Genomic DNA, 72,089 nt, shown 5'->3' with positions numbered 1-72,089 from the left:
TCTGGCACAGGTACCTCCTGCTTAGTAACCGAGTTCCAGTAACATCAGCTGGTCCTCGGTAGTTCCATTGGCTCTTGTACCTTCTGCTACCCATCCGGGTTCCAGTACCGTCAGCTGGTCCTCGGTAGTTCCTCAGCTTTCTTGTACCTTCTGCTACATTTCCAAGTTCAAGCTTTTTGAAATGGTTCTTGGTAATCACTCTGGATCTCCCTGACGAGGACCCTGAAGACGAGGACCCTGAAGACCAACCCTAAGAAGACGAGGACCCCGAAGACAATGACCCTGAAGACGAGGACCCTGAAGACTACCCCGAAGAAGACGAGGACCCTGAAGACCACCCCGAAGAAGACGAGGACCCTGAAGACCACCCCGAAGAAGACGAGGACCCCGAAGACGAGGACCCAGAAGACCAACCCGAAGAAGACGAGGACCCCGAAGACGAGGACCCCCGAAGACGACGACCCTGAAGACCACCCCGAAGAAGACCAAGAAGATGACCCTGAAGAAGTTGACCAAGAAGACAAAGAAGAGAAGACAAGCACCAAGATACAGAAGAACAAGAGACAGAAAACCAAGAAGCAGAAATACAAGAAGCTGCAGAACAAAAAGCGGAAGAACATTAAGCATAAGACTAAAAATCAGAGCAAAAGATAATATCTAAATTATAAGCAGAAGATGACTAAGCAGTGTATGGGGGTGAGTCCGTTCCTCCTCGTGGTGCCCCTGGAAAAGACCTGCTGCTGCAGGCCAAACTGAACGCGGACAAATCCTGTTGTAAATCTTTTGTGACGGGCAGAACGAAAGGTGTAATGTCCAACCTTTTATAGATAACAACTACAGGAATGCCTGTCACAAATAAGAATATGATGAAGAAGAAGAATATGAAGAAGATGAAGAAGTAGAATATGAAGAATGTAAAAAAAAGAATAATACGAAGAAGGTGAAGAAGAAGAAGGTGAAAAAGAAGTGGATGAAAAAGATGCTGAGGATGATGAAGGAGAAAGTGTGGGAGAAGTAAAAAAGAAGGTGAAGAGCATGGAAGTAGTGAAACATAAATTTCTGACAAAATATAAAAATACTTAACATAGTTAATATTTCCGTAACTCAGAACATAATAAAAAAATAGTAATTCCTGCTATTCCATTTGACTGGGCTAAACCTCTATGCCTTTATTGTCTCCCCCACCTCCCCCAATACATTCTACATTATTCTTAGTTGTTTTCCTTCATGTAGAAATAACCTACAAGGAAAGAAAGGGTTTATTTTAATTCCGATATTTATGTCCCATTGATTTGCATTGGTTTCCGGTATCGGAATCGGCGATATCCGATACTTTTTCGGTATCGGTCCGATCCAATCCGATCCGATATTTCCCGATATCGGAAGGTATCGCTCAACACTAGTTATAACCCATTCAAATGTAGCTCTGGCAGTATGGTTAGGGTCACTGTACTGCAGGAAGGTGAACCTATGCCCCAGTCTCAACTCTGACGAGCTTCCCTGTCCTTGCTGAAGAAAAACATCCACACAGCATGATGTTGCCACCACCATGTTTGACAGTGGGGACGGTGTTTTCAGGTTGATGTGCAGTGTTAGTTTTCCTCAACACATACGTTTTGCATTTAGCCCAAAAAGTTCTACTTTGGTCTCATTCTGACCAGAATATCTTCTAACTGCAAACGGACTTTTTATGGCTACATTTCAAAAATGGCTTTCTTCTTGACACTTTTCTATAAAGGCCAGATTTCTGGAGTATATGACTAATAGTTGTCCTGTGGACAGGACAGATTCTCCGACTTAAGCTGTGGATCTCTGCAGCTCCCCCAGAGTGACCAGAGTTCCTCTTTGCTCGTTACTAATAATATAGAAGTCAGCATCTCATGCTCACCTGCAAGACTGAGGGCTCCTTTGGTTCACTTTTCACACCCAGCTGCAACGGTTGGTGATCATAGCTAAAGTTGTTATCATAATAATCATCAATTTCACTCTGACTGTGAGCCTCGTCCCCTGCCTGTACCCACAGTAGCTCAATGTCCTCTTCCATGTCTATCTGACGATGATCCTTCTCCTTCTACTTTACCTCCTTCACATCCTGTTGCATATAGCATTATACTTGAGGATCGTGAACATGTAGAAGTTGCTGTTATTCCACCAGCCCTTATTTTATCCTTCAGACTGTTTTTTTTTTGCATTATAAATATGAGTGAGATGACATCGTTGATACCATAGTTCTCCCTTCTGATAAATTTTGTAATCTCTGAAGGGCCCCAGAAAGGTGACGTGTCACTCATCAGCTGTCACTTGCAAATTTTAAAGCAGCTCCAGCGTGCTTGCTCCATGGTATAATCAGTCACTACTTTAGCGCTGCTCGTAAAGACATTCCAAAATATCCAGTGTTGATTTCTATTTTATTGCAATGTTTCTGATCAGGCAGTAATCAGGTAGACTGTTCTGTTTTTGAACAGCCTGGAGAGCATGCCATGTAAGAATCGTTGTAATGCCCACACTCTTAGTCATGGCCTACACCTTCTTCAAACGGGTATGTTTTTTAAGTAATTTTCCATGATTAAATTTAGGATCATTAGTTACTTTGCAAAAAGGTAGAGCAGCCACATTGTTGTGAGCACTGTCATTTACAAAATGCCCAGTTGCAGTTGTCAAGAAGCCATCTAAATTGAGGTTTGCTGCTTTATGCAGATAAACAACTTTCTGCTCTATGACTTCACAACCTGTAATGCAGCTTGGCAACCCTTACATTACAAAAGCAAAGTGTTTGAGGATGGGGAGTAAATGCAATGTTGTGTTCTGTTGCTGATGGTGATGGTGTCTTGTTCATTAAGGAGGACTTGGAAGAGGTGGATAAGAGTAATCTGTTGTTGGAATCGGTTACAGTACCAACCATGAACACTTTACCACCTGACCTGGTTGCAGTGGTGCATCGCTGTTACTCAGAAATTTGACCCAGTAGGCTGTGAAAGACATGTACTATCCCTGTCACTAATTGCTGCGGCATGTGTCCATGTTCTGCTGCAAATGAAAGCATGGAGCAGGTACTTCAATCTGCAAAAAATAATGGCTGCTGAGTATCGTATGGCTAGGCTGACTAAGTGCTATCATTTATCAAAAGGCAACGGAATCCTCAAAGTGATATGGCAGCAACACTACCCACAGCAACTTGACCATGTGGGAGTTGAATTGGCACACAAGCAGATGATTTGGAACATATGATTGCTTCCTGGCCACACAATCACTTATAGATATTTGACTGTGCGATGAAGAAGGAGGTGGAGAAGTAGTGGAAATAAGTCAAACAATAGATGATTACGATGACACCGACCAGGTACTACTTAAGAAAGCAGCCTGGCTACTAGAATGATGTAAAAAAGGAAAAGGCATAAGATGACATTTTTTTCAATGATCGTATTGCTGGTCAGCTTGCTTTCCTACATGAGTAGGTGATACCATTTTCCGTGCTGATAGAGAGCCAATATTAGAAATCTGTTTAATCAGGAAAGTCCACAGTTTATTTTTCTCCTGTTTATTTTTCTCCATATCCAATAATGGATATGCCCATAATTACGGCTAGCCACTAGCATCATCAGTGAGTTTTCAGGTGCTATTGAGCTTCCACTACCAACAACAGTTGTTTCTCTACCTACAGAAGTAGATCTGCTTCTAGAAGAACGTTTGACCAGATGTCGGCTCAACTATCGCCACAGTGTGGCGCCCTGCTGCGCATAGGTGCCACAGAACCCAGAAGGGTGCATGGATGGACTTCTCCACAAGAGGCCCTCACACATTCACACACCTCCACCCTACAACCTCAGATCAGCAGAGGGAGCCCGTTAGGGATATATATAGGGAGGGTGGAGCCAGGCAGCTCAGTTTAGTCAGTGAGTGAATTAGTTTGAGTCTGACGGAGAGTTGAGCAGAGAGCGTGCTGACGCTCAGAGAGCAGCGAAGAGGCAGCACGCTGGCTGCCATGCTTAAGCGAGCCAAGGCCTACAGCACGAGTGAAGGCTTAGTGAGGGCCCTGAGTGTGGACAAAGGCGAGAGGAGAAGGAAGAAGTAGCAAGGGGGCAGAGGAGCATACCAGGCTCACCCCGAGATATATACCGGACACCGGGTCCGCGCCTACGGGGTCCCTTTATACCCAGTAGGGACCACCGAAACCCCTGAAGGACTACAGGTCCCAGGTTTACCAAACGCTGACTACAGTACCAGGGCTAGGAGTCACTGAGGCCCCAGCATCCAGGGAGAGTGATCTCCAAAAGAAGGCCCTACCACCAGGTCAGCAGGTGCAAGGAGAGAGACCGTAACCAAGCTAGGCCTAGTTCCAGGCAGGACAGAAGCTTAGTGAGTAAAGCCACGGATCAGGAGGCCCTACACCCGCTCACTGGGGAGAGTCCAAAAGAGCGCCCTTCGTCCAGAGTACCCTGGACCGCGCCTGCATCATCACCAGTAAAGGTACTGAAGCTTAACCTCATGTGAGTGTCCATCTTTCCTCCGGGACCGTCCTGCCGTCTCTCCCCAGAATCCACCATCTACCCCTACACTGCCCTGAGGCCTTCTCCACCTGTGGGGAGCCGTCCTAACCAAGCTGCCCAAACACCTGCCTCAGAGGACTGTCGCAGCGCTGGTAATCCTTACCTGACACCACAGGTGGCGTCACGAACTTATTACAAAAACTTTAAATCCCCTCTAAATATCGCCCTTTTACTGACCGCCCTGGGTCATGGACCGGGTGACCGCCACTGTGACATCACCTCCAGTATCTACCGGCCCGGCACTGGGTACCCACGGCCCAGGGGGCACGTCAGCCTTGGCGTCGCGAACAGGATACCGTGCCCATCGCCACCGGGTACTGTGCGCCTTAAAGGACTGTAATACTCACTGTGGTGAAGTTTTCCCACCAATTGCCGCTGTTTCCCACCATTATCCGCCATTTTCCTGTGGCCACGCAGGAAGAGGAAGGGCATGACCGCGGGAACCTGAGAGGCGTAACCGCTGGAAGCGCGCGAAGCCTAGGATACGCCCTGCCCCTGACGTCGAACCAGGAAGCGTCAGGTCCTGGAAGAAGCCCAGAGGATGCTCTGACGTCAGACGCGAGCGACGCAAGGTCCTGAAGAAGACCGTCGCCCACGGAGCTGTGGCCTACCTGATAAAAAAGTGAAGAAGGAAGGCTCCGGTTCACTAGGGGGGTGCAACCATGGCCGATGACCAGCAAGCCGCCGGAGCACCGGTTAACGCTCCTGATGCCCAACCTGCGCCCGGCGCTGCACAGGCCGGAGCGGCTGCTCCACCAGCAGGGGTCGTGACTCCGTTGATACCCATGGCCCTGCTGTATATCCCTGGAGCGAAATGGTTTCCCCAGTAAAATGGCAAACCAGACACCCTGTCCGGATTCAAGAGAAAAATATGCAGTGTGCTAGACATGTATTCTATGACTAGTAAACAGAGAGCTGCTGTTGTGCAGGGACAATTGACTGGTGCCACAGAGCGGGAAGTTGAAACCTGGCCAGCCGCAGACCAGGAATAAGTATCCATCATCTTTAAGAGACTACAAACTGTGTTTGAAAACCGCACTGAGACAGATCTCCGGATGAAGTTCTACCACTGTGTCCAGAAACCTGAGGACAGTGTCTGGGACTACGCCTGGAGCTTACAGGAAGCCCTGCGGGCCCTGAAACAGGTTAGTCCTGCCAGCATACAAAATGAAAATAAAATGCTGACGGAACAGTTCATCCGGGGGTTGAGGTCCCAGAAGGAGAGCAGAACCATACGGTGGTGGGCCTTAGACCATCCAGATGCCACCTTTGACACCCTTAAGGACATGGCTATAAAGGGGCTGCAGCCCCTGGAAACAACAGATACTGCTATCCAGCGTTACCAGGGTGGGGCCACCCCAGTGCCCGCAGCACCCACTGCTCCTTCATTAATGGCTGAAACAAAGATGCAAACAGTGCCTCCTAGCGAGCTGGACAGCCTACGCTCTGAAGTGCGCCAGTTAAGTAAAACCCTGGCCACCGACCTGAGCACCCTGCTGCTACAGATGGAGCCTGAGCCGGAAGGAAGGATCCTACTGGCCGACAGCCCTGAGGACGTTCCCTGGATGAGGAGAAAAAGGAGGACAACGCCACCCCGTAGGAGGACAACGTCGCCCCGGAGGACGACACCGCCACCCCGTGGGAGGACCAATGACCAACGTCACCCTCCAGGAGAATTCATCTGCTACCGCTGCCACAAGGCAGGCCACACAGCGCAGAACTGTCCTTTAAACTAGCAAACCCTGGGGCCGAGGGCCAACACCCAGGAGTAAATAAAGCAGGCCCATCAAACTGGTATCACCGGTTCGTAGGAGGAAGGCCTTTCCTGTCCATCGTTCTGGATGGGATAGCAACAACAGCATTACTGGACACTTGGGCTCACAGATAACCATCCTACCTGATGTCCTCTACAAAAGGTACTGGTCCGTAGATGAACTCCAGCCGCCTGCCCAGAACCTCTCCGTGTATGCCTCTAACGGCCTTCCTCTTAACCTAGTAGGGGTTAAGGATGTGACAGTGAAGGTGGGGAGAGCACCGGACTGACTGACCTTCATTTCTAAAAGTAATGATGGCCACTCATTTTTCTTTACTTAGCTGCTTTTTTCTTGCCATAATACAAATTCTACCAGTCTATTCAGTAGGACTATCAGCTGTGTATCCACCAGACTTCTGCACAACACAACTGATGGTCCCAACCCCATTTATAAGGCAAGAAATCCCACTTATTAAACCTGACAGGGCACACCTGTGAAGTGAAAACCATTTCCGGTGACTACCTCTTGAAGCTCATGAAGAGTGTGCAAAGCAGTCATCAAAGCAAAAGGTGGCTACTTTGAAGAACCTAGAATCTAAGACATATTTTCAGTTGTTTCACACTTTTTTGTTAAGTATATAATTCCACATGTGTTAATTCATAGTTCTGATGCCTTCAGTGTGAATGTACAATTTTCAAAGTCATGAAAATACAGAAAAATCTTTAAATGAGAAGGTGTGTCCAAACTTTTGGTCTGTACTGTATATTATACTAGACTATTATTAACTTATGTCACTGTCAACCACAATTATTCCTTCTTTCCCCAAAAAGACTGAACAGGAAATGGTACATGTCCAAAAAAACAGCAGTGGCAACATGCCACAGCATTGGTATGGCGTGGATTTAAAACTTGACTGCTAAAGCAGGTGTGCAAAATAACAGTGGTTTGTGAAACTCACACTTAGTAGATAGTAGCAGTTAAATGTCTGCATTTTTTAAAATTTGGTGGTGGTCTGTGAAGGATTTACTTAATACAATTTCTCCTCGCTTCCCAAAAAAGACTGAAAAAGAAATCCTAGGTTCACATGCAAAAAAACAGCAGCAGCAATAAGCTGTAGTATTAATGTGGTGCATTCTGAACTCTAATTTGGCTATGAAACCAGGTGTGCAAAAAACAGTAGTTAGTGACACACACACTTTGAAAGGTAGATATTCACAGATAAATATCTGGATTTGTAAGAATTTTGCAGGTGTGAGGGTGGGGGGATAAATACACTTATATTTCCTTTTCCAAAAAGAGACTGAAAAAGAAATGCTAGCCGCTTGTCCAAAATAACAGCATCAGCAAATGCATGCACACTTTGAAAGGTAGACAGCCACAATTACATGTTTGGATATTTTAAAATCATGTTGGAGATATTTTAACATGACAATTCTTCCATTCCCAAAAGGGAAGGAACCATAAATGCAAGGTAAACATTCCCCCCAAAGAAAGCAGCGGAAACAGTATTGATATGAAATATATGGATATTTTCCCTTTCCCAAAACGAACTATTGAAGAACAAGAAATGGAAAAACTCACTGCAACATCTACAGTAGCTTGTGAAGTGTAGACTCTGTCACTGAGATTATTTTTTCTTAAATATACTTGCTTTCCTGTTTTCTTCGGTATCAAGAATGAAAAAAAAAGTGTAATTAAAATGCAGTAACTACCACCTACACTGTATCCATCTGTGATTAATGACACACAGAGCTGTTGCCAGTTCTCCTCTCTTCCTTATTAATTGAATCCCTGTATTATTCTCAGACTACAACACTAATCTTCTTCACTACCACAGTTGTTAAACTGTCTGGAGTATTTGTTTAATATTTTACGTTTTTCTCTCCCTATATCTATTGCTGAGCTGTGGGCTCTGTTGCATCTCACTATTAAAAATCACCCTAAAATAGCTGCTGCATTCCCTACCTCGGTTTTTATACTGGCTATGATAGTCTGTCCTGATTGGCTGTGATATGCCATGTGAAGTGATAGGTGCAAGAATTTATCAAGATGCAAACATATACCTTGTCTCAAATCATGTTAGCCTTCTCTGGCTGATGCAATCTTTAGCTTTGTGTAAATTGTTGTACACTTTTTTGGCAATTCACAAATTATTCAAATCTGCCAGGTCCAGCAATTAAAAATTTGCCTCAAATCTATTTGGTCATCTCTAAGGTCTACTTATAAATGCATGGAAAAAATGCATCAATACAACTTTTTTTTAATTTTTAGAAAACTAAGATTGCAATGAAAAGGCTTATGGAGACATCCATGGATCTCAATCCGATCACGGACCACAATGCAGGGACTGGCCTCGATTCTCCCGATCAGAGTATGACAGCTTCATATATTTCTATGATGCTGTCAGGCTCGGGTCAGAAGACTTGCAGCCAGTCCATACATTGCGGTCTGTGAATGGAATGAGATCCATGGACATCTGCCTGAGCCCTAAGGCTGCTTTTCAGGTGCCAAATCTGCTTTGTTTTAAGGATATGAAAAATATCAGCTACACAATTACTCCAGAAAGAATCCATTGATTTAATTGTGGAAATGCTGAGGATTTGCCACACATATTACCTTTTATGTTGCAAAGTGTGGAATTTGCTGAGAAATCCACAGAATAAATTGACATGATGTGGATCTCAAATCCACAAAACTGATCAATTTTCAAGGCTACTTCCTCTGCAGTATAGAGCTAAGATTTAGGAAAATCTCACCCACAATAATTTATTTGTGAAATGCAGCAGATTTTCATCTTACTAATTCACTATGTATCTGCCCCGTGTGCACAACCTAGGAGATAAAAACTAGGGTATAGTATGTTTTACTGACTTTTATTATCTGCTAGAAATGTTGTGCTATACTATCCTGACTGTATATTGGCTTCATCTTAATGACTTTTTTCAAGTCATAGACTGGTGTCTTTTGTTGATTGTGGTTTGGCTGTTAATGTGACACCCCAGGGGTCTGGTTGCCACAGTAATAGAGATATTATGTCTGAGAGCAAGTGGGAGGTTTCTCTGGTCAGGAGCCCTAAGCATGCAACACTGCCCGCCCAGACCTGGGAGGGGAGGAATCTGCCCTTATAAACTGGGTCTGGGGCAGGATTAGGTTAGTCAGAGCCTGGAGAGGGAAAGTGACAACAGGAGCTCTGTAGGAGCAGGAGCGAGTGCCAGAGGCTGGAAGCTAGAGAGCTCGCCTTGGCTGAAGACACTAAACCCGGACACGGAGTCCGAGGCTGTGGGGACATCCAGGTCCAGCAGCAGAATCCAACCGGCAGGGGATTCCATGTCCTCTGGCCTTAGAAACCCGAAGGCACGGTCACAAGCCAGGGACCAGCACCGCCATCGTGAAGCGAAGGCTAACAGAAGGTCCCAAGTCACCGGCCATACGGGTGAGCACCACACGGTATACTCAGGGACGTGGGCTACTTCTACCCGCATAGAGCAAGGTAGCCAGGAAAGAGCGCAGATAGTCGGGGAGGCCTACAACTCCACCGGCCAGGGGAGATCCTGCTTGCTCACAGACTGACCAGGCCCCTACTGCTAACCATAACTCCCAGGAGGGTCTGCTTTATACCATCAGTAAAGACCCTGAACTGCACCACACGTCTCTGTGATTCCTTGCCGCACCAGCACCATTACTACTGGGACGCTCACACCATCACTCCCATCATCCACATTTGCTGCCCTGAGGCAATACTTCTCCCGTGGGGAGTTATCCCATACTCGGCTGCGCAAACAACATCAGCCTCAGCGGTCGGCAGCACAGCGGCGGTCCCCACTGACCCCAATCCACGGGTGGCGTAGTCGGACATTGTTCTTACTTAAGACCGCCACTGGTTTGACCGCCCTGGGCACGGACCGGGTCACTGCCACGGAGAACTACAACCCCCAGCATCCCAGCGATCCGGCTCCGGGTATCCCCTTGCACAGCACAGGCCCAGGGGGCGCGTCAACTTTGGCGTAGTCGGCAGGATTTCGTGCCCGCAACCACCGGGTACTGCGTGCCTGAAAAAGACTTTTGAACTTACCTGTGGGGAAGTTTCCCCCCATCCGGAGCCGATTCCCGACATCAGACGCCATCTTGGACCGTTTCCCGCCGTCTTCTGCCTTCTTCCCGCCATCCGCAGCTGCTTCCCGCCTTCGGACGCCATCTTCGGGACGCCGCACGGGTAGAAGAGGGGCGTGGACGCCGAAAGCGCGCGAGATCCGAAGCTCCGCCCCACGCTCCGCCCCACGCTCTGACGCTGCGCAAGGTCCTGGAAGGGAGGAAGAGCGATGCTGACGTCATCGGAGCGCGACGCCAGGTCCTCAACTCCGGCGATCGACTGCGGAGCCACGGCCTATGGCAGAAAAGCATCGCAAGGTAGGCCACGGTCCACTAGGGGGGAAGGAGGATGTCGGACACCGAGAGGAGCTCCACCGCCACACCGGCCGCCAGCGCAACCGCTGCAGCGGTCATGCCATTCACCATGCCCTATATCCCGGGGGCAACCTGGCTACCCCAGTACTCAGGAGAGTAACATACCCTGAGTGACTTTAGGGAAAGACTTGATAGCCTCTTCCAGGTATACCCCCTCACAGAAGAGCAAAAAGTGAGCATCCTGGTGGCCCAGTTAATCGGGGTAGCCCAAAGGGAGGTAAAGTCCTGGTCACCTGGGAAGAAGAAGACTGTCAGAGAGATACTAGCCCGGCTGAAAGACACATTTGACACCCGCACCTCAGCCGAGATAAAACTAAGATTTTACGGGTGCAAACAACGGGCACATGAAAGTATAAGAGACTATGCCCTAAACCTACAAGAGGCCCTGAGAGCCATTAAGCAGGCAGACCCTGACAGCGTGGGAAATGAAGACAAGCTGTTGACTTAACAATTTATTGAGGGTCTACTGTGCAATGCCCACCGAACCCAGTTGAGGGCAATGGCCTTACAGGACCCTGACCTGGACTATGCACAGTTCAAGGACAGAGCCATCCGGGTGCTCCGAGAACCGTCACCAGGTGGCGCTGTGACCCACAGGCGCCCTGCTATCACTTACCACCAGGAGACAGCGCCCTTGTCTGCAGGTCCTGTGGGAGCTGATGCGCAGGCTTTGAACAATGACCCGGCAACAGACCTGCACCACCAGGTCCAAGAGCTGACTAAGAGTGTTGCCGCGCTAACCAGAACTGTGCAGTCTTTACAGGTCTCTTCTCCAGAAAAGATCCAGCTGGCATTCGGACCGGAGGACATCCCGTGGCGCCGACTGAGGAGGACCCCACCGGCCAGAGGAAGACCCAGCGACAGATACAACGAGGACGGACGACCCATCTGCCGCCGCTGCAATCAACCTGGACATATGGCAAGGTACTGTCATTTAAACGGGCACAACCTGGGGTAGAGGGCCAACCCCCAGGCATAAGATCATCAGGCCCATCAAACTGGCGTGACAAATACGTAGGGGGACATCTGGTCTTGCCTGTGGTACTGGATGGCATTCCTATGAGTGCCCTACTAGACACCGGGTCACAGGTCACCACCATCCCGTACGTGCTCTTCAAGCAGTACTGGAATGACTCGGACATAACCCGCTACCCAGATGACGACCTGAGCATTATCGCTAGCAATAGTCCGCCCATGCCACAGATAGGATTTAAGGAAATGACCATCAAGGTCGGTAAAGTTGAACTGCACAAGGACTTATCATTTTAGACATTGACCGTCGCGAGAGTCACCCAAAAATCACCCTAGGTACTAACATAATTGAAAACTGTCTTGCAGAGGTGATTCTTATTTTGCAGCAGGTTGCCAAGAGCGCCAGTTCCAGCCAGCAGCGTGTGCTCCAAAAAGAGATCCGGGCACTGATGAAGCGGAAACAAGTGGAACTATCTGGTGGTCAGATAGGTAGCGTGAGAATGTGTGACCCGTTCCCTATTGCCATGCCCCCGAAAAGTGAGATGATGATTTGGTGCCGGGCAGCTATTGGTCTAAGAGGTAGAGACTACCAAGCAATGGTAGAATCCGTCTACTCAGACAGTAGGCCCACCATTTTGACAGCACGGGGGGTGGTCGATGTACGCCATGGGAGGGTGCCCGTCCGCATCATAAATATCGGGGAGAGAGAAGCATACCTGCCCCGGTATGCCACGCTAGCCAAATTGTTCACCATAAACCAGAATTCTGTACAGGCCGTGGAACCCTTGCCTCCATCTCAACCAGAGGAAGGTAACGGCTCTAAGAAACCAATGGAGGACTGGTGTCAGCAACTGCATTTGGGTACTGACTCCACTCCCTCACACCAAAAACAGGGAGTCTATCGGGTGGTTCAAGAGTACGAGAGAGTGTTTAGCCAACACCCGTTAGACTTTGGGCGAGTAAAGGGGGTAGAACATCACATCCCAACGGGAGACCATCCTCCCATAAAGGAGAGATGCCGACCCGTACCCCCTGCACACTATCAACACGCCAAGGGGATGCTAAAAGACATGAAGGAGGCTGGGGTAATTAGGGACAGCTGTAGCCCCTGGGCAGCTCCACTAGTCTTAGTGAAAAAGAAAGACAACACCATGAGAATGTGTGTAGACTACAGGAAGGTCAACCGTATCACACACAAAGATGCGTACCCGTTACCTAGGATAGAAGAGTCCTTAGCTGCATTAAAAACTGCTTACTTCTTCTCTACTTTGGATCTCACTAGCGGGTACTGGCAGGTTCCTGTAGCAGAGGCGGACCGGGAGAAGACCGCATTCACCACCCCGATGGGACTCAGCGAATTTAACTGTATGCCGTTCGGGCTCTGCAACGCACCAGGAACCTTCCAACGGTTGATGGAATGCTGTCTGGGACACCAGAACTTCGAGACGGTCCTACTATACCTGGACGACGTCATCGTTTATTCCAAGACCTATGAGGACCATCTGGAACACCTGGCAGAAGTGTTTGAAGCCCTGGCAAACTATGGCCTAAAGGTAAAACCCTCAAAGTGTCATCTACTGAAGCCAAAGGTACAGTACCTGGGACACGTGGTGAGTGCTGACGGAGTAGCCCCCGACCCTGACAAGATCACCGTGATTAAGGACTGGCCAAGACCATCCAGCATAAAGGAAGTGCGGCAGTTCCTCGGGTTGGTAGGCTACTACCGAAGATTCATTCCCGGTTTTACCAAGAAGGCAGCTCCTATGCAGGACCTCCTGATAGGCCAGTCCAGGAAGGCCAAAAACCAGAAGCCACCCTTCAAATGGGAAAAGCTGGAAGAGGAGTCCTTCCGCCAGCTGAAGATGGCCCTCACGGGGGATGAAATCCTGGCGTACCCTGATTACAGCCAGCCCTTTATCCTCTACACGGACGCAAGCAACATTGGGCTAGGAGCCGTACTGTCCCAGATCCAGTAGGGGAGAGAACGGGTAATTGCTTACGCCAGCCGAAAACTGCGACCCACGGAAAGAAACCCTGAGAATTACAGCTCGTTCAAGCTCGAGTTCCTGGCAGTGGTGTGGGCAGTAACCGAACGTTTCAAGCATTACCTTGCCTCTTCCAGGTTCACCGTGTACACGGACAACAACCTGTTGACACACTTGGACACTGCAAGACTGGGTGCCCAGGAGCAGAGATGGATGGCCCGCCTGTCCAATTTTGAGTTCACGATCAAATACCGGGCAGGACGCTCCAATACCAACGCGGACGCCCTGTCCAGGATGTCAAACCTACCGGACGAAGGGGAGGATCCAGAAGAATTGGAAGAGATTGAACTCCCTGCGTTTCACCGTCATGGGATTACCCAGTATTCCCACCGTGTAAGGGGCCAGCGATCCGCTACGTTCAACCCCTTACCCCACTACAACTGGGCGGAGACGCAAGACAGTGACCCCGCAGTCCGTCTGGTGAAGGAGATGCTGACCCAGGCTGACGCCCGCCTAGACCCAGACGCTCCGGAAGAGACCAAGCAACTGTGGACGGAGAAGAGCAGACTGTTCCTCTACAAGGAGAAGTTGTGCCGCAGAATGATCAATTCCCGGACACATGAGCTGATCTGGCAGGTGGTGGTACCGAGACGGGATGCAGCTATGGTGCTGGAGGCCTACCACAATGGGGCAGGGCACTTCGGATGGAAGAAGCTGGAGTTCCTGCTGCGTGAACGGTTCTACTGGATAGGCATGAGAGGAGCCATTGAGAGGTGGTGTAGAGACTGTGGCCCGTGCAATCTAAGAAGAAGGGACCGTGCCAGTCAGAGGACTCCCCTGCAGCCCATCATCACCAGGCAGCCGCTGGAACTGGTCGCTCTGGACCATGTTAAGCTGGCTCCAAGCAGAAGCGGGTATGTCTACGCCCTAACCATCGTGGATCACTACTCCCGATTCCTAGTGGTGGTCCCCGTCAAAGACTTAACAGCACAAACAGCAGCTAGAGCCTTCCAGCTGCACTTCTGCCGCCCACACGGGTACCCGGACCAAGTGCTGACGGACCAAGGACCAGCCTTCGAAGCGGAGGTCTTCCAGGAGTTCTGCAACCTGTATGGCTGCAAGAAGATAAGAACAATGCCCTATCACCCCCAAACCAATGGACTCTGCGAGAAGATGAACCAGGTGGTGATAGATCTGCTAAAAACATTGCCCCTGGAAGAACGCAGTCTGTGGCCTGAGAAACTGCCCGATCTGGTGGACCTGTATAACCACATCCCGGTAGGTTCCACCAACTGTACCCCGGCTTACCTAATGCGAGCAAGACCTGGTAAGCTGCCTGTTGACCTGGATATGGGAGTCCTGATACCTGAGGACACCTCACCAGAGACAGACTGGGATACAGAATGGCAGCAGCAGTACCGGAAAGTACAAGAGAGCGTTGAGCGAAGTCTCCGTCAATCAAGAGAAAGGCAGGAGAGAACTTATAACCAACATGCTCCCGCTGTTCCCCTGGTACCTGGAGAGCAGGTCTTGAAAAGAAAAAGGCGGCTCCATAAGTTGGACGACCAGTGGGAAAAGGACCCGTACACCGTACTGCCCTCAAGCCACCATAATCCAAAGGTGTACGTCATCAGCAAGGATGGAGGAGAGACCACAGCCACTGTCTCCAGAGACCACCTGAAAAAGTGCCCCGAGAAGTTGCAAAGCACGGATGAAGATCAGGAAGACCCTCAACCCGTAGAGGAAAAGGAGGAAATGATCACCACCGTACTCGGAGACTTTCCCCGGTCCTGGACACAAGTAAACAACGCTATCGTGGTGTCCGTCCTCACCTTTCTCCAGCCAGCCCCTCAAGTACCCACAGAAGACCAGGTAGAGCTGGAAGAGCAACCGGCCCAGGAGGCAGAAAAATCCACACCAGCAGCGCAGGAGAATCAACCCTCTGCTAGTAGTGAGCCTGCCGTGCCCCTAGTGAGCCAAAGAGTGCGCAGACAGCTGCCCAGCTTGCCCATAACACCTCCTACACCCTGCAGTGCAGGACCAGTTAGTGAGCTCTGTAGATCCACTAGAGTCACTAGAGGTCAAATGCCCGCTCGCTGGAGAATCTAAACTAATGCACTGTGAATTTACCTGTTTCTTGAAAATGTTTATGGTTTTTGTTGTTGCCTGTTGTTAATTATGTTTCTCAGTTACCCTGCAGATTTATTTGGACTAACAGGTTATGGACACTGGATAACCGGAACAATCTTGTAGATAGTTGCACATTGTGCCTCTTGCGAAGACGGCCGCGGAAGAGAAAACCTGTCTGGCGTGGCCTACTTGGGGCCCAAAGTAGGTAGCTCCAGCCTTGCAGCCACGCCCAGGGCCAACACAAAGGGTTTGCTTTGGACATGTCCCCTACTTCGCTTAAAACTTCACCTTGGGTGATATGGACACCCGGTTGCGGACACGCCGTGACCTTTAAAGAACTAAAGCTTCTTGTAAATATGTTATTGTATTATTGTTATACCTTGTATTTATGTTTCTTTAAAAAAAAATGTGTTTAGTCCCGGAGTACTAAAATTTACTAGGGGGGAATGTGACACCCCAGGGGTCTGGTTGCCACAGTAATAGAGATATTATGTCTGAGAGCAAGTGGGAGGTTTCTCTGGTCAGGAGCCCTAAGCATGCAACACTGCCCGCCCAGACCTGGGAGGGGAGGAATCTGCCCTTATAAACTGGGTCTGGGGCGGGATTAGGTTAGTCAGAGCCTGGAGAGGGAAAGTGACAACAGGAGCTCTGTAGGAGCAGGAGCGAGTGCCAGAGGCTGGAAGCTAGAGAGCTCGCCTTGGCTGAAGACACTAAACCCAGACACGGAGTCCGAGGCTGTGGGGACATCCAGGTCCAGCAGCAGAATCCAACCGGCAGGGGATTCCATGTCCTCTGGCCTTAGAAACCCGAAGGCACGGTCACAAGCCAGGGACCAGCACCGCCATCGTGAAGCGAAGGCTAACAGAAGGCCCCAAGTCACCGGCCATACGGGTGAGCACCACACGGTATACTCAGGGACGTGGGCTACTTCTACCCGCATAGAGCAAGGTAGCCAGGAAAGAGTGCAGATAGTCGGGGAGGCCAACAACTCCACCTGGCCAGGGGAGATCCTGCTTGCTCACAGACTGACCAGGCCCATACTGCTAACCAGTACTCCCGGGAGGGTCTGCTTTATACCATCAGTAAAGACCCTGAACTGCACCACACGTCTCTGTGATTCCTTGCCGCACCAGCACCATTACTACTGGGACGCTCACACCATCACTCCCATCATCCACATTAGCTGCCCTGAGGCAATACTTCTCCCGTGGGGAGTTATCCCATACTCGGCTGCGCAAACAAGATCAGCCTCAGCGGTCGGCAGCGCAGCGGCGGTCCCCACTGACCGCAATCCACGGGTGGCGTAGTCGGACATTGTTCTTACTTAAGACCGCCACTGGTTTGACCGCCCTGGGCACGGACCGGGTCACCGCCATGGAGAACTACAACCCCCAGCATCCCAGCCATCCGGCTCCGGGTATCCCCCTGCACAGCACAGGCCCAGGGGGTGCGTCATTAACATTGTGCATTAGTAACTAGTGTCTCTTGTTGCTCTGAATTAAAGAGAATATGTCACATGATTCATTCTACTCAAAGCTGGTCAATTTTCGAATCTCCTTCCTCTGCATTTGAGGATACGATTTGGGGGAATCTCACCCACAACACTTTAATTGTGAAATGCAGAAGATTTTCCATATGTCAGTTCTACCATGTATCTGCCTTGTGTGCACAACCCAGGAGATAAAAACTAGGGTAAATAGGAATAGTATATTTTACTGACTTTTAGTTTGTGCTATAAATGTTGTACTATATTACCCTACTGATTGTATCTTGTATCCTTTTTAATTTTTGTTTTCAAGCCACAGACTAGTGTCTTTTTTTGATTGTGGTTTGAGGTTGTCAACTTTGGGCATTAGTAACTAGTGTCTCCTCAGTGTAGCCCTCAGTTAAATTGAACCTGCCACCTGATTCATTTAGCTCAAACCGGCGGCAGCATGAATTAGAGCCTGGCTCCACTCTGATGTGTCAGAGAAAATATACTTTAAAAATCAAACTAAAGACTGTAGCCAGAGAGGAAACTAGTCCGACTCCACCCCCAGACTGCTTCTCCCAGAACCTCAGCAGGTGATTGACAGTTCTCTCACAAAACCAGGGAGAGGAGGCATTGAGGTATCATCTTTGGCTATGGTCCCCAGCCTGACCTGTAAAGTATATTTTTTGTGAAATGCTGGAGTGTTTCAGAGAAAAATATACTTGACTGCAATCGTGCAACCTGGCTGCAGTTGATGCAGTCCGTGGTTCTGGCATTATGAATCAGTTGACATATTCCCTTTAAGATGTTTTTACTAATTATTAAAAGTTGTTTTTCAGTTGTTATGACATTTTCAATAATGTGTCTAATATGTTTCAGCTAGTGATGAGCGAACATGCTCGCCACTACTCGGTACTCGCCCAAGCATCATGGTGCTAGACAAGCTCGGCGCTTGGCCAGTATTTGCTCGGGTAGTAACTCAGGTCCCCGCCCTGCATGTTTGGCGCTCTTTAGACAATAAACAAGCAGGGATTGCTTGCCACGCACTGTAATGCCGTAGCCATGTTGGTTGTTGGCATTACAGTGATTGGCTGGCCGCACAGCGTCATCAGGTCTATACAGGTGATAGCAGGAGTTAGGCAGGCAGGGTATGTGACAGACTGCAGTGCATGATACAGCACAAGAGGGTCCATTGTATGTTCAACTTCTGACTGATCCTGCTGTGACAAATATTTGTAGACATAGACCCAGGTAAAAGGGGCCAAGGCAATTTTTTTTTAATCTTAATCCTAGTTATTTGCTTAAAAAGCAATCTAGAGTACAGCATTTTTCTGCTCCATTTGCTTGTTAGCACTGCTGAATACAGCCAGATCTTTTCCATATTACAGCGATAAAAATCCAGAAATTTGAACCGAACGTGGAAAATATTGGCCTCCATTTCCATTTTGTTGCAGTGTGTCGGTGAAGCTATTCACACGAGGTTTCTGTGAAGAAAAGTATTAGTAAACTACAGGCCTGCTATTTAAAACCATGGTTTTCTGTCCGGCGTATCACACATAACTGCGTTCTAAAATCATCCATTTTTAGTTTCAATTTTCATTTCGTTACAATGTGTCGGTCAAGCTATTCACACTAAGTCTTTGTGAAGAATAGTATTTGTAAACTACAGGCCTGCTATTTAAAACCGTGGTTCTCTGTCAGACATATCACATATAACTGCATTCCAAAATCAGCCATTTCTGGCTTCCATTTTCATTTTGTTGCAGTGTGTCGGTCAAGCTATTAACACTAGGTCTCTGTGAAGAATAGTATTAGTAAACTACAGGCCTGCTATTTAAAACCGTGGTTCTCTGTCAGACGTATCACATATAACTACGTTCCAAAATCAGCCATTTCTAGTGAACGTGGAAAATATTGTCCTCCATTTAAAATAGCAAGGTGCATGGCAAGGAACGGGGAAGTGGACGTGATGTTGATGGTACATGCAGAGGCCAAGGCCGTGACCGTGGGCAAGCTGAAATTGTGCCACAGCAAACACCCACATCTTGTCGCTGGACCTTCCTGTCCCAATTACTAGGGGACTGCACAACAGCACTATTTAACACAGAGCAGTGTCAAAAGGTTGTTGGTTGGATAGCAGATAATGCTTCCAGTCACTTAGCCACCACCACCCTGTCTTCCACACGGTCAAGTCTCAGTAGCCGTGAGTCTCGTCTGCATATTCCTCATCCTCATCCTCCTTCCTCCCACCATGCCAAGTGCGAGGAGACAACTAATCCCACGCTTGGACACTCAGAAGAGCTGTTCACTTTTCCATTTGTAGATTTGGGGGTCTTGTCTGGCCAGTTTCAAGCGAGTCAAGAGGAGAATGCATGTAGCGATTCCCAAATATGGCGTATGATATAGTAAGTGACCCAACCTGGCAGAAGGACATGCAAAGCGAGGACAGCGGAACACAGGGGGAGGGAGGCGTAGCACCACAACAGGCAGGAAGAAGCAGTGTGGTGGCCACAGACAGAAGGCGGGAAATCGTTTCCCGTAATGCCAGCACGATGAAAGTTGCCAATACAACTGTTAGTTCTTCCCGAGTCTGGTTGTTTTTTACAGACCCTGCAGATAAACCCAAAAAGGCCATTGGCACCACCAGCCAGGAAAGCATCAGCAGGGGTAGCAAAACTAGCCGACTGACCACTACCAGCATAATCAGGCACATGGCAGCAAAGCACCTGACTAAGTGGGCTGAACGCCAGGGTCCAGAAACAGTGTCTGTGGGTGACACCACCGCTTCTTCCACTGTTGTGCGTGCACGCCAGTCCCCTGTCCATGGCACATGCGAAGATGCCTCCCGCCATGCAGGTGTCGTTGCACATTCTCAACTAGCACCATCAGCAAGCACATCCTTGTCACAGATGTTCAGTTGTCCCTGCCCCAGTCCTTGGAATGCAAGCGAAAATATGCAGCCAACGCCCCACAGGCCACACTACTAAATTCACACATTTCGCTAATGCTTGTGTTCGAAATGTTGCCTTTTAGGCTCATGGAGATGGAAGCTTTCCGCAACCTGATGGAGTCAGCCGTCCCTTGGTACTCGGTCCCCAGCCGCCACTATTTCTCCCAGTGTGACGTCCCCGCATTACACCAGCACGTGTCCCACAATATTAGCCATGCCCTCAACAACGCAGTTACTGGGAAAGTCCACCTAACCATGGACACGTGGACAAGTGCTTGTGGGCAAGGACGGTATATCTCACTGATGGCACACTGGGTTAATATAGTACAAGCCGGGACCCAGTCGCACCTTGAACGGACAGGTCCTCCCGACGCCGAGGATTGTGGGCATTGGGTCAATCAGGGTTGCTCGCTCATTCTACAGCTCCTGAACCTCCTTCTCCTTCTCCTCTTCAGCCTCCATCTCCGAAATGACCACATCAGTCAGAAGCTGGAAGCACTGCAGCACTGCCTCGGCCAAGAGGCAACAGGCTGTGCTGAAGCTAATATGCTTAGGTGACAAACCGCACAACGCTGAAGAGTTGTGGAAAGCTCTAAAAGAGCAGGTAGATCTGTGGCTGACACCGCTGACCCTACAGCCAGGCATGGTCGTGTGTGACAATGCCTGGAACCTGGTGGTGGCTCTGAGGCGAGGCGAGCTCACACACATACCATGCCTGGCCAATGTACTTAACCTCGTGGCTCAGCAGTTTTTCAAAACCTACACGGATCTTCCAGATCTGCTTGTCAAAGTGCGCCGCATGTGTGCCCATTTTAGAAAGTCAGCTACAGCTTCCGCCGCCCTTGCCATGCTTCAGCAGCGCTTGCAGCTTCCAGCTGACCGACTGGTGTGTGATGTCCCCACGCATTGGAACTCTACATTGCAGATGTTGGGAAGGATTTGTGAGCAGAAGAGGGCAGTTGTTGAGTACCAGCATCAACAAGGCCGTCAGTATTCAGGTTAGACTCCACACATAAGACCTCAGGATGTCAGACATCTGTACCATCTTCCAAAACTTTGAGGACTCCACCAAGATGGTGAGAGTCGATGACACTATAATTAGCGTCACCCTCCCGCTTCTCTGTCTTCTGAAATGCTCTCTACTCACAATTAAAGAGGATGCATTGCAAGCAGAGCACGATGAGATGGAGCAAGGAACCATACTGGGTGATTACACACAGTCCAGCCTCATCTCATTCCAACATGGATTGGGTGAAAATGAGGAAGAGGAGGAGAAGAAAGAACAGGAGCTAGTTTCATGCGCTATAGACGGTACTACCTGCACAGCTGTCATACTGCCTGTTCAGCATGGATGGCCTGAGGACAGAGAGGAGGAGTAGGATGAACAGGAGAGAATGGTCAATCGTCCTCTTGGTGAGGACACGGAAGTCTTGCCTGTTAGCAGTCTGGCACACATAGCTGAATTTATGTTACGCTGCATTTCCCGTGACCCTCGCCTTGTCCAAATTTTGGGTGATAGTCATTACTGGTTGATGACACTACTATACCCATGCTACAAGGAAAACTTTATATCTCTTATATCAATGCCGGACAGGCCTAATAAAATGGGGCAGTACCAGAATGCCCTTGTTGCGGAATTATTAAAATAATTCCCATCTGAAAATGCTAGCGGCAGAGGTTACAGTTCGTTGGACAACCAAGAAGTACAGGTGAGAGAGACACAAATGCAATCCAGCAGAGGCAGGGGAACACTGTCAAAGTTCTTGGACAGTTTTCTCAGACCTTCCCCTCGCACAAGCCCTGAGGTGCAGGGTACTCTCACAAGGAGAGAAAAGTTTCGGAAGATGCTGAGGGAGTACCTTGCTGACCCTACCAACATCCTCCATGATTCCTCTGTGCCTTATAATTATTGGGTATCCAAGCTGGACACGTGGTATGAACTTTCTCTCTATGCCTTGGAGGTCCTGGCCTACCCTGCCGCTAGTGTTTTGTCAGAGCGTGTTTTTAGTGCCGCTGGTGGAATTATAACCGATAGGCGCATCTGCCTGTAACCGAAACTGCTGACAGGCTGACTCTTAGAAAAATGAACAAGGGCTGGATTGGGCCAGACTTCACAACACCACCGAATGATAGCATAACAAAAACTCAAAGACAGTGTCTTTCTTTTGGGAGGTCTAACTCTATTCCCATGCACCTCTGTCTTCACACCCAAACATGGGTATACGCTTCCTAATTTTGTCTATTTGCTCTTGTTCTCCTCCTTCTCCTCCTCATCCTCATCCTCCACCACCATATCACCACAAAATCTACCATATCACCATATCTACATCTCTTGCAAGGGGCTTGGAGTTCCTCAAAATTTTTGGCAGCCGATGCATTCACTGCATAGGCAAACATTATTGGAGACCCACTTCCTTATAATGGGAACATTGTTTTCTGGAGGCTCTCGGACCTCTACATCTCTAGCAAGGGGCATTGGAGTTCCTCCAAATTTTTAGCAGCCGTTGCATTCACTGCATAGGCAAACAGTATGGGAGACCCACTTTCTAATAATGGGAACATTGTTTTCAGGAGGTTCTCCAACCTCTACGTCTCTTGCAAGGGGCACTGGAATTCCTCCAAATTTTTGGCAGCCATTGCATTCACTGCATAGGTAAACAGTATGGGAGACCCACTTCCTAATAATGGGAGCATTGCTTTCAGGATGTTCTCCAACCTCTACGTCTCTTGCAAGGGGCACTGGAATTCCTCCAAATTTTGGGCAGCCATTGCATTTACTGCATACGTAAAAAGTATCGAAGACCCACTTTATAATAATTGGAACATTGTTTTCTGGAGGCTCTCCAACCTCTACGTCTTTTTCAAGGGGCATTGGAGTTTCTCCAAATTTTTTGCAGCCGTTGCATTCACTGCATAGGCAAACAGTAATGGAGACCCACTTGCTAATAATGGGAACATTGTTTTCAGGAGGCCATCCGACCTATACGTTTCTTGCAAGGGGCATTGGAGTTCCTCCAAATTTTTGGCAGCCGTTGAATTCACTGCATAGGCAGACAGTATGCAAGACCCACTTCCTAATAATGGGAACATTGTTTATAGAAGACTCTCCGGCCTCTACGTCTCTAGCAAGGGGCATTGGAGTTCCTCCAAATTTTTGGCAGCCGTTGCATTCACTGCATAGGCAAACGGTATGGGAGATCCACTTCCTAATTATGGGAACATTGTTTTAAGGAGACTCTCCGACCTCTACAACTCTTGCAAGGGGCATTGGAGTCCCTCCAAATTTTTGGCAGCCATTGAATTCACTGCATAGGTAAACAGTATGGGAGACCCTCTTCCTAATAATGTGAACTTTATTTTCAGGAGGCTCTCCGACCTCTACATTTCTTGCGAGGGGCATTGGAGTTTCTCCAAATTTTTGCCAGCTGTTGCATTCACTGCATAGGCAAACAGTTTGGGAGACCCACTTCCTTATAATGGGAACATTGTTTTCAGGAGGCTCTCCGACCTCTACAACTCTTGCAAGGGGCATTGGAGTCCCTCCAAATTGTTGGCAGCCATTGAATTCACGGCATAGGTAAACAGTAAGGGAGACCCTCTTCCTAATAATGTGAACATTATTTTCTGGAGGCTCTCCGACCTCTACGTTTCTTGCCAGGGGCATTGGAGTTCTTCCAAATTTTTGGCAGCCGTTGCATTCACTGCATAAGCAAGAACAGTATGGGAGACCCTCTCCTTTCTAATGGGAACATGTTGCTACTGTGATCCAGTTCTATTTGTCTTTAAATTGTTATTGGGGTATTTCCTAAATTTTAGCAGCCGTTGGACTCACTGAATACCCTATAACTGTATTGCAGACATGCTCCTTTCTAATGGGAACATGTCGTTACTGAGGCCCAGCTCTATGTGTCTTTAAATTGGTATTGAAGTTTTTCCTAAATTTTGGCAGCCTTTGGACTCACTGCATACCCTATAACTGGATAGCCGACCCGCTCCTTTCTAATGGGAACATGTCGTTACTGAGGCCCATCTCTATGTATCTTTAAATTGTTATTGGGGTTTTCCAAAAATTTGGCAACCCTTACAGTCACTCCATGGGCATTACCACTATTGGAGACCCGCTCCTTTATAATGGGAACATTTTTTTTACTGAACCCTCCTCTATGTCTCTTCAAAGGGGTATTGGGGTGCGTCCAAATTTTTGGCAGCCATTGCAGTCACTGCATACCCAATAACAGTATAGGAGACACACTCTTAAATAATGGGAACAACAAAGCATAGCCGACTGCTGGCCCTTTAAGAATAGTAATGGCCATCTGATGGCCTTATAAAAATAGTCTTTGTGACTTTCAGAGTCCCTCCTTCATAAATGAAACAGGATGTGTCTGATCTTGTCTCACACACCACATGGCAAGATAAGGTAGTAAAATGTTAAAATGACATTTACCAGTGAATGAATTTTTCACCGTTGAAAGTAATGCAAAAGTGTAAAAACTCATCAAAAACGCTACATGTGAACATAGTCCAAGGTGTGGAGGAGCATTTTTGTTTTTGTATATTTATTTTGCTTTATATACAAGTCATTACCCTGGAAAGGATGTTCCCAGGAAAATCTATTTTGGCTTCGTTTTTGAATGTTCTATTGAGAATCCGTAAAAGTGGAGTAATACTCTGACAATATTTTTGAAAGCAGTGACCTGGGAGTCAGAGATGCTTCCAGGAGTCTTCCTCATGCTGTTCCCATGTCATTTGAGCACTGTCCCCATCGATATGGGCAATTTTTAGGCCCTCTTCAGACCGCTGGGGGGGGGCCGCCTGAAAAATGCTCGAGTTTCCCATAGACTTACATTGGGCTCGTTACTCGGACCGAGCACTCAAGCATTCCAATTTGCTTGACTCGAGCAACAAGCACCCGAGCATTTTAGTGCTCACTTATCACTAGTTTCAGCCCAATATTCTACTCATCATCAATTATTAAAATGTATATCTTAATGTTCCATTTTAACATGGTTTTAGGAGAAAAGTATTATTATTGAAAGTATTATTATTAAAAAGTATTATTATTATTCTGCCATATTTTTTTCTATTTTTTTTAGTTTATCACCGCTGACTTCAAATAAGTATCTATACTGATCCGTCTTAATATTAAAACCACTGGCCTAATATTGTGCAGGATGCCTTAGTACAGGGGTGGTGAACATTTTTTTCTGCCGGGGGCCATTTGGAGGCCGTACAAAATTATCAACTTGCATATTACATTGCTATATTTGGTCTAACATTTAATTTATTCACACCTAATGTGACGCCTGAAACTGCTTCTTGGTGTGAATGTGATGTTAGGTGGTATGGATGATGTTGCTATTCATAACTGCTTTACCAAATTTGAGTTGGTTTGGAGCACAAACGACTCTTTGCACTTATGAGTTTTATAAAGAACTCACAGCAGTAACTCCTTCCAAACACAAATGTATATTACACTGCAGGTCTCCTCACAGTGCAAAATTCATCACTGCTCTTGTAACATTTATAGAACTCAAGCAGTGGGAGGTCTGCAGTATATACATCACATAGGTTACACTGGGACTCTGCTGTATTTACATCACATAGGAGACAACGAGACTGCCATATACAACACATAGGAAACACCAAGACTGCTTTATATACATCACATAAGACATGTGGATGAGGCAAATACATCACAGGAGACATGGGGCTGCGGTATATACATCACAGGAGACATGGAACTGTGGCAAATGCATAACAGGAAACATGGGGCTGCACTATATACATAAAATGAGACATGGAGCTGCGGTATATACATCACAGGAGACATGGTGATGAGGCATAGACATCACAGCAGACATTTTGTGGCTGCAGTATAGACATCAGGATGAGATGCTGTCACTGCTGTCCCCAGGAATCTTCCCGGGGCAAGAGAAAAGGTCATCAAGGCCTCGGGCCTGAGGTTTCCCACCCCTGCCTTAGTGCAACTTAAGCAGCTCAGAATCATCTAAACATGGACTCCGTAAGACCTTTGAAGCTGTGGTATTTAGACTCAAGACTTTAGTACCAGAATCTTTAAGTCCTGAAAATTGGACTTCATGATTCAGACACGTTTTTCTAATAGATCTCACAGGTATTAGATTGGATACAATTATGGGATATTAGGAGACCAAGTCAGTACTTTGAACTTTTTTGTCATGTTCATAAAAGTATTCAGAAACAACTTTTGTAGTGTGGTAGGGCACATTTTCCTTGCTGAAAGAGGCTATTGCCAATAGGGAATACCATGATTATAGAGAGGATAACTTGGTCTGCAACATTATTTATTTAGGCGTTATGTGTAACAATCACATGAATGTTTGGATTGCCTCAGCTGGATTTCTTCTTTCCATAGTGTATCCTGGTACCGTCTTTTCTCTGAGTAAGTGATGTACATAAATCTAGCAGTCCATATCATGTAAAAGAAAACTTAATATAATATGTTAAGGTATCTTAACTAACTGAGGCCCTTAACGTACGATTACATCATGGTACAGGAAAGTGTTAATGGGTACATACTATATACACAGTATATATAATATTCTGCAGAACATTTTCCACTCTATCTTTATACTTATAACAGTAGAGGACAATGTACAGAATTTCAGTTTTTTTAACAAATTATTTAAAAAATCAAAACTGAAGAGGTGCAACGAAAATAGAAGCAATTTGCAATCATTTGCACTTCTCTTATGCAAATGAGCTGTTAAGAAGTGAAATGTTGGCATGTTTCTGATTAGCATATTTATGCAAGTGATTTATTAGCAGAACACACTTGAGGAAAAGGTATTCTAAACTGAAAAAAGAACAAAAGTCTAAAAGTCTGCATCACCTAAATTCTAGAAGTTTAGAACAGTTCAAAGAGTTGGTTAAAAAAAAGCCTCACATGAAGCTGTATCCATACATCAGTATTTTTGATCAGTCTTTCATTAGTGTTTTCAGCCAAAACCAGGGATTTCTCCAAAACTGTATGTACCACTCCTGGCAAACAACAGACCAAATACTGACGTGTGAATAAGCCCTTAATCAGATTTACTAAGACCAAAAGAAGCTAATATTCTAGCACAATGTAGGGGATGTTCTGCTTTCATTGAAAAGCACAAAGTTGGATATCTAAGTATCTGAATTAGCCAAAAACTCTATGGCGAGAAATGTAAGATGTTTACTGTAAATAGTCATACAGGTAACACACATTAAAACAATGTGAAGCACGTGGTCAGGGCCAGGACGAAGGGTTGGCACCTGCCTAGGGCGCTACCTCCTGCCTACCTGAGGGGTAACGCACTTTGAAAAGAAAATTGTTGAATGTCTGCCGTCGCCCGGCATCTTCCTGCGGCCACAGACATTCAGCACAGTGACAGCCGGGGCGTAGGCCCACATGGGAGCAGTGTTAGTTACTGCCACCACTCACCCCTCTCTGTGCCTGCACTTCAGCCGTCGCTCCCTCCCCATACTCAATTGTATTCGTGTCTGTCAGATGCTAATTCAATTGCTGTGTCCACCGCCTGGGACAGGAGCAGATGAGTTGTAATCTCTCCTGCTTCACTGGGATCTCCAGCGAGACGCAGGCCACTTCTTTCCTGTGGCTTGTTGGAGAAGGCGCATGCAAGGAACATCTAGCGGTATGATGGAGTGACATCCAGCGTCCACTAGTGCACTTCACAGCAGAGGAAACAGTGGACCGGGAGCCTGGATTATGTGAGTATGAGTTTTTTTTTTTTAATTCTTATATTACTATGCTGTGAGGCATAAAATGAGAGGCTGTGCAGAGGATGGGAGATAAAATCAATGAGAGGCTGTGCTGATGGGGGGGGATAAAATGAGGGGAGGGACTGTGCTGATGGGTGAATACTATAAGGGGCTGTGCAGATGTAGGAGGAATAAGATGAGGGGTCCTCTGCTGACGGGGGAATAAAATGAGGGGCTGTGCAGAAGGGGGGAATAAACTGAGGGGCTGTGCTGATGGGTGGAGGGAAATAAAATGAGAGGCTGTGCAGTTGGGGGGGAATAAACTGGGGGGCTGGGCTGATGTGGGCGAATAAACTTAGGGGCTGTGCAGATTGGGGGAATAAACTGAGGGGCTGTGCAGAGGGGGGAATAAAATGAGGGGCTGTGCAGAGGAGGAATATAGTTACACATTATTAGTTTCAATAACTATCCTTGGATTCTACATTCAAAATATATGCCGACAGGGATGAATAACGCTATTTTTTCCTCTGCATTGTGTAAATGATCAGCAAAAAATGATTGATTATGTATTTAACTTGGAAATTGCACTCCCTGTTAAGTCACATCCCTAAAGTACACCACTTTTTTTACTTTTGATTACATTTTTTTGTGAAAAAGGTAACAATTCTAGTGGAAGTGATCATCAGAGTTTGCTGGGGTATGTGCATTAGAGGTCCTGTTACCTTAGTCTGGGAGACATTCCTTTGCTTTGGGGTGGGGTGTTGCCATTGGCTTCATCTGCCTAGGGCACCAAAATACTTTGTCCAAGCAATGCACATGGTGCTGTAATTATTGTATCACTATAGCAGCTGGAAATCTGTTTTTTAACCACTTCGCACCAGAGCCTGTTTTTGCCTTCGTGACCGGGCCAATTTTTTCAATTCTGACCACTGTCACTTTATGAAGTAATTACTCTGGAACGCTTCATCGGATTCCCCTGATTCTGAGACTGTTTTTTCGTGACATATTGTACTTCATGATAGTGGTAAAATTTCTTTGATATCACATGAGTTTATTTGTGAAAAAATCAGAAATTTGGTGAAAATTTTGAAAATTTTGCAATTTTCAAACTTTGAATTTTCATGCCCTTAAATCAGAGAGATATGTCACACAAAATAGTTAATAAACAACATTTCCCACATGTCTACTTTACATCAGCACAATTTTAGAACCAAAATTTTTTTTTGTTAGGAAGTTATAAGGGTTAAAAGTTGACCAGCGATTTCTCATTTTTCCAACAAAATTTACAAAAACATTTTTTTAGGGACCACATCATATTTGAAGTCACTTTGAGGGGTCTTTATGACAGAAAATACCCAAAAGTGACACCGTTCTAAAAACTGCACCCCTGAAGGTGCTCAAAACCACATTCAAGAACTTTATTAACCCTTCAGGTGCTTCACAGGAATTTTTGGAATGTGGAAGAAAAAAATTAACATTTAACTTTTTTCACAAAAATGTTACTTTAGACCCAATTGTTTTTATTTTCACAGGGGTAACAGGAAAAAATGGACCCCAAATTTTTTTGTGCAATTTCTCTTGAGCACGCTGATACCCGATATGTGAGGGAAAACCACTGTTTGGGTGCACTGCAGGGTTCGGAAGGGAAGGAGCGCCATTAGACTTTTTGAATGTAAAATTTGTCTGAATAATTAGCAGACGCCATGTTGCGTTTGGAGAGCCCCTGATGCTCCTAACCAGTGGAAACCCCCCACAAGTGACACCATTTTTGAAACTAGACCCCTTAGGGAACATATCTAGATGTGTGGTGAGCACCTTGAACCCCAAGGTGCTTCACAGAAGTTTTTAATATTGAGCTGCAAAAATACAATTTTCACATTTTTCCCACAAAAACGTTTTTCATCCCTTAATTTTGCATTATCATAAGGGTAATAGGATAAATTGCACCATGAAATTTGTTGTGCAATTTCTCCTGAACACGCCGATACCCCATGTGTGGGGGAAAACCACTGTTTGGGCGCACGGCAGGGTTTGGAAGGGAAGGAGCGCCATTTGACTTTTTGAATGTAAAATTTGTCTGAATAATTAGCAGACGCCATGTTGCGTTTGGAGAGCCCCTGATGTTCCTAAACAGTGGAAACCCCCCACAAGTGACACCATTTTGGAAACTAGACCCCTTAGGGAACATATCTAGATGTGTGGTGAGCACCTTGAACCCCAAGGTGCTTCACAGAAGTTTATAATATTGAGCTGTAAAAATACAATTTTCACATTTTTCCCACAAAAACGTTTTTCATCCCTTAATTTTGCATTATCATAAGGGTAATAGGATAAATTGCACCATGAAATTTGTTGTGCAATTTCTCCTGAACACGCCGATACCCCACATGTGGGGGAAAACCACTGTTTGGGCGCACGGCAGGGTTTGGAAGGGAAGGAGCGCCATTTGACTTTTTGAATGTAAAATTTGTCTGAATAATTAGCAGACGCCATGTTGCGTTTGGAGAGCCCCTGATGTTCCTAAACAGTGGAAACCCCCTACAAGTGACACCATTTTGGAAACTAGACCCCTTAGGGAACTTATCTAGATGTGTGGTGAGCACCTTGCACTCCCAGCTGCTTCACAGAAGTTTAGAATATTGAGCCATAAAATAAAATTTTCACATTTTTCCCACAAAAAATGTTTTTCATTCCCTAATTTTGCATTATCATAAGGGTAACAGGATAAATTGCACCGTGAAATTTGTTGTTCAATTTCTCCTGAACACATCGATACCCCATATGTGCGGGAAAACCACTGCTTTGGTGTACGGCAGGGTTCGGAAGACAAAGGAGCGCTATGTTGGCTGGGATAGGCAGCAGACACCATGTCACATTTGAAGAGTCGCTGACATGCCGAAACAGCAGAAACCCCCACAAGTGACCCCATTTTGTAAACTACACCGCTCAAGGAATTCATCTAGGGAAGTAGTGAGTATTTTTAAATTTTTACATTTATACCATTGGGCAGTGAAAAAAGCATAATTATATTTTTACCACAAAAAAATGTTTTAGCCTCCGATTTTACATTTTCACACAGGGCAATGGGTAAAAATAGTGCCGAATTGTGTCACACAATTTCTACTAAAAGTGGCAATACCCCATATGTGGCTGTATCGTACCGCTCAGCCATACAGCGAGATCTGGGGGGGACGGAGTGCTATTTGACAATTGGAGAGCAAATTATTGTAGAATAGGCATTTGGATTTGGGAGCACAAAATTTTCTGAATTTCTTTTGGGGGGCAAGGGCCATTTCGCTTTTCCAGAGCCTTTCTGCTACCAGTAACTTGGAAGTCCCTTATATTTTTAACAGATGATGGACCTGAGTGGGGACTAGCTTTTTTTGAGGACTGAGTTGAAGCTTTTATTGGGAACATTTTACGTAACATTTATCCGGCACTCTAGGCTGAGCACTTACATCGGGGTTTCCATCTAAATTTCCAAGTGATGTAATTCAGATGAAACCCCTGTGGGATCCATTCACTGTAATGAGGCAGCAGAGTTACTCTGGACTCCATCTGGCCTCTGTTTAGCGGTGTTCTTTTTTTCAGAAGTGCACAAAACTGTAGCCAACCGCACTTTTATGCACGCCTAAAACAAATGACACTGTGGGATCACAGGCCAGACGGCATCCACAGTGGCCTATATCTGCCTCATTACAGGGAATCTTCTGTCATGGGTTCCGGCTGAATCACATATTTCAGAGATTTACACGGAAACTCTGGTGTAAGTGCTCAGCGCAGAGCGCAGGATAAATGTGTGCCGAGCCATACTGCGATCTTTGGGAGACATAATAAACAAATCAGTAGCAGGTGAAGAATTGGTTTTATTTATTTTTTACGCCGTTCCTCGTGTGATATAACTGATTAGATTACTTTATTATTCTGGTCGGTGCGATTACAGAGATACCAGATTTATATTGGGTTTTTATGACTGACAGCTGTCACACACTAAGAGACGCTTTTTTTTTGCAAACTCTAGTTTTTGCATCGCCATATTTTGAGAGCTATAATTTTTTCATATTTTGGCCGACAGAGTTATGTGATGGCTTGTTTTTTGCGGGACGAGTTGACATTTTTATTGGTACCATTTTTGGGTACGTGACATTTTTTGATTGCTTTCTATTCCGTTTTTTGGGAGGTAAAATTAACAAAAACCAACAATTCAGGAATTGTTTTTTGAGGTTTTTTTATGCCGTTCTGCGTGTGGTAAAAGTGATCAGGTAGCGTTATTCTTCGGGTCAGTACGTTTACAGCGATACTACACTTACTGTATATTTATTTTATGTTTTGGCGCTTTTACACAATAAAACAATTTTATAGAAAAAATATTTTTTTTGCATTGCTTTATTCTGAGCGCTATAACATTTTTATTTTTTTGCTGATGGAGCTGTATGGCAGCTTGTTTTTTGCAGAACAAGATGACGTTTTCAGTGGTACCATTTTTATTTCCATTTTGCTTTTTGATCACATTTTTTTCCACTTTTTGTTTGGCGATATGAGGAAAAAGCATAGTTTTTTGCTCCGTTTTTTATTTATTTTTATTACGGTGTGCACAGAAGGAGTTAATTAGTGTGACAGTTTTATAGCTCGGGTTGTTTCGGACGCGGCAATACCAAATATGTGTACTTTTTTTATTTTTGCATAAATATATGGATTTATCGGTTTAATATTTTATTTATTTATTTTTATTTATTTTGTATTTTTTTTTAACAGTTTCAAAACATTTTTTTTTACTTTTTTTTACATTTTTACTTAGTCCCTGTGTGGGACATTAATTTTTATTTGTCTGATCCCTGATCTCATGTAATGTAATAGACATGTATTACATTATATGAGATCTTCACTGACTGTTTCACAGTCTCCTGCCTGGCATCAGCTTGCAGGCTGAAGCCAGGCAGGAAGGACACCATATAAGGCAGAGCTGGAGGCGGTCATGTGACCTCCAGCTGCCATAGCAACGCCAGGTCCTGAAAGCAATTAAGGGGTCGTCGGAGAGGTAAGTGGACGACCCCCTCTCCTCCTGCTGTCTTCTATATGCCGCGATCACTATAGATCGCGGCATATAGAAGACAGCAAAGGGTTAACATCACTGGGACCTGATCCAATCAGGTCCCGATGATGTTCCCTGTCAGAGCTATCGCTCTGCACCGCTCCCGCAGCGCTTGCAGGACCCTGGGGGTCCTGAGCGCTGCGAGACCACCCACCGTTTTTAATCGTCGGCGCTGCACAGAGCCCAGGCAGCGCGGACGTTTATCTACAGTGGGCGGTCGGGAAGCGGTTAAAGAACTTTACCTACAGAGATTATGGATATAGGTATTAGAAAATTACCACATTAATGATTAATATATGGCTCTTAATAATTGAACAGTATGAGTAAGCTCTCTTTGTAATGTCTATTACTGATTCTCATAATTGTATAATTTACCGTACTGTACATGCAGGGGATTTGGAGCTATGTATGAGAAAAACTACTATTCACCTCTATCCAATTTATATGGAATACAAATTCCACTATGTTTTGAATTGTTGAGTGGTGGGTTAGGGGTACAACACATTTGAGTGGTAACTGCCAATTAAAGCCACCCAAGGAAAGCTCATCCAATATATTAAATATTAAGGCTCGAGTAGGGATTATCAACTTAAAAAAATGGATTTAGTTCTACAAAACCTTTCCAATAAAAGAACATTTACTAAAGCAGGGTAAGGTAGGTAAGTCTCAAAAATTCATGGGTCATTTCTTTTGCTTATAGTACCTTGAAAAATTATTCATACCTAGTAAACTTTTCCACATTTTTTCACATTACATCCACAAACTTAAATATATTTTATTGGGATTTTATGTGATATACTAACACAAAGTAGTAACTATTTGTGAAGTGTAAAGGAAATTATACATGGTTTTCTAATTATTTTAAAAATATGAATCTGAAATTGTGACATCCATTTGTACTCAGCCCCCCTGTATTTTGATGCTCCTAAATAAAATCCAGAATGAACAATTGCCTCCAGAAGTCATATAATTAGTAAATTGAGTCCAACTGTGTGCAATTTATTCTCAGTATAACTACAGCTGTGGAGGCCTAAGAGGCTTGCATGAGAAGATTACGAATCAAGCAGCAACGTGAAAATTAAGGGACACACCAGACAAGTCAGGGATAAAGTAGTGGAGAAAAGTAAAGCAAGCTTAGTTTATAAAAAAATATCCAACAACTGAACATCTCACAAAGCACTATTCAATCTATCATCCAAAAATGGAAGAAGTATACCAAGACATGGCCGTCCACCTAAACTAACATCATCCCATGGTTAGTCTTGTAGAGGTGCAGAGATCCACAGCTCAAGTGGAAGAATCTGTAAACAGGACATTAGTCATGTACTCCACAAATCTGGCCTTTATGGAAGAGTGGCATGAAGAAACCCATTTTCTGAAAGCAAGCCATAAGAAGTCCCATTTGCAGTTTGCAAAAAGTCATGTAGATGACACTGCTAGCATGTGGAATAAGGTGCTCTGGTCAGATGAAACTACAGTACAATGGGCTAAATGCAAGACACTATGTGTAGTGGAACACTAACACTGCACATCACCATAAAAACACCATCCCTACTGTGAAACATGGTGGTGGCAGCATTATGCTGTGGGAATGCTTTTCTTCAGTAAGAACTGGGTAGCTGATCAGAGTTGATGGGAAGATGAATGGAGCTAAATACAGGACAATCCTGGAGGAAAGCCTATTAGAGGCTGCAAAAAGACTGGGTTATAGGTTTACCTTCCAGCAAGACAATGACCCTAACCATATTACCAGAGATACAATGGAATTGTTTAGAGCAAAGCATATTCATGTGTTTAAATGGCCCTGTCAAAGTTTACACCTAAATTCCATTGAGAGTCCGTGGCAAGACTTGAAAATTGTTGTTCATATATGCTCATCATCCAGTCACACTGAGCTACAGCTAGTTTGCAAAGAAGAATGGGTAAACATTTCAGCAATGATGTGCAAAGCTGGTAAAGACAAACCCCAAAAGACTTGCTAATTGAAGTGAAAGGTGGTCCTACAAAATATTGACTCATAGGAGCTGAATACAAATGCACGTCACAATTTTCATATTTATATTTTTTAAATATTTAGAAAACCATGTATCATCTCCTTATACTTCACATGCATTTGCTACTTAGTGTTGGCATATCCCATAAAATTTCAATAAAATACATTTAAGTTTGTGGGTGTAACGTGAAAAAATTCTGAAAAGTTCACAGAATTCAAATTCTTTTTCAAGGCACTGATAAGAAGAATTTGTGGGTAATCTGCGCTGTTGGTATCCCATATAATAAATCCAACTCCAGACCAAAAGTACATGCGGTTTTCCGTTATTTAGTCAACGAGTTTCAAAGTACTACAGACTTCTGCATCAGGACAAGAAAAACAAGGCACTGTAACCTTCAAGAGTAACCGTTGCTTACATTTTTATTTCATAAATCAATAGTACACATGAAAATAAGCAACTTTTTAATATATCTTATCAGTGAAATATTCGTTTTCCACCTCATGGACTGATTAATTTCTCTCAATTAATGGAAAAAATCTGTAGGGATAGCGAGGAGAAGGGGGAGGAGATAGAGGCAGACACCGACATCCTGCTACAAGTTCTCCTGATGCCACAATTACCGTTCTCCATATATGATTATGTGTTAATGTGTATGTACTAATGATTTCTAGAAAAAATAAACATTAATAGGATGGTTACTCTTTAACCTCTATGTAATATCATGAAAGACATAGAATATAGGATCATACTGAAACATCCTAATAATTACACAGGTATACAAAATTTGGGTTTATGAAAATTGTTTCAAATTCAATGACAGCAAACTACTGCAGGGCGCATGCGCCAGGAAAGGACGAAGAGCAAGGCAGAAAAGTACACCTGCGAAGGAGTGCAATGCCAGGGACACTGTGTGGACGACATAGAATGTGCCATCCTCATTAATCAAGAAAGAGGATGGCATCGCAAGAAGAGAGGAGTCACCGGACCTAGACCAGCGACGCCCATCAGACTCAAGCACCCTGTAGGTGAGTATTAAAAAAGGTATTTTTCTTGTCTTACAGGCCAGTTTGGGGCATATATAAAGCATATTAGAATGCTGTATATCAGGGCTACAAGGTAGTGGCTAGTGATGAGCGAGCGTGCTTGACTCTGCTCGTTACTCAATCGAGCATAAGAATCATAAAATGGTAGAATGTTAGAGTTTGAAAGGGCCCGCCAGGGTCATCGTGTCCAACCCCTGCTCAATGCAGGATTCACTAAACCATCTCAGACAAATGTCTGTCCAGCCTCTGTTTGAAGACTTCCATTGAAGGAGAACTCACCACGTCTCGTGGCAGCCTGTTCCACTCATTGATCACCCTTACTGTAAAAAAGTTTTTTCTAATATCTAATTTTCTTCTCCCATTCAGTTTCATCCCATTGCTTCTAGTCTTTCATATATTTGTACACAGCTATTAAGTCTCCTCCTAGTCTTCTTTTTTGCAAGCTAAACATTAGGGTGCTAGGGCACACTCATTACTCGGCCGAGTAATGGGGGTGCTTGAGCGCAATGCTCGAGTCTCTGTCTCACATGTTTTGCAGCTGTTAGACAGCCAATCCACATGGGGGGATTGCCTGTCACACACAGTGCAGCAGTAACCATGTTGGCTACTGGTATTACTGTGTTTGGTTGGCTGCATTGCATCATCGGGTCTATCTAAGACCCGGGGATCCGATGCTCGGCCCACTGGCCTCTGAAACTGTTTCCAGCAGTAAATATTCATTAAGCATTTACATCTGCTGAACTGGTAGATTAGTTATTTAAAAACGAATATACACACACAAAAGTCTTTATTTATTTAAAAAAAAACTTCTTGTTATCAGAGTTCACAGCCACTGAGTCTCATGGCATCTGTGAGGCCCGGCAACCTTAAGGGAGCCTTTAAGAGAGAATTTAAGGTTACTGGAGTTCCCAGCTGCTGGGACATCTGGAGGCTGTGAACTAAGGTTGCCAGAGTTCATAGCCTCCATTACTGGGGACTCCAGTAATCTTAAAGTCTACCTTAAAGGCTCCCTTAAGGTTACCAGACTTCACAGTTGCTTGGTCATGCAGAGCACAGTTTGGCAGTCCGACGTACTACAAAGATTCCACCAGGTCAGGAGGGTTGCTGGTCTGCCAGTCACGGTGCTCTGTGAGACTCAGGTGGTTGTGAACTGATGTAACCTCACTGATGTCACTGAAGTTACATCAGTTCATAGCTGGCTGGTGTCACGGAGCAGTGTGCCTGGCAGTGATGGCTGCGAAAGCCTATGGTGCGTCGTTAAGGCGCTCCAAACATTTTAAACGATATGGGACATTGTGGGATAGGTGGACTACTGTGGAACTGCATGGGATTTAGGTTTTTTTAATAAATGGGAGAATGAGGGCATTTTTTTGGGAAGTGTTTTTGTGAATAAAGGATTTTTGTGTGTTTTTTTCCTTTGTCTTACTGGGTATGTAATGGGGGTGTCTGACAGATACCTCTTCATTACTAACCCTAGGAGGTAATGCCAGCTGTGATTTTTCACAAATCACAGCTGTCAACACTAGTGATGGGCGAGAATACTCGCAAGAACTCGGTGCTCGCCCAAGCATCTCAGTACTCAAGATGCTTGGAGCTCGCTGAATACTTGCGAGATGCTCGGGCAGATGCTCGGGTCCCCTCCCTGCATGTTTGGTGCTCTTTAGAGCACCAATCAACATGCAGGGTTTGCCTGCCACTCACTGTAATGCCGCAGCCATGTTGGTTGTGGCATTACAGTGATTGGCTGGCCGCACAGCGTCATCAGGTGTATATCAGACCTGGCGCCGCTGTGCTTGTCAGTCTACTCCGCAATCAGGCGGTGTAGGGAGATGTGCTGCTGAGCTAGGGAGAGATTTGGTTGTGTATTAGGTAGTGTAGGGAGAAAACAAGTACATTACACATATCCATCTCAACAAACAGTCCTTCTGAGGACTAATCCATCTGCAGAGATATCAGGCAGGCAGTGTATATAGGCAGGCAGTGTACATAGCAGACTGCAGTGCATATAGCACAAGAGGCTCCATTCCAGTTCAGCCTCATTATTTGCTTAAAAAGAAATCCAGAGAACACCATTTTTCTGTGCCATTTGCCTGTTGGCACTGCAGAAAACAGCCAGGTCCTTTCCATATTACAGCGCTAAAAATCCAGCTATTTAAAACTGTGGTTTGTCCGTCACACAGATCGCATATAATTGAGCTGAAAATACTGCCATTTTTGGCCTCCATTCAAATTTTTTTTTTCAGTATGTCAGCAAAGTTTTTGGCACCGGTTTGCTGCTCAAAATAGTTACCTACAGGCCAGGTATTTAAAACTGTGTTTTCTCCATCACACGGATCACATATACGTTTTCTAAAAATTCTGCCATTTCTGGCCTCCATTCTAAATTTTTTTTCAGTGTGTCAGCAAAGTTTTCGACACCGGTTTGCTGTTCAAAATAGTTACCTACAGGCCAGGTATTTACAACTGTGGTTTCTACATTAGAAGGATTACATATAACTTCATTCCAAATGCAGCCATTTGTAGTGAGCATGGAAGATATTGTCCTCCATTTAAAATGGTCAAGGCCCGTGGTAAGGGACAGGGAACTGGACATGATGGTGATGGAGCATGCAGAGGCCGAGGCCGTGGGCAAGCTGAAATTGTGCCACAACAAACACCCTCATCTTTTCGCCCTACCTTCCTGTCCCAATTACTAGAGGATCACAGCATACCACTATTAAATGCAGAGCAGTGTCAAAAGGTTGTTGGTTGGATAGCCGATAATGCTTCCAGTCACTTTGCCACCACCACAACCACCCTGTCTTCCACACTGTCAAGTCTCAATAGCCGTGAGTCTTGACCCCATATTCCTCACACTGATCCTCCTTCCTCCCACTATGCCGAGTGCCCGGAGACAACTGATCCCACACTTGGACACTCTGAAGAGCTGTTCACTTTTCCATTTATAGATTCGGGCCTCTCGCCTGGTCCACTTGAAGCGGGGCAAGGGGAGACCGCATGTAGCGATGCCCAAATATTTGAGCAGCCATGGTCACACGAAGGTCACGGTGGGAAAGTGTCATAAGAGGTGGACGATGATGAGACACAATTGCCAGAAAGTCAGGAGGAGGACCAGGGTGTGGATGTGGAAAACAAGGTGGTGGATGATATAGTAATTGACCCAACCTGGCAGGAGGACATGCATAGCGAGGACAGCAGCACATAGGGGGAGGGAGGCAAAGTACCCCAACAGGCAGGAAGAAGCAGTGTGGTGGCCGCAGACAGAAGGCAGGCAACCATTCCCCATAACACCAACACAAAGGAAGTTGCCAGTACAACTGTTAGGTCTTCCCGAGTCTGATTGTTTTTTAAAGACTCTGCCGATAACCCCAAAAAGGCTATTTGCACCACCTGCCAGGCCAGCATAAGCAGGGGTGGCAAAATGACCAGCCCGACCACCAGCAGCATGATCAGGCACATGGCAGCAAAGCACCCAACTTTGTGGGCCGAACCCCAGGGTCCAGGAACAGTGTCTGCGGGTGGCACCATTGCTTCTTCTGTTGTTGTGCATGCAAGCCAATCCTCTGTCCATGGTGCATGCGAAGATGCCTCCTGCCCTGCACCTGTCGTTGCACACTCTCAAGTAGCAGCATCAGGATGCACGTCCATGTCCTTGTCCCAGCGCAGCGTTTAGGTGTCCATACCCCAGTCCTTGGAACGCAAGCGCAGATATGCAGCTAACGCCCCACAGACCACACTACTAAATTACCACATTTCACGGCTGCTTGCGCTCAAAATGTTGCCTTTTAGGCTCATGGAGACTGAAGCATTCTGCAACCTGATGGCTGCTGCCGTCTCTTGGTACTCGGTCCCCAGACACCACTATTTCTCCCAGTGTGCCATCCACGAATTACACAAGCACGTGTCCCAAAACATTAGCCATGCCCTCAACAACGCAGTTACCAGGAAAGTCCACCTAACCACGGACACGTGGACAAGTGCTTGTGGGCAGGGACGGTACATCTTGCTGACGGCACACTGGGTTAACATAGTGGAAACCAGGACCCAGTTGGACCTTGGGACGGAAAACGTCCTCCCGACGCCATGGATTGCGGGCCCTAGGTCAATCAGGGTTGCCCCCACAGTCTACAGCTCCTTTGCCGTGTTTCAGCAGCATTTGCAGCTTCCGGCTCACAGACTGGTGTGTGATGTACCCACGCGTTGGAACTCTACACTGCAAGTGTTGGGAAGGATTTGTGAGCAGAAGAGGGCAGTTGTTGAGTACCAGCATCAACAATGCCGTCGGTATTCATTTCAGACTCCACACATAAGACCTCAGGAGTGGACATGGATGTCAGACATATGTACCATCCTCCAAAACTTTGAGGACTCCACAAAGATGGTGAGCGGCGATGACGCCATAATTAGCATCACCATCCCGCTTCTCTGTCTTCTGAAATGCTCTCTGCTCACAATCAAAGAGGATGCATTGCAGGCGGAGCACGATGAGATGGAGCAAAGAACCATACAGGGTGATTACACACAGCCCAGCCTCATCTCATCCCAAAGTGGATTGGCTGACAATAAGGAAGAGGAGGAGGAAGAACAGGAGCTAGTTTCATGCGCTATAGACGGTACTACCTGCACAACTGTCTTACCGTCTGTTCTGCGTGGATGGCCAGAGGACAGAGAGGAGGAGAAGAGCATGGTAAGTCATCTTCTTGGTGAGGACACGAAAGCCATGCCTGTTAGCAGTCTGGCACGCATGGCTGAGTTTATGTTATGCTGCCTTTTCCATGACCCTCGTGTTCTCAAAATTTTGGGTAACAGTCATTACTGGTTGGTGACGCTTCTAGACCCACGCTACAAGGAGAACTTTATATCTCTTATTCCTGAGGCAGACAGGTCTACAAAAATGGGACTGTACCAGAAGGCCCTTGTTGCGGATCTATTAAAAAAATTCCCATCTGAAAACGCTGGCGGCAGAGGTTACATTTCATTGGACTGCCAAGGAGTACAGGCAAGAGAGACACAACTTCAATCCAGCAAAGGCAGGGGAACACTGTCAAAGTTCTGGAAGAATTTTCTCAGACCCTCCCATCGCACAAGCCCTGAGGTGCAGGGTACTCTCACAATGAGTGCAAAGTTTGGGAAGATGCTGAGGAAGTACCTTGCCGACCGTACCAACCTCCTCCGTGATTCCTCTGTGCATTATAATTATTGGGTATCCAAGCTGGATACGTGGAAGAAACTGGCTCTCTATGCCTTGGATGTCCTGGCCTGCCCTGTCGCCAGCATTTTATCAGAGCAGGTTTTTAGTTCCAATGGTGGACTTATAGCTGATAAGCGCATCCGCCTGTCAACTGAAAATGCTGACAGGCCGACTCTTATAAAAATGAACAAGGGCTGGATTGGGCCAGACTTTTCAACACCACCAAATGATTGCAGCGTAACATAAACTCAAATCCAGTGTCTTTTTTTGGGAGGTATATTCCCATGCACCTCTTCACACCCACACATGGGTATACGCTTCCAGATTTTGGCTATTTGCTCTTGTCCTCCTCCTTCTCCTCATCCTCATCCTCCACCACCATATCACCAGGGTGACCGTGGTCCGTGATGCAACACCCACATAAATTTTTTAAAGGGTGTTTATTATGCCCGTAAAAAAAAAATTATACAGTATGTTCATGTATACCCCCCAGGGGTAAATGTTTGTCAGCCCATACACTTAGGGCATGGGCATTACAAGTATAGGAGTCCCACTCCTTTCTAATGGGAAAAATAAAGCATAGCCGGCTGATGGCTCTCTAAGAATAGTGAGGGCCGACTGCTGACCCTTTAAGAAGAGTAAAGGCCGCCTGATGGCCCTATAAAAATAGGCTTTGTGACTTTCAGAGTCCCGCCTTCATAAATGAAACATGATGTGTCTGATGATATCTCACACACCACATGGCCAGATAAGGTTGTAAAATGTTAAAATGACATTTCCTGGTGAATGCATTTGTCACGGTTGAAAGCAATGCAAAAGTGCAAAAACGCATCAAAAACGCTACGTGTGAACATAGCCCAAGGTGTGGAGGAGCATTTTTGTTTTTGGCTATTTATTTTGTTTTATATACAAGTCATTGTCATGGAAAGTATGTTCCTTAACATATTTCCTAGGAAAATCCATTTTGGTTTCGCTTTTGTATGTTTTATTGTGAGTCCGTAAAAGTGGCATAATACCTCTGACAACGTTGTTGACAGAAGTAACCTGGGAGTCAGAAATGCTTCCAGGGGTCTTCCCCATGCTGTTCCCATGTCACTTGAGCACTGTTCCCATCGATTTGGGCAATTTTTAGGCCATCTGCAGACCGCCGGGGGTGCCGCCTGAAAAATGCTCGAGTGTCCCATAGACTTACATTGGGCTCGTTACTCGGGTCGAGCACCCGAGTATTCCAATGTGCTCGACCCTAGCATTTTAGTGCTCGCCCATCACTAGTCATCACCCCCAAATCCAATTACCCCAACTGCCACCGCACCAGGGCAATCAGGAATAGCAGAGACATTGCGCCAGAATTGGCACATCTAGTGTGATGTGCAAGTTCTGGGGCAGCAGAAGGCTGGTATTTTTAGGCTGGGAAGGGGCCGATAACCATTGACCTTATCAGCGTGATAATATCAGCCCATAGCTGTCTGCTTTGCCTTAGCTAGTTATTAAAAATAGGGGGACCCACATCATTTTTTTAAATTATTTATTTATTACTAAAAACGACAGGGAAATACCATAGATGACATTTTTTTTCTTCTCTTTTTTATTTGCCTTATATACAAGTCATACAGGAAAGAATGTTTCCTAACATTTTTCCTGTAAAATCCATTTTATCATTGGTTTTGTATATTTTAATGTCAGTCCGTAAAGTGGTGTAATACTCTGACAACATTGTTCCCAGCAGTGACCTGGGAGTCAGAAATGCCTCAAGGTGTATTCCCCATGCTGTTCCCATTCCATTTCAGGGGTGTTTCCATCCATTTCAGCAATTTTCGGGCTGTCCTATGGATTGCAAGGGCATGCCAGGCTGTCAGCATTGTGAGTGACAGCTTGGTCATCCTATAGTATGCTGAGGCAAGCTGGGCTGTCAGTTTTGTGTATGGGATTTTCTTGCAGCCAGTTATGAGGGGCTTGCTGGAAATCCTCCAGGTGTCGCACTTTCAGGTTGATTGCTTGGCCATTTAGCTGGCTGGCTATGTTGGGACTATTGCCAGTCGTAGCTTTCAGCGCAGCAGTGTGATTGTTCTGTGCTCTGTTCTCTGATATTCTGATGTTTGTTGCTGGATTTAGGATTTGCCTTTTGACTACCCATTTGTATTACCCTTTTTGCCTTGACACACTCTGACCTTGGAATCCTGACCCAGGACTGTGACCTGACTCCGCTTTTGTCTCTCCTCTGTTTATGTAGTATGCTCCTGGCTCTTGACCTCAAACTCCTTGACTTCCTTGACTCAAGGCTTGTCCGTGAAAAGTGTCTCAGAGACACATTATGACTGGCCCATACATTTGTCTCTTTCCCCAGTATTGACCGTGTTCACACGCTTTCTGATCAGGTACAGAGTATGACGTTAATGAATCAGGATCTGGCTAAGGAATACCAGAGCATTGAATCATTGCAAGATTAGTTGCAGGATCAGGTAACTAGTTTGATGAAGACTTCCTATACCTTCCGCTACCTGCAGCAGCTGCAATATCTGTAAATCCTGATGTGGAGTTGGTCACTTCTGAACATATATTGGCCCTTCCTGAAATTTTTTTGGGAGAGAGAGACCAGTTTAGAGTGGTCAGGGATAGCTGTAAGCTATTGTTTACCTTTCAACCTCAGTCTTCAGGTTATGAGTCCCAGCATGTGGGAATAATTATGTCTCACCTGCAAGGGGGTCCTCAGACCTGAGTATTTTCTTTAGCTCCCCAGACCCCAGAACAGGTTCCTGTTGATGCCTTTTTTGATACCTTAGGTGAGATTTATGATGAACCTGACAGAATCTGGGTTGCGGTAGCTAAGATCATGAGTAGTGTTGAGCCACCCCCGTAGTGTTCGAGTTCGGTTCGGTTCGTCGAACACCCGTGTGTTCGCCGAACTGTTCGTCGAACTGTTCGTCGAACACCTTCGAACACCGTTAAAACCAATGGCAGGCAAACAAAAACACATAGAAACACATAGAAAACACCTTCAAAGGTGTCCAAAAGCTGACAAACTGCTCAGAAGACACAACTAACACATGGAAAAGTGACAAGTACATATAGTCATGCGAAAAGAAAAGAGGTGGAGGAGTAAAAGGAGGGGGAGACACAGATATAGGCATGTCATGCCCTTCTAAAATCCAAAAAGTGAGAAGCCGAGACGGCCAGTCCGCTCCTGCCCGTGCCACCTCCGTGTCGCCGGGTTTGTGCCAGAGCCGCGGTGAACCCTGACGGCCAGCCCCCCTCTCCCAATACTGGTGCCTGTCCGCTGGTGGGTCGAGAGAGCCCCCCTGTGGTGGAGGCAGCTCTAAGCTTTTTAATTTAAATTGTCCCTCTAATTTGAATGAATACACTTTAAATCCATTTACAAGGATCTATTGGAGGGCAAGTCTCATGCCAGCAGCCGCGTAATTCCAGCTCCAGTAGCGTCCACTAAAGCTGCTGCAGTTAAAAAGCTTTTATAAGGATCGAGCTCGGCTGTCCACCGCAAGGCATCCTAGTGCCAGTCCCAGCCCCTATGCCTTGGGGTGCCTCCTGATGCTCTTCACTAAGTATCCCGTGGTCCCGAAGCATTTCCTTTGAAAAAATTAAGTGTCCAAACTACAGGTGGTGTAGCTTGCTTAACAGCCGGGATAATCCGCTGACTAGCAGACACTGCTACTAGGCACAAAGTATTTCCTGGGCTAGATGCAGTTAAAAATTTGTAAGTAGATACTCTCGTTGGATGCTGAGAAAGCATTCCATAGAGTCTCCTGGCACGCCATATATGATTCTCTTAAAAAGCTTGGGGTAGGGGTCTAGGGGACCCTTTTATAGCCAAAATCACGGCCCTGTATCACAATACGTCACCTAGGCTGAAGATAAATGGAACTGTAGCACCGAGGGCTCGGTTGCTACAGACGTATTGCACCTCACCCAGAGGTGTGATATCTCACTCTCAGATAAGGATGGAGTGTGGATCAAGACCCGACACCTGCTTGCATTACACCACATTGCCGTGGGGCAGGGCGACCAATATGCCCCTGAGATGGGCACGACAGTCCCTGTCCCTGGCTGGAGTGGGGGGAGGGAACACTGAGGAAGGGGAACCCTGCAGTGCAGGAGCAGGGAGGAAGCAGTTCCTGGGTGCATTGAGAAGGGAGTATAAAAGGTGGGCACCATCTTAGTTCAGTGCAGAGAAGTCTGAGCAGAAGTGGCAGGGAGCAGGGGCTCTGCATGAGCTCTGCTCCGGAGGCGGGCCTAGTAACAGAGGCCCAGGCCTGCAAGAGGGAGAAGGAAGGAAGAGGAGCGGAGAAGGCTCCAGGAACGAGGAATGAAGGGATCCCAGGGGTGCGGACGGGCGAGTCGCCACCGCACGCCCGAATCCACCTGCGTGGAGGGGTCAGGCCAAAGGGGGAGACCGGTCCCCGAACTAGTGGAGGCAGGAAACGACCCTCAGCTAGAAACCGGAGGCTCTGACATTTTATGTGGCGCAGCCCCTTGCTCCACCCGCTAGGAAGGCACCACATAGGGTCAGGGAAACTGGCGCCAAGTTTACCAAGAGGAGGCCCGAGGCAGCCGGACAGAAGTGTTGGTAAGAAAGGCCAGACAAAGGACACACAAAGGGGGTCCTGTGAAGCGCTCCAAAGTTATCTGGGAGTTGTCTGAGCCCCTCACCTGGTGAGCACAGTACGACGTGGGCAGCCGTTACCTGCAGACGTGGTCTGGATAATAAGAACTGTGAGTAAAGGCCCTGAACTGCATCACTGACTCCGTGTCGTTACTGCTGCTGCCCTGCACCATCACCCCCATCCTCCGCATACACTGCCCTGAGGCTATACTCCTCCCGTGGGGAGTTATGCTACGCTCTGCTGCACCCACAACACCAGCCTTAGCGGTCTGCCCTGTAGCGGCGGTTCACTCTGACCGCAATCCACGGGTGGCGTAGTCGGACATTTAAACATCAAAACCACATAAATAGTTCCGCCACTGGTTTGACCGCCCTGAGCCACGGAACCGGATCGCCGCCACGAAGACTACAACCACCAGCATCCACCAAAAAGGGTCCGGCTCCGGGTGTCCCAAGGCCCAGGGGGTGCGTCAGAACATTTTCATCACCTTTCACAATCACCAATGGGACAAGGCAGGGATGTCCTCTGTCCCCTCTCTTATACATCCTAGTGACGGAGCACCTGCTCTCATCAATTCGCCATAACCCCAATATTAGGTGGATTGAGGTGGGAGGCACCGAGTACAAGTGCTCTCTATTTGCTGATGATGTCCTAGTATATATCACTCAATCACATATATCCATCCCTGCTGTTATGGCTGAAATAGATCACTTTGTTACATGGTAAAATTTTAAAATCAATGCAGCGAAGTCTGAGGCCCTCGATGTCTCCCTCCCTAAATCCATATAGGATTCCATCCAGTCCAACTTTCCCTTTGCCTGGCCCTCACAGGGTATCAAATACTTAGGAATTCCTATTCATAGAGACCTCTCCCATCTATGTTATCTTAATTTTGGGCCCTTTATTGAACAATTCCATACAGACCACGGTTGGCAAGTTGGAACTGTGAGATTCACTACGTGCACCACTGGTATTTTGTGGAAAAGCACATGTAAGATTCTGCAACAGTCTCTGCTGATACTCCTGCATGCGTGCATCCCTTTCTATGGCAGGAATAATTTCTGCAAATTTACTTTTGTACCGGGGATCTAACAGTGTGGCAACCCAGTAGTCAGGATTATTTCTAATTCTAACAATTCGAGGGTCATGTTGCAGGTAGTGCAGCAAGAAGGCACTCATGTGTGTTGCGCATCCAGGAGCACCAAGTCCCTGTTGTGTTGGTGGCGAGGTAACAATCATGCTTCCTTCCTCTGTCCTCTCCCCCCAACCTCGCACAACAGAAATGTGATCAAGGTCTCCCTCATCTGATGAGTCTTCCATCAGTTCGTCCTCCACTTCTTCCTGGGCTCCTGCACCTTCCTCACTAGTTTGGCTGCTACCATGCGCCCTGGTAAAATCATCTCCCCCACCCTCACATGCCTGCCGCCCTGGTGCTGCCGACCGTCTGGACCTTGCAGATGTTAGCCCTTCCGCATACAACTCCTCCTCCTCTACTTCCTCCACCTCCTCTTGTGCCACCACCTGACTCCGAATTCTGTTTAACATGTGCTCCAGCATGTAAATCACCGGAATAGTCATGCTGATAATGGCATCGTCAGCACTAAACATCTTCGTCGCCATTTCAAAACTGTGCAGAAGGGTGCATAGGTCCCTGATCTGAGACCACTCCTCCAGCGTGATTTGCCCCACCTCTGAATCTCGTTGGCCCAGGCTATACGTCAGAACGTATTGCACCAGGGCTTGTCGGTGCTGCCACAGTCGCTGCAACATGTGCAGAGTTGAATTCCACCGGGTAGGCACATCGCATTTTAGCCGGTGAAGTGGCAGGCCCAACGACTTCTGTAGAGATGTAAGTCGCTGAGCTGCGGGATGCGAACGGCGGAAGTGAGCACACAGCGACCGTGCCCTCTGCAGAAGGCCATCTAGTCTGGGATAGTGGGCTAAAAATTGCTGGACAACCAGGTTCAACACGTGAGCCATACAAGGCACGTGTGTGACATTGCCCCGGCGAAGGGCCGCACCCAGGTTTGCAGCATTGTCGCACACGGCCTTCCCTGGTTTCAGGTCCAGTGGAGACAACCATTCATGAAATTGGTTCTCCAGAGCTGACCACAACTCCTCAGCTGTGTGACTCACATTTCCCAGACATTTCAATGTAAAAACCGCCTGATGACGTTGAGCCCTACTGCCAGCATAGTAAGGAGGTGTGCAGGATCCCTTCTGCGCAGTTAGAAAGCTTGTGGCATGACCAGACAGGCTTTGGGTGCAGGTGGAAGACCGAGAGGAGGTTGAGGAGGCAGAAGCAGTGGAGGAAAAATGACATAAAGAGGATTGACGCACAACTCGTGGGGACGGCAAGACTTGGACAGCAGCCCCTTGTCCTGCTGTCACCATAGTTACCCAGTGCCCAGTCAGCGACATGTAACGCCCCTGTCCATGCCTACTCGTCCAAGTGTCTGTGGTGAAATGCACCCTGTCACACACAGAGTTTCTCAAAGAAGCGGTGATGTTGTGTGCGACATGCTGGTGGAGCGCAGGCACACCTTTCTTTGAGAAGTAGTGCCGACTGGGCATCTGGTACTGGGGCACTGCGACGGACATAAGGTCTCGAAAATCCTCTGTGTCCACCAGGCGGAAAGGCAGCATTTCTGTAGCCAAGAGCTTGCAGATGGTGAAATTCAACCTCTTAGCTTTCTCATGGCTAGGAGGAAATGGTCGTTTACTTGTCCACATCTGAGGGACCGAGGGCTGGCTATTGTGCTTAGACGGGGTTGATAAGGGTGTCCCCGGCAAACTGCCGGTCTGTGAGGAAGATGCAGGCGGACATGTTAGGTTGCCTTGATCCAAAGGTGGTGCTATCGATGTCGGACAGCGCTCAAGACCAGCTGGTGTTACCACCTCCAAAGAAAATGATGACCTGCCAATCACGCTGGCTGTTGCGGGTAAAGAGGTGGCAGGTCTGCGCCCCAAAACAGGTGTGACTACTGTCCCCCCAGTCACAGAGGATGAAGAGGCCGCGGATGCACAAGATATGGCAGACGGTGGTTGGCCCGGCCGGCTAGACCGCATTGTAGCACACTGAGCTTCCCACTGCAACTTATGCTTCATGTCCATGTGCCGGTTCATGCATGAAGTACTCAAACTATGTATTTCTTGGCCTCTACTTAGCTTTTGCTGACAAATGTTACAGATAACACGAGTTGGGTCATCTTTATCGATCTGAAAAAATGCCCAGGCTATGCAAGGCTTAGCACCCATGCGACCTGAAGAGCCACCACGACTTGTGGTGAGAGGCAGAGTTGTGTTTGAGGATGCAGTTGTTGACGTGCTTCCAGTACTACGTCTCTGTCCAGGAAGGCGCAACCTGACCTCGTCGTCACTAGCATCTTCCTCCACCTCCTCTGCTGACCTCATCTCTTGGCTGACTGTGGGTTGACAGTAAGTGGGATCTCCGACCTCATCATCATCACCCTGTGCGTTATCACACCCGTCGTCCTCAGAGCCAACCTGTTCCTGCCCTGACAAAAAACTAAAGTTGTCGCTCCAATCAGGTATTTGAGTCTTATCATCGTCTTCCTCATTGTCTCCACCAACAGGAGTTACAGTTTGGGAATGAGGGTCTACATTATGGTCAGAACCTTCTGTGTCTGGTCCTGGATCCGACTCATAAAGATTCTGGGCATCAGTGCAGATCATTTCCTCATCTGGATTCACAGAAGCGCTGGAGTCGACCTCTGATTCCCAGGCTATAGTATGAGTAAACAGCTCTGCAGACTCAACCATCTGTTCTACCTCATACTCAGACGGGCAGCTGGAGATTTGGGAGCTGTGAGGAAGCAAGTGCGATTTGGGTGACACCTTTGAGGACTGGAGTATTTGTGATGTTGAAGTTGATGTGGAGGAGAGCCCACTTAAAGGAGCACTTGATATCCGTTGAAGCACCTGCTGTTTTTGTGCCTCATCTGGAATTTGTATCGATTGGCGTGGCCGTAAGAAAGGGATCTTATCACATTGTCCGCTAAAAGAAGTAGACATTTTAGTTTGGCTGGAAGATGGTCTTTCTTCTGCACCTACCCCACGGACACAACCTTTTTTCCCCTTCCCAACACGCCTATTCCCCTTTCCACCAGCAGCAGGCCTTTTTCCACTCATTTTGGTGGTTAACTAATTCACAACTCTGGAGTTGTTTGCACAAAAAAACAATGGATGGTAACCGAGCAGAGCTGAGTGGCCAAACTGTGGTATTAGGCCAAAACTATTGGCTGGGTTAGATGCAGAAAAAAATTATTTTTAATTTGCAACCTGATGGAGGTCAGTATAGATGGACTAATAGACCAAGTCCCACACACCGCTAGAAGCCCAAATATTTTTTCAGAGCTAGATGCAGAAAATTTTTTTATTCAATTTGCAACCTGATGGAGGTCAGTATAGATGGACTAATAGACCAAGTCCCACACACTGCTAGAAGCCCAAATATTTTTTCAGAGCTAGATGCAGAAAAAAATTATTTTTAATGTGCAACCTGATGGAGGTCAGTATAGATGGACTAATAGACCAAGTCCCACACACCGCTAGAAGCCCAAATATTTTTTCAGAGCTAGATGCAGAAAATTTTTTTATTCAATTTGCAACCTGATGGAGGTCAGTATAGATGGACTAATAGACCAAGTCCCACACACTGATAGAAGCCCAAATATTTTTTCAGAGCTAGATGCAGAAAAAAATTATTTTTAATTTGCAACCTGATGGAGGTCAGTATAGATGGACTAATAGACCAAGTCCCACACACTGCTAGAAGCCCAAATATTTTTTCAGAGCTAGATGCAGAAAAAAATTATTTTTAATTTGCAACCTGATGGAGGTCAGTATAGATGGACTAATAGAACAAGTCCCACACGCTGCTAGAAGCCCAAATATTTTTTCAGAGATAAATGAAGAAAAAAATTATTTTTAATTTGCAACCTGATGGAGGTCAGTATAGATGGACTAATAGACCAAGTCCCACACACTGCTAGAAGCCCAAATATTTTTTCAGAGCTAGATGCAGAAAAAAATTATTTTTAATTTGCAACCTGATGGAGGTCAGTATAGATGGACTAATAGACCAAGTCCCACACACCGCTAGAAGCCCAAATATTTTTTCAGAGCTAGATGCAGAAAAAAATTATATTCAATTTGCAACCTGCTGGAGGTCAGTATAGAAGGACTAATAGAACAAGTCCCACACACTGCTAGAAGCCCAAATATTTTTTCAGAGCTAAATGAAGAAAAAAATTATTTTTAATTTGCAACCTGATGGAGGTCAGTATAGATGGACTAATAGACCAAGTCCCACACACTGCTAGAAGCCCAAATATTTTTTCAGAGCTAGATGCAGAAAAAAATTATATTCAGTTTGCAACCTGAAGGAGGTCAGTATAGATGGACTAATAGAATGATGCTATGCCCAAAAGATTTTACTTCACTAGGTGCAGTAAAAAAATTGGTATTCTATACACAGGTGGTATATCTTGCAACACAGATAGGCTACTCCACTGACTAACACACTCTGCAATAGGCCAAAAAGGATTAGCTTTGATAGATTCAGCCAAATGCTGTGAAAAAAACTTGCACAGCACTGGCACAGACCTGCCTGGCAAAAACTGATAGGAACTGATGTAACCTAGTCCTGAAAAGGACTCCAATTACAATTAGTCTTTACTCCCACAATCTATCTATTTAAGAGCACAGACCTGCCTGATAAAAGTCGTAGGAAATGCTGTAACCTAGTCCTTAAAAGGACTGCAATCACAACTATTCCCTACTCCCAAGCTATCTGTATATTTGTGCGAAAATTGGCTTGAAATTAACAAGGTATAGCGCACACAGCAACAGCGGTGCCGTCTAACACGCAGCTGCAGCAGTGAGAAAATGGTGGCGACGGGGAAAATGGCTTGGTCTTATAGGGCAAGGACATGTGACATACACTGCCAATCACACATGCCCTTGCTTGTGTGAAAAAAAGCACTTCGCTCCGTGTGTGCGCTGCTGATAGGCTGACAGATTGCACCTCCCCACTGCAAATGCGGGAAAGAGAAAAAAAAATGGAGATCTTCATTGTTCCTGCAGAGATCCATCCCCTGCCCCTCCCCCCGCCCCGCTGTACACTCAAACTGCGTATTAACATTAATTTTCATCATTACTGAGAAAAAATCCAGTTATGATTTTGGTGCACGAACAGTTATCGAACATAACCTCGAACAGCCGAATTTTTCTCAAATTGTTCGTGTTCGCCGACCGGCTCCAACACCGCCCAAAACAGCTCGAATTTGAGATTGGCGAACAGTTCGAGCAGAACAACGCTCATCTCTAATCATGAGTCTGACACAGAGGAGCTTCACCGCTTAAGACTATAGTACTGAATTATGGCACTGGTCTAATGAAGTTCAGTGGAAGGATGCAGCTATCAGGTGCCAATTCTATATGGGCCTTTCCTAAGCTCTTAAGAACGCTCTGGCTCTTCATGTTTCTTTGTGTTCTTTGGTGGAGGCTATGACCCAGGCCATACGCATGGACTGCAGGATTCAGGAGACACGTGGTGAACAACAAGGTGCCTTTTCCCTTGAACATGTCTGTCCACCTAGGGTGGAGTCAATGGAGGTTGGAATTGCCAGTTCTGGTGCTGTGGAAAGAAAACAGCGGCACCATCTAGGTCTCTGTCTCTACTGTGGTCTCGCTCAATACTTTCTCAAGATTTGCCCAACTCTTTCTCAGACAAGCACACCATTGGGATAACACCTAAGTCTGGGTGATTGTCGAGGAGGTCGCCCAGACTCCCAGGTACCTTTTTCTTCCTCTGCTAAAGTACTACTGAATACAGTGTTCAAGAACCAGGTGTTATCAGTGTTGGCGTTAATTGACTGTGAGTCTGCTGCTAACTTTATTGATTCGGGAATGGTTCTAAAGTTAGGATTAGGGACAGTTAGTTTGGAAAGACCCATTCAAATTTTCGCAATTGACAAGACACTTAGTATGGAATTGGGTCAAGAGGGTGACGGTAACGATAGAATTCACGCTCAAAGTGGGAGCACTTCACTCTGACTCCATCTCCTGTTTAGTTTTTAATAATTTACCTGCTGGGTTGAGACTGGAGTTTTCATGGCTGTTTCTTCACAACCTTTAATTGATTGGTGTCAGAAGGGAATTGTTAAATGGAGCCCCATTGTCACAAGAAATGTCTAAAGTTGGTACAAATATGCTCCACTAGTCTGAAGGGTCTGCCGAGGTACCTGAAGGACTTTGGAGATGTATTCTCAGAAAAAGAGGCAGAGATACTACCTCTCCATCGTCCTTATGATTGTGCTATTAATCTTGTCCTTAATGTCAAATTACCTAAAACTTACCTTTACATTTTGTCTGGGCCTGAATGGACCACTATGAAAGACTGCTAACGAAAGTTTACGGAAGGGTCATATTTGTCCTTCCTCCTGCCCTGGAGCTGCCAGATTGTTTTGTTGTAAAAACGAAAGAGGGTGGTCTCCATCCTTGCCTTGATTTCTGAGAATTGAACAAAATCACTATTAAGAATACATATCCACTTCCACTCATTTAGCTTATGGGGACTAAATGGTTTTCTGGCGTGCTGGGCTATCAATTTTGTGTATGGGATTTCCTTGCAGCCAATTCCTGCTGTAAATCCTCCAGGTGTCGCTCTTTCAGGGTGATTGCTTAGCCATTTAGCTGGCTGGCCATGCTGGGACTGTTGCCTGTTGTAGCTTTCAGCTCAATGGTGTGCTTCCTCTGTGCTATGTACACTGATAATCTGATCTTTGTTGCTAAACCTTGGATTTGTCTTTTGTTTGTATTACCGTTTGTATTACCATTTTGCCATTTTCAAGGCAAATGCACTCTGACCTTGAAATTCTGACCCCGGACTGTGACCTGACTACGCATTTGTCTCTCCTTTCTTTTTATGACTTACTCTCCTGGATCTTGAACTCCATGAGATGTGACTCAGCATCAAATGTACAAACTCAACCAGGCCCGTGCTAGAGGGAGACCCGCCGAAATCAACAACTATTGGTGCTTATATTAGCTAGATGTGCATCCTCGTATGAACATTCAGCTGAAATGTATTGTGGCACAGAGACCCACTGGGTCCCTGCATCACAATACACGTCAGTGGCCAATCAAAGGCTAGCAGCTGACGCTGGCAGGCAGCACATGGCAGTGATGTCATACATCGCACATAGCAGGCACACCGATGTCAGAATGTTTGGGTATTTTTTATGTGTTAGAGAACAGCAACAGAACGGGGACATATATATCAGGATGGGGGACATATATAACAGGAAGGGATCAAGATGGAGGGCATATATACCAGGATGGGGGGCATATATACCAGGAAGGAACACAGAATGGGGGACATTTATACCAGATTGAGGGACATATATACCAGGAATGGACCCAGAATGGGACACATATATAACAGGATAGGGAAAATATAGAGCAGGATGGGGGGCATATATACCAGGAATGGACCCAGGATGGGAGGCATATATACCATGATAGGGGACATATATGCGAGGAAGGAATCCAGAATAGGGGGCATATATACCAGGGAGGGGCCTAGTATGGGGGACATATATACCAGGACGGGAGACATAAATACCAGGATGGGGGACATACAGCGGCTGAAATAAGTATGGAACACATTACAAATTTTATAAGTAAATATATTTCTAAATGTGCTATTCTCAGCAGATGTCGGTAACAACCCATCCAATCCACAAAGAAATCAACCTATAGATGTCCTTAAATTAAGTTATGTGTAATAATGAGAAATGACTCAGGAAAAAAGTATTGAACACATGAAGAAAGAGATGTGCAAAAAGCCATGGAAAGTCATAACACCAGCTTAAATCTATCAGTAATTAGAAAGCAATCCTGCCACCTAGTGAAAAATAATGTCAGCTGGTTCAACTGATGGCCACCTTATGATGAAGCCCAAATTTTGCACTGGGGACTATCGGACTCTAGCTTCGTCACTGGCTACTATTAATCATTGACCTGTTGGAAGATGCTTCTTGTTTACTCCTGTGTTTAATCACTGCCTTGCCTTACCCGACAGCATTACTATGGTTAACTGCTTCCTTGCTTGAACATACCAATTTCCTATATGGCTACTGTTCCTGTGTGTATCCACACATCTGGCTCTGCATCATTTGTGCTACCTGCTACCCTTGCTTATCTGTTGTTGTCCTGGTACTCATTGATCAACGTGTTGCCTATCAAGACCCATACCACTGCATTGCTGCCTGTGGTCCATGCTGCTTACCCACACCTATGGCTTAGAAAATACATCTGAAATCAAGCTGGAGTCAATCTGCAGTATCCATTTGTGATTGGTTGGGCTCTATGGCTGTCTTCTCAGTCAAACAGTGATTCTGTTGCTCTGCTGTGCATGCTGGGAAAATCCTGGAAGACTGCCTGGTGGTGACTATCTTAAGAAGACTGGTAATTTACATTAAGAAACTGTACAAAAGAGAGACTGGAAGTTTTGTTTTTATTTTAATTTTTATATTTAGAGATTCAATTACCTTAAATTTAATTACCTTTTTTAATCGCCTTCCTTTTTCTTAATAAAAACGATTGGTGCTCTTTAAGCAATTCAACATAGGGATCCAGTAAAAACTGTTATTGTGTTATTGACTAGCCCAGGGGATGGGGATGACTCGGTTACCCGGGCCTTTAGCCTTAAGGAGGTCGCGGTGGTCGGCTCCCGGGCCCGTACTCTGGGGTCTCTCTTTAAAAAGGCGTTGATAGATGTTCAGTTTTATTAAAAAAGTTCATGACGCCACCTATGGTTTCTGATGATATTCACCAGCACTGCGCAGTCCACTGAGGCCAGAGATAAGGCAGCTGGATGGTATAGCTTCCCACAGGTGGAGCTAGGCCTCAGGGCAGTGTATGTACGGGAAAAGCAGGACGAAGAGACCCCGCCGGGTCAGAGCAAGAACAGGGACAGACACGATAGTCACTTCAGTACCTTTTACTGATGGAAATTCAGGCACTCCCCAGAGCACTGTAGGGTGAAGGGTGTATGTCCGGATCCTCCCCAATGAGCGGGTTTTGGGCCTCCTGTTTCTTGACTCTGCGTAGTAAGTTTCTGACCTGCCTGGAGCTAAGCCTAACTTTGTCTCTGTCCTGCGCTGCCTGACCCTGTGGTATGGCCTTCTGTTGTATTACACGCTCCCGACTTACGGGGCCTATGTGTCTCGTGGCTCTGTTACGTATCAGCACTTTAGCGATCCTGGGACTAGTAGTTCTCCAGGGATTCCGGTTTATCCTACTGGGTCATGGAGATCCCGGTAAGCTTCGGACCCGGTGTCCGGTAGCTGTTTCTTCGGGGTGAGCTAGTTAAGCTCCTCTGCCCCCTATGAACTAACTCTCTGCACTCGCCTTCGGCCTACTCGGGCCCTCTCTAGGCTACTCACACTAACGGCAGCTTGCCGCGCTTCACCGATCTTATGGCGCCGGCACACCTAAAGCTCCCCTCTCTGAGCTACAACTGAGTCTCGACTGTGCTCCACCGCAGACTAACCTCTCACAGGCTTCTGCTGCAGGAACTCTCTCAACAGGTTTGCTCTCTGTTGACTCCAGTCTAGACTAACTGAGCTTGACTCTGCATTCAGGTTTGTACTTGCTGAACTCTCCAGAGGAACTGAGCTGCCTGGCTCCACCTTCCCTATTTATCTATCCCTAACGGGCTCCCTCTGGTGGTCGGAGGTGGAAGGTGGAGATGTGTGAATGGTTATGTGGGCCTCTTGTGGAGGAATCCATCAATACACCCTTCCAGGAGTTGTGATACCAAGCGCAGCTGAGCGTCACATTCCCCCCTAGTTAAACTCCCGGGATGAAGTACATTTTATAAAAACACAGTAACAATAGGAAATATAAGCAATACTAAAACAATCTTCCCTTTATGGGAGGCACCAATCTTAAATGTTGCATAACAAACAATTACAGAGTGTCCTCAGAATCCATGACTCTTGTGGTGAGGTTCCCAAGAAGGATGTCCATCTCACAAGGTAGAGTACTTTGGTGGTTTTGAGGGACCTGTCCTAAACCCTATACGTAGGCCCTGGGGTGGCTGCAGGGCATGAAGATCCCGAGTTGGACCTCCAAGAGAGCCACTCCAGACAGGTTTTCCTTCTGAGGTCACCTAAAGGGCACTCCAGGGAGCGCAATTATATACAATAAAAGTTTTTGGGCTGCACACAGTCGTCACCCATGAAGTTCATTATGTAGGCATAAAGAATTAACAGGTCTGGTAGTAGGTCCCGCCACTGGTTTCTCTCCTCAAGTGGTATGGTCTTTAGCAGGTCGATGATGATGTTGTTCATCTTTTCGCAGAGACCGTTTGTTTGTGGGTGGTAAGGTGTAGTTCTTATCTTTATACACCCATAGAGATGGCAGAACTCCTTGAACAACTCAGCCTCAAAGGCCGGGCCCTGGTCCGTCAGCACCTGCTCAGGGTAGCCATGGGGTCTGCAGAAATACGCTTGGAACGTTTTTGCTGCTGTCTCTGCCGTCAGGTCTTTTACGGGGGCGACCACCAGAAAACGTGAGTAGTGCTCTACCATGGTCAGAGCATAGGAGTACCCTGACCTGCTGGGGGAGTGCTTGACATGGTCCAGGGCCACGATCTCCAGGGGCCGAGTCATCTTGATGGGCTGCAGGGGTGCCTTCTGGCTGCTAAAGTCTTTCCTTCTTAGGCTGCAGGGTCCACAGTCTCGGCACCACCTTTCAATGGAGCTGCGCATTCCTACCCAGTAGAATCGACACTTCAGCAGGGTCTCTAGCTTTTTCCAGCCAAAGTGCCCCGCCTGATCGTGGTAAGCTTCCAATACCATCTGGATGTCTGTCTTAGGGACTACTATCTGCCATACCATCTCATGAGTTTTTGGATTGACGTACCTCCGGGACAGTTTCTCACGGTAAATAAACAGCCGGCTTCTCTCGTTCCACAGCTGCTTTGCTTGCAGAGACGCTTCCTTCTCCAGGGAGGCACCTTCTTGGGTTATCAGCTGTTTAATGCGGCTGACAACTGGGTCGCTGTCCTGGGTCTCTTTCCAGCTCTGGTGAGGAAGGGGGTTTAACGTCTTTCCACGCTGCTTCCTCGAGGCTCTCTGCTCATGGATCATCCCATTCCAGTGAAAGGCAGGTAGCTCTATCTCTTCCAGGTCATCCACTTCTTCTTCTGTGTCTGACTGGTGAGGCATCCTAGACAGGGCATCGGCATTGGCGTTCTTGCAGCCCGCCCGGTACTTAATTGTAAATTGGTAGTTTGACAGCCGAGCCATCCATCGTTGTTTCAGAGCCCCCAACTTAGCTGTTTCAAGATGGGTCAAGCGGTTGTTATCAGTAAAGGCAGTGAACTTGCTGGAAGCCAGATAGTGCTTGAATCTTTCAGTGATGGCCCAGACTAAGGCCAGGAACTCCAACTTGAAGCTGCTATAGTTCTCTGGGTTCCTCTCAGTCGGACGGAGCTTCCTGCTTGTGTATGCGATGACTTTCTCTTGCCCATTCTGCTTCTGACTTAAGACAGCACCCAGGCCTTCATTGCTGGCATCCGTATACAGCAGGAACGGTTTGCTGTAGTCAGGGTAGGCTAGGATCTCATCACCCATCAGGATCTCCTTCATCTCCTGAAATTACTCTGCTTGCTCCTTACTCCAGTGGAATGGAGGGTTTTTGCCTTTGGGGGACTGCCCTACCAGGAGGTATGGCAGAGGAGCTGCTTCCTTTGTGTAGTCCTTTACAAACATCCAGTAGTATCCTACTAGTCCCAAGAACTGACGCACCTCCTTGAGGTTTTTCGGCTCGGGCCACTTCTGGATGGCTGTGACTTTCTCCGGGTCTGGTGCTACGCCTTCCGGACTGGCAATGTGTCCCAGGTACTGTACCTTCTTCTTGAGCAGATGGCACTTTGAGGGTTTCAACTTCATCCCGTACCGGGACAGTGACTCAAATACCTCTGCCAGGTGTTTCAAGAGGTCCTCGTACGTTCTGGAGTACACAATTACGTCATCCAGGTAAAGTAACACAGTCTCGAAGTTGCGGTGTCCCAGGCAGCACTCCATAAATCTCTGGAACGTTTCGGGGGCATTGTAGAGTCCAAACGGCATGCTGTTGAACTCGCAGAGTCCCATCGGGGTGGTGAAGGCTGTCTTCTCCCGATCCTCCTCAGCCACAGCTACTTGCCAGTACCCACTAGTGAGGTCAAGGGTGGAAAAGTAATTTGCAGACTTCAAGGCAGCTAGGGACTCCTCTATGCGTGGTAAAGGGTATGCATCTTTATGTGTAATGCGATTTACTTGACGGTAATCTACACACATTCTCATGCTCCCGTCCTTTTTCCTAACCAGCGCTAGGGGAGCCGCCCAGGGACTACAACTATCCCTTATCACTCCCGCCTTCCTCATGTCATGAAGCATTTCTTTTGCCTTCTGGTAGTGAGCTGGGGGTATAGGCCTATAATGTTCTTTGATTGGGGAATGGTCGCCTGTGGGGATATGATGTTGAACACCCTTAACCCTCCCGAAGTCAAGTGGATGTTTACTGAACACCTGCGAGTATTCCTGAACCACCCGGTGTACACCCTGTTTTTGATGGGCAGGAGTGGTGTCTGTCCCAACATGGAGCTGTTGACACCAATCCTCCACATGGGTTGCAGGGTCATTATCCTCTACTTCATCTGGTGAGGTTAAAGACTCCGCCTCATGGATGCAGTTATTATTGACAGCATGTAATTTGGCAACAGTGGCATAACGTGGCAGTCTGACCTCGTCTTCCCCTAAGTTGAGAAGACGGACGGGCACCCTCCCATTACGTACATCTACCACTCCCCTGGCGGTTAAGAGCGTAGGTCTATGCTCGGAGCAAAGGGGTTCTACTACCACCTGGTAGCTCTGTCCTCTAAGACCTATGGCAGCTCTACACCAGATGAGCATTTCACTCATTGGGGGGATGACAATGGGTATGGGGTCCGTTACACGCACATTACCAATTTCACCTTCTGTTAACCTCACTTGCTGTTGATACATCAGGACTCGGATCTCCCTTTGCAGTGCTCTTCTCTGTCCTGGTCTGGCAGTGTCAGCTATCTGTTGGAGTAAGAACACAACCTCTCCCAAACAGTTACCAACAATGTTAGTGCCAAGTACCATATACGGATTAGTGTCATCAGGATTGGTCTCTACTACAATTAGTCCCTGGTCCTTCAGCTCCACTCTCCCCACCTTTACAGTCACATTCTTAACCCCGAGTAGGTTAAGGGGGAGTCCATTTGAGGCATATACAGTCAAATTTGGAGCTGGCGGACGTAGGTCGTCCATGGGCCAGAATCTCTTGTAGAGAACGTCAGGCATGATGGTTACCTGAGATCCTGTGTCCAGCAGGGCATGCGTTGGGATCCCGTCCAGTACAATGGACAGGAAAGGTCTTCCTCCGACGAACCTGTTGTACCAGTCTGATGGGCCTGGTGAGTCTACTCCTGGGTGTCGGCCTTCGGACCCAGGGTTTTCTCGTTTCAAGGACACTTCTGGGCGAGGTGTCCGGTCTTGAGGCATCGGTAGCAGGTTGGGTCCCTCGGTGGACGGCACTGGTCACTGGTCCTCGAAGAGGGTGGTGTTGGCCTCCTCCTCCTTCGCATCCAGGGGACATCCTCAGGGCTATCGGCTAGCAGGATCTTCCCTCCTTCCTCGGGCTCCGTCCGCAGCTGCAGAGCACTCAGCACGGTGGTCAGAGTTTTGCTCAACAGATGCACCTCAGAGCGCAGACTGTCCAGTTGTTTAGGGGACGTTGCTGGGACTTTAACTTCAGCAGCCACTGGGGATATGGTGGGTGTAGCAGGCACTGGAGTAGCCCCACCCTGGTAACGTTGGATGGCATTTTTTTCCAGGGGCTGCAGTCCTTTTATAGCCATGTCCTTAAGATTGTCAAAGGTGGCATCCAGCTGATCCAGGGACCACCAACGCACAGTCCTGCTCTCCTCTGGAGACTTCAGTCCCCGGACAAACTGTTCCTTCAGCATTTTGTTCTCATTCTCAACGCTGGTTGGACTAACCTGGTTCAGAGCCCGCAGGGCCCCTTGGAGATGCCAGGCGTAGTCCCGAACATTGTCCTCTGGTTGTTGGGAGCAGCTGTAGAACCTCATCCAGAGATCCGCCTCAGTAAGGTCCTCAAATATAGTCTGTAGTTTTTGGAATATTGTGGACACTGACTCTTGGTCTGCGGCCGACCATGTTTCCACTTCCCGTTCCGCAGCACCAGTCAGTTGTCCTAATACAACGGCAGCTCTTTGTTTGCCGGTCATAGAGTACATGTCTAAGATACCACATATTTTCCGTTTGAATCCAGACAGGGTATCTGGTTTGCCGTTGTACTGGGGGAGACACTTTGCTCCTGGAATGTACGGTAAAGTCATAGCAATTACAGGTGTTACAAGCGCTGCCGGTGGAGCGGCGGCTTCGGCCTGCTCATCATTGGGCGCGGGTTGAACTTCAGGGACGTTGACCGGCAGGTCGGCGTTCTGCTGCTCGTCGGACATCTTAGCGCCCCCCTAGTTAACCGTGGCCTACCTTCTGGTTTTCCTTCAGGTAGGCCGCAGCTCCGCAGGTGACAGTTATCTTCAGGACCTTGCGTCGCTTGCGTCCTACGTCAGAGCGTTCAGCGATGCTCCGTACAGGACCTGGCGCTTCCTGATTTGACGTCGATGCATGGGGCGTGTCGGGGATTTCGCGCTCTTTTGCAGGTACGCCCCTTATCTTCCCATGGTTACGCCCTTCTTCTCGCTCAGCGGCCCAACAATGGCGGCAACCTTCACCACAACTTTACATACACAGTTCAGAATAAAGGCGCACAGTACCCGGTGGCAATGGGCACAACACATCGTCGTTGCAGCGGGCACGTAATCCTGTTCGCGACGCCAGAAGAGATGACTAGCCCAGGGCATAAGAATGACTCGATTACCCGGGCCTTTAGCCTTAAGGAGGTCGCGGTGGTCGGCTCCCGCGTCCGTACTCTGGGGTCTCTCTTTAAAAAGGCGTTGATAGATGTTCAGTTTTATTAAAAAAGTTCATGACGCCACCTATGGTTTCTGATGATATTCACCAGCGCTGCGCAGTCCACTGAGGCCGGTGATAAGGCAGCTGGATGGTATAGCTCCCCACAGGTGGAGCTAGGCCTCAGGGCAGTGTATGTATGGGAAAAGCAGGACGAAGAGACCCCGCCGGGTCAGAGCAAGAACAGGGACAGACACGATAGTCACTTCAGTACCTTTTACTGATGGAAATTCAGGCACTCCCCAGAGCACTGTAGGGTGAAGGGTGTATGTCCGGATCCTCCCCAATGAGCGGGTTTTGGGCCTCCTGTTTCTTGACTCTGTGTAGTAAGTTTCTGACCTGCCTGGAGCTAGGCCTAACTTTGTCTCTGTCCTGCGCTGCCTGACCTTGTGGTAGGGCCTTCTGTTGGATTACACGCTCCCGACTTACGGGGCCTATGTGTCTCCTGGCTCTGTTACGTATCAGCACTTTAGCGATCCTGGGACTTGTAGTTCTCCAGGGATTCCGGTTTATCCTACTTGGTCATGGAGATCCCGGTAAGCTTCGGACCCGGTGTCCGGTAGCTGTTTCTTTGGGGTGAGCTAGTTAAGCTCCTCTGACCCCTATGAACTAACTCTCTCCACTCGCCTACTCGGGCCCTCTCTAGGCTACTCACACTAACGGCAGCTTGCCGCGCTTCACCGATCTTATGGCGCCGGCACACCTAAAGCTCCCCTCTCTGAGCTACAACTGAGTCTCAACTGTGCTCCACCGCAGACTAACCTCTCACAGGCTTCTGCTGCAGGAACTCTCTCAACAGGTTTGCTCTCTGTCGACTCCAGTCTAGACTAACTGAGCTCGACTCTGCATTCAGGTTTGTACTTGCTGAACTCTCCAGAGGAACTGAGCTGCCTGGCTCCACCTTCCTTATTTATCTATCCCTAACGGGCTCCCTCTTTTGGTCGGAGGTGGAAGGTGGAGATGTGTGAATGGTTATGGGGGCCTCTTGTGAAGGAATCCATCAATACACCCTTCCAGGAGTTGTGATAGCAAGCGCAGCTGGGCGTCACATTATGTTTACTAGGGTTCTCAAGGGGCAGTGCACATCTAGCATTTTATCTTCAGAGTATTGTTATATGTCAGTTTTACTCCCTTGGTGATTCCTTTTCCAGATGCATCAGGAGAATGAATGCCTGATATCCTGTTGGGTACTCTCAAAAGAAGATGATAGACTGGCGATATGAAATAAATGTCTTAGATGTGAACACACTTTTGTTAAACTGACGGGAAATGTGGATCCTCTAAGCCACAATCAGTTAGCCTAAGGTTTGGATTATAAGGATAGGAGTCAATATCAGGATTGAATGCACAAAAATCAGACAACAAATCAAAATGGTGGGAGTAGAGCCTAACCTAGAGGCAACACCAAGATCAAGGTCGGGATCAGGATCAATTACATGAACATGAACAATACATACACAGTGATCTACAGGTAAGTAAAGCATGACTGCCAGTCCTAATATCATAAATGGCCACCAGTCGCCAAGTAAACACAGCTGGTAGATAGCAGCAGGGAGACTCGGTCATTGAGTCATTTCTGGAGCAGTATAAAAAGAAAAGGCAATGTTTGAGATTTATTATTTTATGATAAATAAGGTGAGTAATATTTGACATTGATAATAATAAGAGAATAATGTGACAATTTGTCTCTCAGGAGAAAAAAGGTTTTGCACTCCATCACTTTAGATAGTTATAGAGTTATTCTGTCTTAGATGTTACTGCATTTTTCCTGTATTGTGCCTTTATTAAAGTAAATCAATAAAAGTGATTAGGAACATAACAAGAACAGGTTTTGTGCTCAATGCTATATTCACACCACTAGCACACAATCATTTGGTTACATGCTCCTGTCTTATTTTGCTGTTTAGTCCTGAAGTACACACAGAATTGAGATCTAGGAAGATTAATTACTCTCCAATATCAGATTGTCTGGAAAGGGTAATTTAATTATAAGACAACATCAAATAAATTAATGTAATTATTTTTTCAGGGTAAAATGAGATCCATGAAATTATTGCCTCTCAACCTCTTTAAGACCTAAAGGAAACATTGCCTTTATCAATACCTACTGTAAGCAGTTTTTAATTTACTGGCTTTTTTCACAAGAAATTAAGCATTTGGCCTATGTGCTTTTTTATCATTAAAAGAAAAGGCTCTACTTTTCCACCATCTTCATCTTATGCAAAATCTTTAGAGCTTCCTCAATGACAGTGAATTCTAGTCTACTGTTATAACTACCACTGAAAGAACATCATTTCCCACTTCATTGCCGTCTACAGTCCTAGACTGGTAGAACACCACACCCATCTCTAAAATATGCTAGCCAATCAAAAGGTCTTTTATTTCAAGACTTCCCATTTTACCAATTGCTTTGAGGTAAACACTTTTGCACTGTTTTTCTACTCATATTGTGAGTAATCTCCAGGAATGCAGACAGTGTTGTTTCTAATCTCCAAGAATGCAGACAATGTTGTATCTAATCTCCAGAAATGCAGACAGTGTTGTGTCTAATCTCCAGGAATGCAGTGTTGTGTCTAATCTCCAGGAATGCAGACAGTGTTGTGTCTAATCTCCAGGAATGCAGACAGTGTTGTGTCTCATCTCCAGGAATGCAGACAGTGTTGTGTCTAATCTCCAGAAATGCAGACAGTGTTGTGTCTAATCTCGAGGAATGCAGACAGTGTTGTGTCTCATCTCCAGGAATGCAGACAGTGTTGTGTCTAATCTCCAGAAATGCAGACAGTGTTGTGTCTAATCTCGAGGAATGCAGACAGTGTTGTGTCTAATCTCCAGGAATGCAGACAGTGTTGTGTCTCATCTCCAGGAATGCAGACAGTGTTGTGTCTAATCTCCAGAAATGCAGACAGTGTTGTGTCTAATCTCGAGGAATGCAGACAGTGTTGTGTCTCATCTCCAGGAATGCAGACAGTGTTGTGTCTAATCTCGAGGAATGCAGACAGTGTTGTGTCTAATCTCCAGGAATGCAGACAGTGTTGTGTCTAATCTCCAGGAATGCAGTGTTGTGTCTAATCTCCAGGAATGCAGACAGTGTTGTGTCTAATCTCCAGAAATGCAGACAATGTTGTGTCTAATCTCCAGGAATGCAGACAGTGTTGTGTCTAATCTCCAGGAATGCAGACAATGTTGTTTCTAATCTCCAGAAATGCAGACAATGTTGTGTCTAATCTCCAGGAATGCAGATAGTGTTGTGTCTAATCTCCAGGAATGCAGAAAGTGTTGTTTCTAATCTCCAGGAATGCAGACAGTGTTGTGTCTAATCTCCAAGAATGCAGACAATGTTGTGTCTAATCTCCAGGAATGCAGACAGTGTTGTGTCTAATCTCCAGAAATGCAGGCAGTGTTGTGTCTCATCTCCAGGAATGCAGACAATGTTGTGTCTAATCTCCAGGAATGCAGACAGTGTTGTGTCTAATCTCCTGAAATGCAGACAGTGTTGTGTCTCATCTCCAGGAATGCAGTGTTGTGTCTAATCTCCAGGAATGCAGACAGTGTTGTGTCTAATCTCCAGGAATGCAGACAGTGTTGTGTAGAGATGAGCGGTGTTCGAATCGAACTGTTTGCCAATTTCAAATTCGAGCTGTTTTGGGCGGAGTTCGAGCCGTTCGACGAACCCGAACGATTTGAGAAAAATTCGGCTGTTCGAGGTTATGTTCGATAACTGTTCGTGCACCAAAATCGTAACTGGATTTTTTCACAGTAATGCTGATAATCAATGTTAATACATAGTTTGGGTGTACAGCGGGGCGGGGGGAGGGGCATGGGATGGATTTCTGCAGAAATAATGAAGAGCTCCATTTTTTTTTCTCTTTACCGCATTTACAGTGGGGAGGTGCAGTCTGTCAGCCTATCAGCAGCGCACACACGGAGCGAAGTGCTTTTTTTCACACAAGCAAGGGCATGTGTCATTGGCTGTGTATGTCACATGTCCTTGCCCTATAAGACCCAGCCATTTTCCCCGTCGCCACCATTTTCTCACTGCTGCAGCTGAGTGTTAGACGGCACTGCTGCTTCTGTTAGCGCTATATTGTGTAACTGAATTGCAAGCGAATTTTGTCTTAAATAGACAGAAAGGTTTAGGGAGTAGGGACTAGTTTGTAATTGCAGTACTTTTGAGGGCTAGGTTACAGCAGTTCCTAGCACTTTTAGCAGGCAGGTCTGTGCTCTTAAATAGACAGATAGGTTGGGAGTAGTGACTAGTTGTAATTCCATCCCTTTTGAGGGCTAAGTTACATCAGTTCATATCACTTTTTGCCAGGCAGGTCTGTTTTAGTGCTGTGCAAGTGTTTTTCACAGCATTTGGCTAAATCTAGCTAAGCAAATCATTTTGGGCCTCTTGCAGAGTGTGTTAGTCAGTGGAGTAGCGTATCTGTGTTGCAAGCTACACCACCTGTGTATGTAATACAAATTTTTTACTGCACCTAGCCAAGTAAAACCTTTTGGGCATAGTAGCAGTGTGTGGTATTCATTCTATTACGCCATCTATACTAAGCTCCACCAGCTTTCAAATTACTGATAATTTTTAGCTGCATCTTGCCTGTAAAATAATTTTGGGCATATTACCAGTGTGTGGTACTCATTCTATTAGACCATCTATACTAAGCTCCACCAGCTTTTAAATTATGAATAATTGAATAATTTTTAGCTGCATCTTGCCTGTAAAATAATTTTGGGCATATTAGCAGTGTGTGGTACTCATTCTATTAGGCCATCTATACTAAGCTCCACCAGCTTTCAAATTACTAATAATTTTTAGCTGCATCTTGCCTGAAAAATAATTTTGGGCATATTAGCAGTGTGTGGTACTCATTCTCTTAAGCCATCTATACTAAGCTCCACCAGCTTTGAAATTACTAATAATTTTTAGCTGTATCTTGCCCGTAAAATAATTTTGGGCATATTAGCAGTGTGTGGTACTCATTCTATTAGGCCATCTATACCAAGCTCCACCACCTGTGTATCTAATAAAATTGTTTTACAGCATCTAACCCAGCCAATCTTTTTGGGCTAGTACCACAATTTGGCCACTCAGCTCTTTTCAGTTTCCATCCATCGTTTTTTGTGGAAACAACTCCAGAGTTGTCAATTAGTTAACCACCAAAATGAGTGGCAAAAGGCCTGCTGCTGGTGGAAAGGGGAATAGGCGTGTTGGGAAGGGAAAAAAAGGTTGTGTCCGTGGGGTAGGTGTTAAAGCAACAATAACATCTGCAGAAGAAAGACCATCTTCCAGCCAAACTAAGATGTCTACTTCTTTTAGTGGACAATGTGATACGATCCCTTTCTTACGGCCACGCCCATCGCTACAAATTCTAGATGAGGCACAAAAACAGCAGGTGCTTCAACGGATATCAAGTGCTCCTTTAAGTGGGCTCTCCTCCACCTCAACTTCAACATCACAAATACTCCAGTCCTCAGAGGTGTCACCCCAATCGCACTTGCTTCCTCACAGCTCTTGTCTCCAGCTGCCCGTCTGAGTATGGGGTAGAACAGATGGTTGAGTCTGCAGAGCTGTTTACTCATACTATAGCCTGGGAATCAGAGGTCGGGTCCAGAGCTTCTGTGAATCCAGACGAGGAAATGATCTGCACTGATGCCCAGAATCTTTATGAGTCGGATCCAGGACCAGATGAAGAAGGTTCTTAGCATAATGTAGACCCTCGTTCCCAAACTGCAACTCCTGTTGGTGGAGACTATGAGGAAGACGATGATGAGACTCAAATACCTGATTGGAGCGACAACTTGAGTTTTTTGTCAGGGCAGGAAGAGGTTGGCTCTGAGGGCGACGGGTGTGAGAACACCCAGGGTGATAATGACGAGGTTGGAGATCCCACTTACTGTCAACCCACAGTCAGCCAGTCGATGAGGACAGCAGAGGAGGTGGAGGAGGATGCTAGTGACGACGAGGTCAGGTTGCGCCTTCCTGGACAGAGAAGTAGTACTGGAAGCACGTCAACAACTGCATCCTCAACCACAACTCTTCTTCTGACCACAAGTTGTGGTGGCTCTAAGGTCGCATGGATTCTAAGCCTTGCATAGCCTGGGCATTTTTTCAGATCGATATGGATGACCCAAATCATGTTATCTGTAACATTTGTCACCCAAAGCTAATTAGAGGCCAAAAAATCCATAGTTTGAGTACTTCATGCATGAACCGTCACATGGATATGAAGCATAAGTTGCAGTGGGAAGCTCACTGTGCTACAATGCGTCCTAGCGGGCCGGGCCAACCACTGTCTGCTCCATCTTGCGCATCCACGGCCTCTTCATCCTCTGTGACTGGGGGGACAGCAGTCACACCTGTTTTGAGACGCAGACCTGCCACCTCTTTACCAGCAACAACCAGTGTGATTGGCAGGTCATCATTTCATTTGGAAGTTGAAACACCAGCTGGTGTTGAGCGCTCTCCGACATCGAGAGCACCACCTTTGGATAAAGGCAACCTAACTTTTCCGCCTGCATCTTCTTCACAGACCGTCAGTTTGCCGGGGACACCCTACTCAACCCAGTCTAAGCACAACAGCCAGCCCTCGGTCACTCAGATCTGGACAAGTAAAAGACAATTTCCTCCTAGCCTTGAGAAAGCTAAGAGGTTGAATTTCACCATCTGCAAGCTGTTGGCTACAGAAATGCTGCCTTTCCGCCTGGTGGACACAGAGGATTTTCGAGACCTTATGTCCGTCGCAGTGCCCCAGTACCAGATGCCCATTCGGCACTACTTCTCAAAGAAAGGTGTGCTTGCGCTCCACCAGCATGTCCACACAACATCACCGCTTCTTTGAGAAACTCTGTGTGTGACAGGGTGCATTTCACCACAGACACTTGGATGAGTAGGCATGGACAGGGGCGTTACATGTCGCTGACTGGGCACTGGGTAACTATGGTGACAGCAGGACAAGGGGCTGCTGTCCAAGTCTTGCCGTCCCCACGAGTTGTGCGTCAATCCTCTTTATCTCGAAGTTCCTCCACTGCTTCTGCCTCCTCAACCTCCTCTCGGTCCTCCACCTGCACCCAAAGCCTGTCTGGTCATGCCACCCGCTTTCTAACTGCGCAGAAGGGATCCTGCACAACTCCTTAATATGCTGGCTGCAGGGCTCAACGTCATCAGGCGGTTTTTACTTTGAAATGTCTGGGAAATGTGAGTCACACAGTTGAGGAGTTGTGGTCAGCTCTGGAGAACCAGTTTCTTGAATGGTTGTCTCCACTGGACCTGCAACCAGTGAAGGCCTTGTGCGACAATGCTGCAAACCTGGGTGCGGCCCTTCCCTGGGGCAATGTCACACACGTGCCTTGTATGGCTCACGTGTTGAAACTGGTTGTCCAGCAATTTTTAGCCCACTATCCCGGGCTAGATGGCCTTCTGCAGAGGGCACGGTCGCTGTGTGCTCACTTCCGCCATTCGCATCCCGCAGCTGAGCGACTTACATCTCTACAGAAATCGTTGTGCCTGCCACTTCACCGGCTAAAATGTGATGTGCCAACACCGTGGAATTCAACTCTGCACATGTTTCAGCGACTGTGGCAGCACCGACAAGCCATGGTGCAATACGTTGTGACATATAGCCTGGGCCAACGAGATCCAGAGGTGGGGCAAATCACGCTGGAGGAGTGGTCTCAGATCAGGGACCTATGCACCCTTCTGCACAGTTTTGAAATGGCGACGTAGATGTTTAGTGCTGACGATGCCATTATCAGCATGACTATTCCGGTGATTTACATGCTGGAGCACATGTTAAACAGAATTCGGAGTCGGGTGGTGGGACAAGAAGAGGTGGAGGAAGTAGAGGAGGAGGAGTTGTATGTGGAAGGGCTAACATCTGCAAGGTCCAGACGGTCGGCAGCACCAAGGCGGCAGGCATGGGAGGGTGGGGGAGAGGGATTAACCAGGGCGCATGGTAGCAGCCTAACTAGTGAGGAAAGTGCAGGAGCCCAGGAAGAAGTGGAGGACGAACTGGCGATGGGCATGGAAGACTCATCAGATGACGGAGACCTTGATCACATTTCAGTTGTGCGAGGTTGGGGGGAGAGGGCAGAGGAAGGAAGCATGATTCTTACCTCGCCACCAACACAACAGGGACTTGATGCTCCTGGATGCGCAAGACACATGAGTGCCTTCTTGCTGCACTACCTGCAACATGACCCTCGAATTGTCAGAATTCTCAATAATCCTGACTACTGGGTAGCCACACTCTTAGATCCCCGGTACAAAAGTAAATTTGCCAAAATAATTCATGCCATAGAAAGGGATTCACGCATGCAGGAGTATCAGCAGAGACTGTTGCAGAATCTTACATGTGCTTTTCCACCAAACACCATTGGTGCACGTAGTGAATCTCACAGTTCTAACTTGCCAACCGTGGGACTGTCGAGTTTTCAGCACTCAAACCATAACAGAAACACAGTATCTGCTGGTAACAGCAATTTTGCGGAATCCTTTCTCCACTTTTTTAGCCCATCCTTTGCAAGGCCACAGGAGACAAGAAGTCAGACACATAGTCAATGCCTAGAGACGATGGTACAGGAGTATCTCCAAGTGATCATCGAAGCCATGACTGTGTCACTGGACCCTTGCTCTTTTTGGGCTTCCAATCTGGAAAAATGGCCGGAGCTCGCCACTCACGCCTTGGAGATCTTGTCATGCCCCGCAGCCAGCGTTCTCTTTGAACGTGTGTTCAATGCTGCTGGTGGTAAGCTGACAGATAAGCGCACGCGGCTGTCCACTGACAATGTAGACAGACTCACGTTCATAAAGATGAACTAATCATGGATCCGCAAGGACTTTTCTACCCCTGTGTCTTCCTGGGGAGAGTAAAAGCTTGAGGATTTGTTAAAATCACCTCACCAACCGTTTTAAGCTTTCAAATTAATAATAATTTTTAGCTACATCTAGCCCGGAAAATAATTTTGGTAGCAGTGTGTGGTACTCATTCTATTAGGCCATCTATACTAAGCTCCACCAGCTTCCAAATTACTAATAATTTTTAGCTGCATCTTGCCTGGAAAATAATTTTGGGCCTGTAGCAGTGTGTGGTACTCATTCTATTAGGCCATCTATACTAAGCTCCACCAGCTTTCAAATTAGTAATAATTTTTAGCTGCATCTTGCCTGGAAAATAATTTTGGGCCTGTAGCAGTGTGTGGTACTCATTCTATTAGGCCATCTATACTAAGCTCCACCAACTTTCAAATTACTAATAATTTTTAGCTGCATCTTGCCTGGAAAATTATTTTGGTCATAGTAGCAGTGTGTGGTACTCATTCTATTAGGACATCTATACTAAGCTCCACCAGCTTTCAAATTAATAATAATTTTTGTTCTCTCTGAACGTGTGTTCAGCGATGCTGGTGGTGTGCTGACAGATAAGCGCACGCGGCTGTCCACTGACAATGTAGATAGACCCACGTTCATAAAGATGAACAAATCATGGATCTGCAAGGACTTTTCTACCCCTGTGTCATCCAGGGGAGAGTAAAAGCTTGAGGATTTGTTAAAATCACCTCACCAACCGTTTTAAGCAACTCTGGGGCAATTGATGCCACTTAGGTGGTGTCTGTGCCCCAAATTTTTGGAAAAAATGGAGACTCTTTTTGGAGTCCCCTTGCTGTGTTTTACGTGACGTTGGCATCGTCAATTACAGGTGGGTTGGGTCTCCCCCACCCCCCTTTTAACCGTAAGAAACTACATACACTATGGCTTGGGGTAACACAGATGGTTGAGTCTGAAGAGCTGTTTGCTCATACTATAGTCTGGGAATCAGTGGTCTGCTCCAAAGCTTCAGTGTCTGCTAGTCAGTGGAGTAGCCACAGCCTGTAGACCTAATTACAATTTTTTTTTTTAAATTCAAGTTTTTTTTTATTTTTGTGTGGAAAAAGTACAAGAAAATACAATATACATAGTAAAAGGGGTAGTATAACTATAAATCTATGCATAATAACAGTACATTGGGGGGTACATGGAGGGTTTTCCATCAATATCCAGATCAAGCATG

Source organism: Phyllobates terribilis, unplaced genomic scaffold (genome assembly GCF_046119375.1).
Source record: "Phyllobates terribilis strain yellow unplaced genomic scaffold, ASM4611937v1 Scaffold_1__5_contigs__length_1240528914, whole genome shotgun sequence".
Classification (NCBI taxonomy): domain Eukaryota; kingdom Metazoa; phylum Chordata; class Amphibia; order Anura; family Dendrobatidae; genus Phyllobates; species Phyllobates terribilis.
The sequence above is the reverse complement of the archived record's forward strand: the minus strand, read 5'-3'. Positions refer to the sequence as shown.